Source organism: Pleurodeles waltl, chromosome 11 (assembly GCF_031143425.1).
Source record: "Pleurodeles waltl isolate 20211129_DDA chromosome 11, aPleWal1.hap1.20221129, whole genome shotgun sequence".
NCBI classification, from domain to species: Eukaryota; Metazoa; Chordata; class Amphibia; order Caudata; family Salamandridae; genus Pleurodeles; species Pleurodeles waltl.
The window spans coordinates 553,679,444-553,751,532 of NC_090450.1; positions in this window are offsets into that span (position 1 = coordinate 553,679,444).

Genomic DNA, 72,089 nt, shown 5'->3' on the forward strand with positions numbered 1-72,089 from the left:
CTAGGCATTGCTGCTCATTTATTTCTAACAATAGTAAAGAGATAAGAGACTTACTTACTAACCTGAGTAACTCAAGTAAGGATTTGAAGGAATTGGAGGAACCAGGTGTTTGGGAAAAGGTTGGAAAGGGATTTGCTTCAGTGGGAAATAGGCCTAGTAACATTTGGAATGGGGTATTATTAAAAATCCTACAGGGAATATTAATTGTGATTGCTTGCATATTAGGGTTATGGGGTTCATGTAAATTGTGTCAAAAGATTAAATTGAAAAGGTCTAAGAACGAAAGAGGGAAATAATTTATAGGGAAGATTTGAGAAGGAGACAAAATACTGAAGAAATTGAGCTATGAAAATGTCAATGAGAAAAGTAGTGTGATGACATATTTAGTCATCAGAGGAGGGACTGCTGAAGCCAATATGTTAATTAGAGATATTAATAAGTGTTTATGCATTTTGAATAATAATAATAAAATGTAGAAAAAATAATGTAGAAAAATAATGTGCACGTCTGAAAATGTGCCCTTGGCGAGTGGTCACCAAGAATCACAAATGTACTAATAATAAGAATAACATGTATGAAATATAGAAAATGTATTAAAATAATGTAATAGTATGTCACATTGAGATATATAACGTGTGATTTGCATTATATTGTAGAGTTAACTTAGCCGAAGTTGTGGCCTAGTTTTGCCAGGCCTCATGCACAAGCTGAATTATTAGTGCGATGTAGAGAAGCTAATGATTTGAAATGACTCTGAACTGCTTATTGTTTAATCAAATCTGCTCAGCAAAAATCCTATGCATGAACCGAGGGACAGGAGATGATGGAATCATAAATGTAACAAGAACTGTGTAAAGCAGACGAAATGTACTTTCCCAGGACTCGAACAATGGAGACACTGACTGGAGAAGAAGATGCAACATTTTTGATACCTGACGAGCCGGATGATAAGAACATCATACAGTGAATCAATCGACACCCTGAGAACTGTGTAATGCTAGAATTCATAGATTTGAAGAACTGAAATCATTGGGTAGAGTCATAACTGTTGACTAATTGACCAATTAGGAATTGGGGGATAGTCTGGGTGACTTTGAAATAATGCAGTGACAAAGGGGAAAAACTTCAGCGAGAACTGATGGAGAGGATAGATGTTCGAGGTTAGGTGTGGATGTTTAAAGAGATTCGAGATTCTGTCATTGGGCTCAAGCTCTTGAGAGCCTGATGCGATGCTGATCGATTGATGACCTGAAGATGAAGACTGACTTTGCTGCTGATCCATACTGTGAATAGGTAGCTATGACAATGTGACTGATTGATTTTTGTGCCTTTCCTTTCTAGGTACCAACTGCGCTGTTTTGTAGTTTCTCTACTAGCTAGATGTTTTTTCAAATTCATGTTCTAAACTGTTTTTCACATGAAGTCCCACATGCTAATGCTAATCAGGGTTAGGTAGGTTTCCTATTCTGTGACGCTGACATATACAGTGACAAATGATTGACGGACTGATTTGCGGAACTCTGCTACTCATGTTTACATAGTCATCGTTATTGGCTTATGTGGAGGCATTAGAATGCATGTTTTCTCAAGTTCGGACTAGGTTGTGTTTTTGGTGGTCACTAATAAAATAATCTTGAGTGAATTTGAATAAAGTTTTAATTAACCTCATGACTTAGTATTGTAACCAATAGGGAAATAAAATTGCTAAAACGTATATTGAGTTGTGGTTATTCATGAATGTTGATTTTAATAACTATTGATAAATTTTTGCTTGATGGTTATTTTGCTGTGTATTGATTATTGATGAACATTGGTTACACCATAGCTAGGATACTTCATGCAAATCAAAAGGTTAATTAACCTATATGCGTCCCCTTGTAAGTTTACTTACTAAGGACCAGGCGTGCTAGCAGAAGCATTAGAGAAGAGGGAAGGCAGATAGCCAAACTAAAAAGACAAACAGAAATGAGATTCACAAGAAGGGTCTGAAAGAACTCAGAAAGAAAAGGATCCAGTAAAATTTTTACCAATGAGGGAAATTCCAGTAGGGCAGTTTGTGCACGTTCCATGGCTCAGAAGTGATATTCTGTCATTCACAAATGATTATCCAAAGTTGAGGGAGAAACCGGTTGAATGGTACCAGCAGACAGCTAGATTTGTGAAGCTTTCGAAATGTCTGTGGGAAGACCTGAATACTTTGTTGGAGATAGTAGTGCCAGCTGATTTGTGGGTTGAGTGCAAGAGAGCAGTGGATTGGCCGACTAGTGAACTGGAAAGAGATAGAGTTACAGGTGCACCATCACCCGAAGTGATGAAACATTATTATAGGGTGATTGAATTCCTGAAAACAAGAATCTCACCCAAAAAAATTGACTGGCAGGGAATTGACAGGACAGTGCAGGAGGTAAAAGAGTCGATACATGCGTATTATGAGAGGTTGTTCAAAGTGTTCAAGGAGTACAGTGGCAAGGAAGCGATTGAGCCGAAAGACATGTTACACTTTGTGTTCAGGTTCGTGGGAGGACTGAGACCTGAAATAGGTCAGATAATTAAGAGTCATTTGATTTGTTGACAAGCAAAGCCGATTGATGAGGTGTTGCAGTATGCAAAATACTGTATTGATTAAATTTAATTAAAACAGAAGAATCTGAAGGAAAAAGCGATGGTGGTGCAAATTAAGGCAGCTCAGACAGGAGTGCAGGGAGTCTTAGAGCAGCAAATTCCGCAGCAGCAGGGAACTGTTATGTTCCAACCTCATTTGAGAGTTGGACGTTGTGGAGCTAATATGAATTGTAGTCCAAATTTGAATACAATAATGGTTCAAAATGATGTGCAAGGGATGAAAATGATGTTGCAGTGTCATCTTTGCGGAAACTTGGGACACCGGAAGCGGCAGTGTCTGATGATGGTGCAGGATGGTGTTATTCAGCAAAGTGGTGATTTCAATACGTTTCAAACTGTAAAAGTTCCAAGAATGAGAGGACTTAATCTGATTTTCCAGAATAACATGAATTAAGTGCAGAATTTTCAACCCATGCAGCAGATGCAAATACCTCGTGCACAAATGACACAGTTGCAACCAATACAGGAGCAGGTTCCTATGGTACCTAGAGAGCAAATGAAGATACCTCAAGCCCCGATGGAACAGCAACAGATGATGCTTTCTCAGCAGGTCACAGGTCAGAGACAAGACAGAAGTAGTGACACAGTGTACCAATTCCCATTGCATAGTGAGAATGAAATAAACAACGAATGGATGTGTTATAGTTCGGATGAGGAGCCATGCATGCTTGCAACGTCCCTAGAGGTAGATCAGAGAGGACCTTTTGTGAAAGGAAAGGTGATGGGTCATAGGGTCTCATTCCTAGTGAACACAGGAGCTACGCACTCTACAGTGAGAAGTGCACAAGTTCTGAACTTTCCTCTTTCAGGCATAACAGTTCAGGTTGTGGGGGTAGCGAATAGACAGTTGATAAATCTGATCACAGATCCAGTACAGGTTGAGATTGGCAACTTTCAAGGACTGCATAAGTTTGTAGTCTAAGTCCAGTATCCTTATTCGGAAGGGACTTGTTGTGCAAGACCAGATGTTTGATTAGCTGTTCAACTGCTGGAATAGAGGTTTAAATGAATAGTGATGATGAGGAAGAACAAACTCCTGAAACTGAGAATGAAACCACTAATGAAGAGTACCCATTGATTGAATTTTTCCCAATGTTTACTGTGAAAGAATTACATGAGGACTTGTAGGGAACTGTGGAAGAAAATGAGTGGGACCTGACAGGTAAAGAAGTGGGTTTGATCAAGGGAGTGGAGCCAATTAAGATCACTTTGAAGCCGAATGTAGTATTCCTGCAGCTTCCACAGTATAACATGGCACAAGATGTTCTGATGAAGGTGGCACAGATGATTGGAGATTTTCTGAAACAAGGGGTTTTGAAAGAAGTGTTGAGCAGTCCACGTAATTTACTGATAAGGGGCTTGAAGAAGCCTTGTGGGAAAGTAGGAATTGTGCAACACTTGCGAAAAGTTAATCACATTGTGGTCAAATGTTGTCCTGTGGTGCCAAACCCAGCAGTAATATTGTTTCAGATTCCATGCAATGCAGAATGGTTCACAGTGGTTGATTTGTCACAAGCTTTCTGTGCATCTACATGAGGATAGCCATTTTCTTTTCAGTTTCAAATTCCTAGACAGAGTCTACAGCTGGTGCAGGCTTACTCAAGGGTACACGGAGTCACCGTTCTTGTTCAATCAGATTTTGAAAAAGAATCTGGAGTCATTGGAGCTGCCGTACCAATCGACTCTGGTGCAGTACATTGACGACTTACTGATTGCATCCAAAATAAGGTACGAGTGTAAGTACGACTTGATTGCCCTGTTAAATCATTTGGGAAAACTCAGACATAAAGTGTCACCTTTGAAATTGTAGAATTGTCAGAAGTCAGTGAAATACCTGGGACACCAAATTAAGAAAGGGTCAAGGAGAATTTCTAGAGAAAGGATTACAATGATACTTCAGAGAAGTCCCCTGACTTCACAGAGAGATGTCAGGATGTGTCTGGGAATGGTAGGTTATTGTTGTCAATGGATTGCAAATTTTGCTGAGGTTGTCAATCCGTTGCAGCAGTTGACACATAAAGATGTCATAGATCCCATTACTCTAGACCAGGATCAGATGAAAGCGTTCACTGAATTGAGAGAGAGTTTGTGCAGGGCTCCAGCTTTTGGAATGACTGATTACATAAAACCATTCACATTGTTTTTTCATGAACGTGATGCTTGTTCTTTGTCTGTCTTGACACAGGTCCATGGAGGTGCTTATCACCCAGTAGCCTATTTTTCAGCTACCTTCGACCCAGTTGCAGCAGCTTTACCAGGTTGTTTGCGTGCATTTGCCGCAGTTGGTCAAAGCCTTTCACAGTGTGAGGAAGTAGTGATGGGATACCCTCTGACAGTAATGGTACCTCACTCTGTTGAGATCTTACTGACAAAGACAAAAACACAGTATTTGACTGGTGCCAGACTGACAAGGTATGAGACGAGCATTCTAGGTGCTCCAAATATAACATTGAAAAGATGTACAGAACAGAACCCGGCAACATTACTTCCAAGCGGTACTGTTGAAATTGAAAAGGAAGAAGACATTGAGCATGATTGTTTTGGGGTAAATGAGTTGTGCAAAAAACCCAGACCTGATATCAGAGATACACGATTAGAAGAAAATGATCAAATTGTCTTTGTTGATGGCTCATGTCTCAGGGATGGTACAGGAACATTGAGAGCAGGAGATGCTGTGTGCACATTTACAGGTACATTAGAAGCTTCCTGGCTTAGAGGTATATATTCTGCACACGTAGCCGAATTGGTAGCTCTTACTAGAGCATTCCACGTATCAGCAAGACTGAGAGTAACTATCTACACAGATAGCCAATATGGATTTGTAATTGTCCATGATTTTGGTCAGTTGTGGTCACAAAGAGGTTTCCTAACTTCTACTAGTACACCAGTAGGAAATGACGACAGAATAAAGGAGGTGCTGTATGCAATACAATTACCTGAAGAAATCGCCATGGTGAAATGCAGTGCACATCTAAAAACACAGTATTACGTGTCACTCGGAAATGGATGTGTGGATCAAGTCGTAAGGTTTTGCGTATTGAACTGTATATCATTCAAAGACAATTGGGAACTGATGTCCGAAGAAGATAATACATGTACAAGTTTTGCATTGAAAGTGATCGATACTCTGGAAGAATTGAAAACACTGCAAAATAATGTTGACAAGGAAGAGAAACGACTGTGGTCTAAATTAAAATGTGTTCAAAGGCGTGATGACATATGGGTTTCTGAGGAAGGTCAGATGGTCCTGCCAAATAGTTTATTGTCACAAATGGCCAGGTATTACCATGGTCAGGTACATATTGGGAGGGATGCCATGGTACGTTTGTTTAAAATTGACTGGTTCAATCCCAAGTTTAGACAGGCAGCGGAAGCAGTGTGCCATCGCTGTATAATCTGTCAAAGGAACAGTGGTGAATTTGAGCCATATTGGAAGAGGAGGAGGTCCCATCAGCAGACTGGAATTGGATTTCATTGAGACGCCTGCGTGTGGAGGTTTGAAGTATGTATTGGTGATTGTGTGCATTTTTAGTCACTGGATTGAAGCATACCGCACAAGAAGGAATGACAGTCTCACAGTAGCAAAGATGTTGCTTAGGGAGTTGATACCACGGTTCGGATTTCTGATCTCTTTAGAATCAGATAGGGGAACTCACTTCAACAAAGAGGTGATTAAACTCTTATGTGCAGCACTAAACAGTGAGCAGAAGTTGCATTGTAGTTATCCCCCTGAAGCATCAAGAGTAGTGGAACAGATGAATGGTACCTTGGAATCGAGAATTGCTAAAATGTGTGCAGCCACGAATCTGAAATGGCCCGATGCATTGCCTTTGGTGTTGATGTCAATGAGAAATTCACCTGACAGGAAGACAGGGCTGTCACCCCACGAGATCCTCATGGGCAGAGCAATGAGATTACCAGCACTTCCAGCCAATGCACTTGTAAATGTTACAGATGATATGGTGTTGGACTACTGCAAGGGTCTGGCTGATGTGGTCCGCTCTTTCTCTCAGCAGGTGGAAGCCACTACTCTGCCACCCATCCATGATCCAAGGCACAATCTGAGAGCAGGCGACTGGTCCGAAAACATGTTCGCAAGACATGTTTAGAGCCAAGCTGGAGAGGGCCTTACCAGGTAGTCCTAACAACTAATAGAGCTGTGAAGTGTGCAGGACTCCCGAACTGGATTCACATGAGTCATACAAAGAAAGTGGCATGTCCACTGGATCATAAAGAAACATTGTTGAGAGCACCACAACAGTGAAACAGGTTGCCGCACCTGAACCAGAAAAAGAACCAAGAGGGCCTGAAATTGAACAAAAGGTTGTGGAAGATGGATCTATTATCCCTGTAAGAGACAAAGGTGAAGAATTACAGGAGGGCGCAAAAGAAACAATCTCCACGATACAACAGGAAAGCCTAGCTCAGCAGGGGCTCTCCCAGAAGCAGACGGTGCGGAGAAGCAAACAGAGCAAGTGCCAGACCAAGAAGTGGAGGGAGTTGAGACAGAGCAAAATCAAGGTGATCTGACTACTCCTGAGCCTGTTGCAGGTCCATCAAGAGAGAACACCATAGAGAACGAAAAGGAGAAGAGTCCAATCTTGAGAAGAATATTAACAGAAGGATTAAGAAAAGGAGATGGTTGGCCTGAACTGCAAGTAGAGAAAAGAAAGTGAGTTGTTATAAATGAAACAATAGAGAAAGACATAGATACCACAAGAAAAGAAGAATTGAGTGAAGGAGAAATAAGTGGTGTTCGAAAGTTGAAAAGAAAGAGAATAGCAAGTTGGCATTTTGCAGGTCCTGAATAGACGTATGCAACTACTAATGAATTGCAACACAAGTTTATGTCCTTTTGTTTTGATAGAAAGGTTCTGAGTCAGTAGTCAGTACTTTGATGTAACCTGAAGGCGAACAAGAAGCCGAATTGTTGAACCAATCTAAAAAACGTTAAAGGGACTGTTGAAAATAAACTGGAGAAGACATTGATCACCTGATTTGACATCAAACCGGATGTGACAAGCTGCTAATCGATTTTGATAAAGGAAAGGGGTTTCTAAATGTGAGACTGAACTGTGAGAGAATAATTATTTCCTTATTTTGGATCTTACTGCACTTATATAGGAGTGGCTTCTGCTTTCAGATTATTTACAGATCAGGGCTGAGTTGAATAACCAAGTTAGGAATGCTAGGCGATATAAATATAGGAGGGTTGGATTGGCGATTATGTGTGGGATTTTGTTTATAGTAGTGATTGTGGGAATGTCTGTTCTTGATGTGAAAGGAGCCAATCGTACTTCTGCTCCCGAGACTACTACACTAACAGCTTTAGAGAAGTTTAATTTAGATGAGAAATATTTGCATGACTACACTAATGCTCAAGGAGAGCTTTCTTCTAACGTCTTCTATAGCTTGTTGAGGGAATATGTTGAGACGCTGGATGCAAGGGATTGTTTTGTGTGTACGCAAATGCCTTCATCAGTAGAGGAAGGAGTTATGTACCACAGTCTTCCATTAACCTATGGAATAAGCTGTAGTCTGCTACTAACAAGGTTTTAAAATCAAGAGTATATACGGTATTTTTATTGTAACTATGACTTGGTGTTTTCGTTTGTTCCTATTATTAGGTATTTGAGTAAAGTAGCTAAGGATCAGGCTATAGCATTAGTTAGAGGATTCTTTGAGCCTACACTAACATTTGGAACTGCTTACGCGAATAAAAATAACCTCACATGCTTGCTTACACCTTTGGAGAAGAGCTTATACAGCATACTGATGACAGGAGAAAGGCACTAAAGGAGAAATTAGAAAGAGGCTTAGAGAAAAAAACTTACAAGAATGATTATGCTTATACTGCATTTAATACGCAAGGGAAATTAGGTTTAGATGCATTACATGTAGGGAAGCTCTGTATATAAAGGCCAAAATCACACACTGACACTTTACTTGTGGGAACAAGTGAATGGAGGCATGTGTTTTTGTTTCAGAGTAAATGGACTTTTATGTTGAATGGTCAGGACCCTGCAATTCCTGTATCTATTATATTTGAGGACTTAATGCTTATTGCCGTCTTCCAAGAGGATGGTATGGTACATGTTATTTGGGGATAGTTTTCCCAAAGATTTACCAGATAGATGACTTAAAGAAGTTTCCAAAAGTGACTGAATTACATCATAAGCGACAGAGGAGGGAATCCTCTTCTGCACTTGTGGGTGATATATTTGGTGTGATGATTCCTTCAGTGGGAGTCATCCTGAACTCGATCAAGATACGGAAGTTGTCTACTTTTGTGGATAACATGTTGACAAGTTTTATAGCTGCAATACTCCTGATAGATACAGAATTAGCTGCGTATAGAGCTATGATGCTTCAAAATCGCCTTGCTTTAGGCATCCTTCTAGCAAAGGACGGCTGAGTCTGTAAAATGATTACCTCTAGGCATTGCTGTTCTTACATACCTAACAATAGTAAGGAGATAAAAAACCTGCTTACTAACCTGACTAACTCAAGTAAGGATTTGAAGGAATTGAAGGAACCAGGTGTTTGGGAAAAAGTTGGAAAGGGATTTGCTGCAGTGGGAAATTGGCTTAGTAACATTTGGAATGGGATATTATTACACATTATACAGGGAGTGTTAATTGTGATTGCTTGCATATTAGGATTATGGGGTTCATTGAAATTGTTTCAACAGATTAAATTGAAGAGGTCTAAAAATAATCAGAGGAAGGAAGCACAAAACATGGAAAGAATTTATAGAGAAGACTTGAAAAGGAGACAAAATACTGAAGAAATTGAGGTATGATAATATTGATGGTAAAAGTAGTGTGATGACATATTTAGTCATCAGAGGAGGGATTGCAAAAGCAGATATGATAATCAAAATTATTAATGAATGTTTATGTAAGTAGAATGGTAATAAAATGTAGAAATAAATAAAAATAATGTACACGTTTGAAATTGTGCCCTGGGAGAGCAATCACCAAGATTCACAAATGTACTAATAAAAGGAATAACATATATGGAATATAGAAAAACGCATTGAATAATGTAGTAGTATGTCATATTGAGATATATAACGTATGTTTTTCATTATATTGTAGACTTAACTTAGCCGAAGCTGTGGCCTACTTGCGCCAGGCCTCATGCAGAAGCTGAATTATTAACACAATGCAGAGAAGCGAATGTACTGAACTGACCATGAACCGCTTATTTTTTAGTAAAATCTGCTCAGCAAAAATCCTATGCGTGAACCGATGAACAGGAGATGACGGAATAAAAGTTGTATCCAAATTGGTGTAAAGCAGATGAGATGTACTTTCCCAGGACGCGAACAATGGAGACACTGACTGGAGAAGAAGATGCAACATTTTCGATACCTGACGAGACGGATGATGAGAACATCGTACAATGAACCAATCGACACCTTGAGAACTGTGCAATATTAGACTTCATAGATTTGGAAAATTAAGATCATTGGATAGAATCATAACTGGTGATTATTTGACCAATTAGGAATTGGGGGATAGCCTGGGTGACTTTGATATAATGATGTGACAGAAGGGGAGAGAATAGATGTTAGGGGCTGATGATCGAGGAGAGACCTTATTCCAAAGTCGATGGGATATTGGGGGAGAAGAGATTTGAGATTCTTTCATTGGGCTCAAGCTCTTAGGAGCCTGATGAGATGCTGATTGTTTGATGACCTAAAGAGGAAAACTGACTGTGTTGCTGATCAATTATCATGGATAGGTAGCTATGACAATGTGACTGAATGAACTTTTGAGCCTTTTCTTTCTAGGTACCAACTGCGCTGTCTAATAGTTTTCTTTTAGTTAGATGTTTACCCAAATTCAGTTCAAAATTGTTTTTGCATAAAGTCCCACATGCAGATGCTAATATGGGTTAGGTGAGGTCTCCATCTTATGACATTGACAAACGCAGAGACAATTGATTGACAAACTGATTGCTGAACTTCGCTATTCATGTTGACTTATTCATCCCTGATTCTGTTATTGACCTATGCTACTGCTTTAGAACGTACTCTGATGCAAATTTTGATTAGATTATGTTTTTGGTGCCTTCTAATGATTAATACGGATTTGTTTTGAATAAAGTTTGAATTAATCCCATGACTTAGTATTGTAACTAATAGGGAAATAAAATTGATAAAACGTATATTGAGTTGTGGTTATTCATGACTGATGTCATGGTGTGATGTTTTTAACTGCTGATTAATGTCTTGCTTAATCGTTATTGATTTGTATATTAATTATTGATGAACATTGGTTACACCGTAGCTAGGATACACCATGCCAATCAAAAGGTTCATTGACCTATACGCGTCCCCTTATAAGTTTACTTATTAAGGACTAGGCGTGCTAACACAGCGTTGCCAAAAAGATTTGAAAATTTTGTAATGTACCAGTGAATTAATCACAAATTGTGTGTTTTGTAAGGGAGGAAGCTATGTAGTGGTGTTATATTGTATCAAGTTGTAGTATTACAGGACTAGGTAGGCGTTAGTTAATATGTACAGCACGTTAAATGCATGAGCTTAGTAATGTGTTCAGAAATGCATGCGCTTTAGTGTATACTTTCAATTTAATTGGTCTGTAAAAGTTTTTGTTCTATGAGCATTCTGTATTCTATGGGGGTTGAGAGACAGTTTCTCGGCCACTCTCGGATTGCATGTATGCTCCAATAAAGCTCTTACTGATTCTACTTCATGGAGTCATTTTGCCACTACAATACCATTATTTGAGGCCTTTGCAGTGTATTACATGTCAGTCTGACAGTTTTGACGATAACATACAGATGCTTGTACTGGCAATTATAGAAGTGTTTTTCTGGCAGCATAAAGTTGTAAATTACCAATATATGTATGGTATAACCGGATAACTTCCACTGTTAGAGCTGCTTCTCCTGATAACATCAGATAAGTTTTCATAATGGTGAACTGTAAAAAAATATGCCCTGACTATTAACTTGACATCTGTAGGAAAGAACCCTCTTTCTTGTCATGGTTACCCCCATTTTCTGACTGATGTCAGTGTGTTTGACTATGTTCACTGGGATCCTGCTAACCAGGATCTGAGTATTATGCCCTCTCTCCTCTAAATCTGGTTGTTACTTACTGTTGACACAGTATTTCACCAACAATTAGCACACAGGTGTCCCCTTAGAAGTCCCTAGTATATGGTTCCTAGGCATTGGGGTTGCAGGGGATCCCTAAGGACTGCAGTATATATTTTGCCACCAATAGGGAGCCCATGCATTGGCTTTTGCAGGAATGCCATTGCAGCCTGTGTGAAAAGGTGTAAGCACCCTTTCACTGTCATTTGCACTGCACCAGGTCTCTTATAAGTCACCCCTATAGCTGGCTCTTCAGCACTGAGGGCAGCGTTCAAAGTACCTGTGTGAGAGGGCACCCCTGCACTAGCAGAGGTGCCACCACGCTCTCCAGGACCATTTTCCCAGACTTCGTGTCTGCGGGATGCCATTTTACATGTGTACTGGACATAGGTCACTATGGGGGTCATTACTACCCTGGCGGACGGTGTTAAAGTGGCGGTAAGATCGCCAACAGGCTGGTGGTACAAATTTTGGAATTACAACCGTGGCGGAAACCGCCAACAAAGATAGCCACTTTTACACTCCGACCGCCACGGCGGTACAAACAAACACCGCGGCGGTAACCGCCAACAGACAGGCGGAGGACAAAGTACCACCCACAGTATTACAACAGTCCAATCCGCCACCCTTTCCGGGGTGGATTCACCGCGGATAAAAACACGGCGTAAACAGGCATTTCGAATGAAAAACGCTCACCTCTACACACTCCACGAGGAAGGAGGACACCATGGAACCAGAACTCCATGGGCCAGATGCAGGAAAATTGCAAATTGCGACTTGCAATTTGCAATGCAGAACGGTGTCTCAGACACCGTCTGCGACTTGCTATGGGGTCGCAATGACCCACCTCATTAATATTCATGAGGTGGGTCGTAAATTGCGGCCCCATAGCGAGTCTAGGCACTCGCAAACATGGAGGCCTGCTGTAGTCAGCAGACCTCCATGTTCGTGACTGCTTGTAAATAAAGCAGTTTTTTTTTTTTAAGTGTAGCTCGTTTTCCTTAAAAAAAAAATGAAACCTTTAGTTTCGGTATTTTTTCAGGGCAGGCAGTGGTCCCTTGGACCACTACCTGCCCTGAAAAAATTGTTTTGGGTCTATTCACAAACTGGAATGGACCCCTTCCAATTTGCGAGTGGTTTACCATCCACTTGAAGTGGATGGTAACTGCGACACCATTTGCGACCGCATATGCGGTCGCAAATGGTATTGCATACCACTCCGAATTCTGATTCTGAAATGCATATTGCGAGTCGGTCCCGACTCGCAATATGCATTTCTGCATGGCAAAGAGGCATTTGCGCATCGCAAACGGCGATTTTCGCAGTTTGCGACGCGCAAATCCTTTGCTACATCTGGCCCCATATTCTTCCTGCAATAGTCTTCCTGCTCCTGTACCAGGAGCACCAACGCCGGCGCCAAAGACCACGGTGAGTACTGCACCTATGACACAGGGGAGGGGGGAGGCAAAAAACAGGAACACACACACGCAACACCCCCACCCCCCCCACACCCACTACAACACACACACCAATGCATATCTATACATTACAGCTACACCCCCCAACCCCTCTGGAAGAATGCAAAGACAAAAGGTAATGAGTGTAACCATTGTAATATATCAAAATTCAGTAAGCAAAAATATACATATATACACTATTAACAAAATATACACCACGAGTAATAGTTCAGGCATTGCACCATTTATAGTCCGTGGACCACTGGGCCCAAAATGCATGGGCGAGGCCCACACATGATACCAGATCAAAACAGAGAGAACACTGCTGGGGCATTAGATAGAAATACAACAGGCACCTCAGGGGGAAAGGAAGGGGGGGCACCTCAGCCGGACGAGTGCACGACGCCAGCTCCACGAGGGGGCTCCATGCCCATTGATGTATCCTGGGGAGTGCACAGTCTCTCAAGTCTCTACAGTGGGTGGGTTGCCAACTGTTACATCCTGGGGAGTGCAAAGCCACAGTCTCTCAAGTCTCTACAGTGGGTGGTTTGCCCACTGTACCATCCTGGGGAGTGCAAAGCCACAGTCTCTCAAGTCTCTACATGGGTGGTTTGCCCACTGGACCATCCTGGGGAGTGCAAAGCCACAGTCTCTCAAGTCTCTACAGTGGGTGGTTTGCCCACTGGACCATCCTGGGGAGTGCAAAGCCACAGTCTCTCAAGTCTCTACAGTGGGTGGTTTGCCCACTGACCATCCTGGGGAGTGCAAAGCCACAGTCTCTCAAGTTTAGAACAGTCTCCACTGGTTCTGGACGGGGACTGGTGCCCAGAGTGCTTCATCCTGTGCAGGACAGAGGTAGTGGATGCATGTCTCCACTGGTTCTGGAGGGGGACTGGTGCCCAGAGTGCATCACTCACCCCGTGACGGTCCCTGTTGCGTTAGTGCCCCTGCCGCTCATGGGCTTGCGGTGCTTGAGTTGGCTGTCCTTGCACTGTTCAGCGGTGCTTGACTTGGCGGTCCTTGGCCTGTTCATCGGTGCTTGACTTGGCGGTCCTTGCCCTGTTCAGCTGTGCTTGACTTGGCGGTCCTTGCCCTGTTCAGCGGTGCTTGCCCTGTTCAGCGGTGCTTGACTTGGTGGTCCTTGCCCTGTTCAGCGGTGCTTGCCCTGTTCAGCGGTGCTTGACTTTGCGGTCCTTGCCCTGTTCAGCGTGCTTGACTTGGCGGTCCTTGCCCTGTTCAGCGGTGCTTGACTTTGCGGTCCTTGCCCTGTTCAGCGGTGCTTGCCCTGTTCAGCGGTGCTTGACTTGGCGGTCCTTGCCCTGTTCACCGGTGCTTGACTTGGCGGTCCTTGCCCTGTTCAGCGTTGCTTGACTTGGCGGTCCTTGCCCTGTTCAGCGGTGCTTGACTTGGAGGTCCTTGCCTTGTTCAACGATGCTGGCCCTGTTCAGTGGTGCTTGACTTGGCGGTCCTTGCCCTGTTCAGCGGTGCTTGCCCTGTTCAGCGGTGCTTGACTTGGCGGTCCTTCATTGCCCAGCTGGGCTGGCGGTCCTTCATTGGTCAGCTGGGCTGTGGCTGGCGGGGCCCTCCTGGGCAGCTGGGCTGTGGCTGGCGGGGTCCTCCTGGGCAGCTGGGCTGTGGCTGGCGGGGTCCTCCTGGGCAGCTGGGCTGTGGCTGGCGGTGGCCTCCTGGCCAGTGACGATGGGGCTGGCGGTGGCCTCCTGGCCAGCGGGGATGATGGCGGTATTCTCCGCCATGCTGCTCCTCCCAGACTTTCCAGGTTTCTTCTCCCCCTTCCCCACCTTGGGAGGAGTCACAACTGAGTCCACACTCCCCCCGGGACCCCTGTGAGCGGCTTGGCTGGCTTGGCTGGCTGGAGTCTTCCCCCTCTCCCGCCGGGCACTCGCCAACTTCTGGTGCTTCACGGGGGGGGACTGGCTGTGCTGTGGCTCAGAGACACACTGGCTGGACTGGTGGCCGGTGCACTCCACATACCTGTGACAACAGGCACCACTGGTCCCGGAGATTTTGTGGCTGAGGTGCTAGTTCGGGACCTATGAGTTGGACGGGGGGGTGGTGGGAAATAGGTTAAGGGTGGACAGGAAAAGTTGTTTGGAGAAACTGGGACGGGTAGCTGGAGGGGGTTTGGGAGTGGAGGAAGAGGTGGTGGTTGTAGGAGGTGTAAGTTTTGTGGCTTTGGGTGAAGGTGCATGCGCTGGAGGCTGTTGTGAGGTGGATGTATGTTGGATGGGTGTGTGCCTGCTTTTGTGTATCTTGGGATGGGGCGTCACAGACACACTGGGAGAGGACACAGGGGACATGTGAATGGTAGTGGGGGTGGTGAGTGCACATGAGAGGGGTGTGGTGGTGGGTGTGCTGGTGCGGGACTTAGTGGCTGTAGTGGTAGTGCATGCAGGTGTGAGAGGAGACGAGACTGGGAGGGAGGAGGGAGACCAGGAGGAGGGGGACACAGTGGAGGCAGTGGATGTTGGTGTGTCTGTATGTGTGTGATGCTTGCGTGAGTGCCTGTGGGATGTGTGGTGCTTATGTTTGCCTGAGCTTCCCTTGTGTAGTGAGGTGTGTGCAGGCTGGTCTGATGGTGTGCTTGGGATAGGGAGAGGTACAGGGGATTGGGTCTGGGTGGAGGAAGTTGGAGGGGGAGGCTAGACACAGGGACAATGGCTGCCATCAGTGCTAAGGCCAGAGTTTGAAAGGTTCGATGAAGGGCCGCCTGACCAGAATGAATGCCCTCCAGGAATGCATTGGTTTGTTGCAACTCCCTTTCTACACCCTGGATGGCATTCAAATGGTAGACTGCTCAACAGTGAGTGACCTGAGGCGGTCAATGGCCTCCTCAGTGAGGGCAGCAGAGGTGACAGGGGCAGGGGCTGAGGTGCCTGGGTGCGAAGGTGATGCCCACCCTCCTGGGTGAGTGGGCACGGGCGAAGGCTGAGGGGCTGCTGGGAGGGCGTGCTGGTAGGGGGGGTGGCGGCTGTACCTGTAGTAGTGGGGGGCACAGATGTTGCCGCCACCACAAGGGAGATCCCATCGGAGAACGAGTCCGTGTTGCTGGTTGCAGCTCTTGTCCCCGCCGTGGTGCTCCCCTCGCCCTCCGTCCCACTGGTGTATTCAGAGTCCGTAGTGTGGCCCATGGCCATGTGGGATGCAGCTCCCTCATGCTCCGGTGCCACTGCTCCTCCGCCTGATGATGCTAATGCACACAAGAACAGGCAGACCACAAAAAGGGTGGGGGGGAAACAGAAGAAAGACAGGTTGAGTGCATGGCTTACCGCTACAGTTGGCGGACAAGACAGACACAGCAGCCCCCTACACTATGCCACGCTTTTGGGCTCTACAGTGCAATTCCTGGGAAATGGACTACAAGGCTACGGACGACATCTGCACACATAGATGACACAGGTGCATGAATAGCTGTGCTTGGCACTCTACATACAGAGGTGGGGTGGGGGCCACAGGGCCATGCCTTACGAAGGGGCCTAGCCTACGGAACTCGCCCTGGCCTAGGGAAACCCACAGCCCTCCTCCCCCACCCAGACACCTCCACTGCGCGCAAAGTAAGCTGAATGAGAGTGTACTCACCCCTTTGTGTCTGCTGTGATGCCCTCAAGCGCCCATCCAACTCCGGGTAGGCCACCACCAGGATCCAGAACATCAGGGGGGTCATGGTTCGACGGGCACCCCTCCCACGTTGGGAGGCCATCCACGGCTGAGCCTCCGCCGTCTTTTTGCTCCAGCGGCAAATGTCCTCCCATCTTTTCCGGCAGTGGGTGCTCCGTCTGTGGTGGACCCCCAGGGTCCGGACGTCCTTGGCGATGGCACGCCAAATATCCTTCTTCTGGTGGGCGCTGAACTACATGAAATGTACAGGGGTAGAAGAGAAGTCATTACCAACTGCGCCTTCAAAGTGAGTGGCCCCCATCCCTACCCTTGCCATGTGGCACATGCACCCACCGTCTTTCATGCACACAGAACTCTGCCCCCTTCCTTCTTACAACCAGCCCTCTCCACACAGGCATAGCTCATACTACATGCTCCCTGTGTACTTACCTGTTGGTCTTGGAGGACCGTAGAGTAGCGTGTACTGGGGGAGGACCCCATCGACGAGCTTCTCCAACTCCTCCGATGTGAAGGCAGGGGCCCTTTCCCCAGACGCACGAGCCATTGTCTCTTCCAGACCGAGGTCACAGCAGCACTTGCAGTGTAGGTCCTCTCCTGTCGAAGAACAGGTATCGAGTGATTCAACAGATAGAAAATGGCGGTCACGTCCGCGGCGGTCACATCCGCGGTGGTGCGTACCATCACCGCCGGCGTACATTGTCATTGGCTCCTGGGACCCATAGGGTCCAATGTTAACCAATGCAGCATTGCGCTGCGGTCTTCGACCGCCTACCGCGACGGTGTACAACGCCAGCGCAGTTACCTCACATCCCATTGTCCCACTTTACAGGTCAGGCAGCCGCCATTTCAGGGGCCCACATGGCCTAATTACCAACTGCGTCACACTTGCCTAGGCCTACTCTCAACACACATACAGCCCAGATTTTGTGTATGAATGGTGTTCTGTGTAGACTGTGGGTACATACCGCTGAGTTGTTTGACTCTGTGCTCGCTGTTGTCCTTCATAGGCACCGTCCGCTGGGACATGTGAGGAGATGGCGGAATCCTCCGGTGTACTGACCGCTGGTGGACCTGTCGACAATGGAGGAGCGACATTTGATAATCACCTACAGGTTTGACCGTGCCACAATCCAGGAACTGTGTACCCAGTTGGAGCCAGACCTGATGTCAGCAATCCGCCATCCCACAGGAATCCCCCCTCAAGTGCAGGTGCTGTCAGTGCTCCATTTCCTTGCAAGTGGGTCATTTCAAACAACTGTGGCCATGGCATCAGGGATGTCCCAGCCTATGTTTTCCAACGTATTGTCCAGAGTGTTGTCTGCCCTGCTGAAACACATGCAGAGCTACATCGTTTTCCCTCAGGTGGAGGACTTGCCTACAGTGAAAGGTGACTTCTATGCCCTTGGACATATCCCCAACATCATAGGTGCCATTGATGGGACCCATGTGGCTTTGGTCTCCCCCCACAGGAGTGAACAGGTGTACAGGAACCGGAAGAGTTATCATTCCATGAATGTACAGATGGTATGTTTGGCCGACCAGTACATATCCCATGTGAATGCCATGTTCCCTGGCTCAGTGCATGACACCTACATCATGCGGAATAGCAGCATCCCTTATGTGATGGGTCAACTTCAGAGGCACCGTGTGTGGCTATTAGGTGACTCTGGTTACCCCAACCTGTCATGGCTACTGACCCCAGTGAGGAATCCCTGGACAAGGGCAGAGGAACGCTACAATGAGGTCCATGGGCGGACTAGGAGGGTAATCGAACGCACCTTCGGCCTCCTGAAGGCCAGGTTCCGGTGCCTCCATATGACAGGTGGATCCCTATTCTACTCACCAAAGAAGGTGTGCCAGATCATCATGGGCTGCTGTATGCTTCATAACTTGGCTTTGCGACGACAGGTGCCTTTTCTGCAGGAGGATGGTCGAGATGGCGGTGTTGTGGCAGCTGTGGAGCCTGTGGACAGTGAGGAGGAGGAAGCAGAGGAAGAAGACATGGACAACAGGGACTCAGTCATCCAGCAATATTTCCAGTGAAACACAGGTGAGAATACATTCCTGCCTACTACATGTACTTTTACACTTCTACCTCTATCCTATCTGTCGATTTCACCCAGTGTATGGTCACTGAGTTGTCACTTTCCCTTACGGTTTCAAAGGTGTGGGTCCCAACGTTTGTCATCTGCTTAGATTCCTCATGGACTAGAGCTGTGTGACATAGGTATGTTGACATTACTATTTCCTGAGAATTTTTGTCATTGTAATTGCAAATACACTATTTCGAAATCACAGAGAGACTCCAGATCTTTTGGTGCTTTAGGTGTGTTTATTTACATACAAAATATTGGAGGGGAAAGTTAAATGGTGAGGGGTGATGGCAGAGGAGTGTCCATGGCAGAGTCCAGTCTATTAGTCTCACAGGTGCATTGCCCATATGGGCATAGGAAGTGGAGCTGGGGCAGTTTCAATATGGACAGGGTGACAAAGTGGGACAGTGGGATGACAATCAGGGTGGTCTCATTTCTTGGAGGGGGTCTTGGCATCGTGCTCTGTCTTGTTCCTGGATCTCAGGGACCGTTTGCGGGTGGTTCTCCGTCTGCAGGGGGTGGGGTGCTGGTGTGGTGGTCCTGTGGTGGTGCCTCCTGTCTACTAGCGCCGGCGGAGGTGGTGTTTAGTTCATCGTCCATGCTAGTGTCAGGGGCCCCTTGTAGTGCCACAGTGTCCCTCCTGGTGTTGAGTATTTCCTTCAGCACCCCTACGATGGTGCCCAGGGCGGGCCTGATGGTTCTGAGTTCCTCCCTGAAACCCAAATACTGTTCCTCCTGCCTGCGCTGGGTCTCCTGAAACTTGGCCAGTACCGTTGCCATCGTCTCCTGGGAGTGGTGGTATGCTCCCATGATGGAGGAGAGGGCCTCGTGGAGAGTTGGTTCCCTTGGCCTGTCTGCCCCCTGTCGAACTGCAGCCCTCCCAGTTCCCCTGTGTTCCTGGGCCTCCGCCCCTGGACCGTGTGCCCACAGCCACTGCCCCCAGGTCCCTGTTGTTATTGGGGTGGTGGGTTATCCTGGGTTCCCTGTAGTGGTGGACACACAGCTGATTGACGTGTCCTGGGGACGGAGGTATGGGCCCGCTGGGTGGGTGCTGTGCTGGTGTTTTCAGAGGGGGAAGGTCTGTGGTGGCCTGTGCCTGTGTGAGGGGAACTGACTGTCCCGAGGCCCACGATGGTCTGGGCTGGTCATCTAGATCCAGTTGGACAGAGCTGCTGTCATCACTGTGGGCCTCTTCTGTGGGTGGAGTGGAGATGTCTGGACCCTCCTGTCTGGTGACGTTGGGTAGTGGTCCTGCCGGGGTGTAAAGGCATGATTATTGCATCTGTGTGTGTCATGGTGTGCAATGGGTGGGTGAGCGTGTACCTCAGTGCTTGTATTCCTGTGTGGGAGCTTGTGTGATGATGGTTTAGGGGGGGGTGTATGGGTATGTGCAGTGGGCATGCTTTAGTGATGGGTGTCCATGCGTTGGTGTTGCATGCAGGGCTTGGTGTTGGGATGTGTGGTTTATGATATTGGTACATTTGTGAGGAGTTGGAGTGATAGGGGTGGGGGCAAGGGTGGGGGTATGTGATAGCATGCAGGTAGGGTGGGTGATATGGTAGTTAAAGGTTTGACTTTCCAGAGTCCATTCCTCCACCGACTCCTGCGAGGCCCTCAGGATGCAGAATCGGCAAGACCTGTTCCTCCCATGTTGTTAGTTGTGGGTGAGGAGGTGGGGGTCCGCCGCCAGTCCGTTGAACCGCCTGGTGGTGTCTTGAGACCACAGAACGCACCTTTCCCCATAGGTCGTTCCACCTCTTCCTGATGTCGTCCCGATTTCTTTGGTGTTGACCCACTGCGTTGACCCTGTCGACTATTCTTCGCCATAGCTCCATCTTCCTTGCAATTGAGGTGTGCTGCACCTGTGATCCAAATAGCTGTGGCTCTACCTGGACGATTTCCTCCACCATGACCCTGAGCTCCTCCTCCAAAAACCTGGGGTGTCTTTGCCGTGCCATGGGGTGGTGTAGGTGATGTGTGGGGTGGTGTGTGGTGTTAAGTGTGGTGATATTTAGTGGTGTGTGGTGCTTTGTGCGTGGAAGTTGTGTGGGTGATGGTGTTGTGTGCCTGTGGATGCTAGTTTGTGGATGGTGGTGTCTCACTCTGGCCTTCTCTCTGTAATATCGGTCATAAGGGTTTGTGGGTTATGTGGGTGTGTGTTTTATATTGTAATAGGTGTGTGGGAGTGGTGTGTGTACGTGTATCAGGTGTGTGTATTTTGAATCGTCCAATGTGGCGGTGTTTTGTAGAAGTGTGTGTATTTTGAGTGCGGCGGTGTGTACCGCCAATGGAATACCACGGTTGAAAGACCGCTGCGTGGATTCGTGTGTCGTGATAGTGTGGGCGTATTTCTGTTGGCGTGATGGTGGAGGTTTTGTTTTCGCCAATTTATCACTGACCTTTGGTGTGGTGGACTTGTGTGGGTGTCTGAATTTTGTCGGATTCTGAGATGTGGGTCATAATAGCTGTGGCGGTTTTCCGCAGCTGCAGTGGTGTGTTGGCGGTCTTCTGCACGGCAATAAGCGGCTTTTACCGCCAATGTTTTAATGACCGCCTATGTCCAGCTACATAATGGTAACTCCGAACATAGGCATGTTTGGTAACAAACATGTTGGAATCATACCCCAAGGCATTTGCAAGCAGTGGCTGTATGGTTCCGTGCACTCTGGGGGATACTTAGAGGACCCCAGTATCGCCATTACAGCCTTCTGAGGTATTCCAGGCAGCACCAGTTTTCCAGCTCACCAACAGTTTTCTGCCCTCCTGTTTCTTGAAAAGCTCAAGCCCTTCCTTGTCCCATGCTGTGGGACTCCTTTGCATGCCGCCTGGTCTTCTGTGGGCTCTCTGAGTTGCTGAGAGCCCCCTCCGGCTCCCCCTCCTGTGTCGAGTACACCTGGTCCCTCCTGGTCCCGGGTAGTGCCATTTTCTGCTAACCACGAGCTTTGCATGTGCCAAGGATTGTTGGCAGAATTCAACGATGCAAACCAGACTGCAATCCTCCATCCAGCGTGGGACATCATCTGCACCAACCAGGAACCAAAATCTGTCTTCTTAGGTGCAGTACTGACTGTTCTTCTTCACCGGTGCTTCTTCTTTTGCACCTTCATCTGGGTAAGCAGGGGCTCCTGTTCTCCCCAGACTCTTCTGTGCTTCTTGGACTTGGTCCCCTTCTTCCACAGGTCCTCAGGTCCAGGAATATACTATTGTTGTCTTGCTGTCACTACTGCTTCTTGCATAATCCTTCTTTTTGTTTGTGTGTGTGTTCTGGGAAAGTTACTGTGTTTTACTCCTGCTTTCCTGGGCAGTACTTTACTTTGGGGTTCTTTTAGTACTCTCAGTTCCCCTCTACACACTACATTTGCCTGGGAGGGAAACCGACATTCAAATTCCACTTTCTTAGTATATGGTTTGTGTTCCCCCTGGCCCATTTCTAACTATTGTGATTTTCACTAATTGCACTGTTTTCCTACTGTTTTTATGCCTATTTCTGCATACTAGTGTATATAATTTTTGTATTACTTACCTCCTAAGGGAGTATAGTCTCTATAGTATTTTTGGTATTTGTGTTACCAAAATAAAGTACAATTATTTTTGTAACACTGAGTGTCTTTTGCATGTGTGTGAGTACTGTGTGACAACAGGGGTATTGCATGAACGTTCCGTGTCTCCTAGATAAGCCTTGGCTGCTCATCCACAGCTGTCTCTAGAGAGCCTGGCTTCTAGACACTGCCTACATTTCACTAATAAGGGATAACTGGACCTGGTATCAGGTGTAAGTGCCATAGGTACCTACTACAAACCAGGCCAGCCTCCTACAACATCTCCCCCGGCTGCCATCACAAAACACAGGCACTCAACTCCTCTAATAACATACATTCCTGCGACCCGAAGTCCAGGACACCCATCCCTTGAACATAGCACAGACAATGCACTCCTTACCCTGGCACAAAACACAGACCCTGAGCTGCACCTAGGGCACACACCAAAGGCTTCACACTCCTACCCAATACACAATCAAGGCCTTTGACTTCCAACTCAATCCACACCTCGAGCTGTGTTTCCCACCTTGCCACTGAGCAAAGGCCTCATACCCCTGACATACAACACAAGGTCTAGATTTCCACTTTGGCACTCAACACAGCCCCGTACTCTCTGCCCTGGCCACACAACACAGGCCCTTGGCTCCCACTTTGGTTCACAAAACAGGCCTTGGACTCCCTAACCTGGTACACTGCACTTCCCTGGATGTCCAACTGTGCTCACAAAGTAGGTCCTGTACTGCAACCCCAACACAGAAACAGACTCTGGACTTCTACCTGACAAAAAGCAAGTCCAGAGACTCAAACTTCAGCATACACACACATCCTATACTTCCCTAGTGTCTCTGAAACCAGAACCTGGACTCTCACCCTTGTCAGACAACACAGGCCTTAGACTACCAGCACACAAAACAGGCTGTTAACTTGCACTCCATCCCAACACACACACAGATACACACAGCATCCCATTGTCATGCTGCTTGCACAGTCACAGTCCTTCCACCCCTGACATGTAGGTGCTTGATTTCCTCTGTGATACGGTTGGCCTAGAATAGTAATGACAGGATCTAGGTCCTGACTTGTGAAACCATCCCCCTGGTACATTGTCTAAGATTTCAAACTTTCTTGGGACTCTTGAGTTCAGATCCCGACTCTGAGTCAAGAAAACTAGACAGACAGACTTTAACCCTAAATTCAGATTTCAGGGCCCAATATCGGACCACAGCCCAGACATCGAAAGAATAATCTAATCTCCAACCCTGTCCATATTTAGACCCCTCATATCAGAACATAACCTAATTGTTCAGACATCCACACCAGGACCATATATATATCCAGGCTAGGCTTACACATGCTCTCTTTGCAGGAACTAGGCCAGTTCCAGGTTCCCCTGTGCTCAAATGCAGAGCTTTTAAGTTATTTCATTCCAGCATTTGCATCCATATGTTTATAATGGATAACCAGAACTGCAGTAGCCACAAATCAAAAGAAAAAGACATGACTGCATGTGTTACTAGCACTTAACCAGATATTCAAAGATATTCAACTGCTCACAAGTTCTCCAGCCCTCAATCGCACATGTACTTTTCGTGTACTCCCAACCTCTCACCTTGAATTAATTGGCTTGCAGCTTCCTCCCCAAAGAAAAGGTCTCCTACAGACATTTACAGATTCCCTCACGTTTAAGTTATTCACTATCAGAACCAATCATTACTTCTCACAGAAACTGAACCAAATTTCCTTAACCTCCATAAGCCCCCTACAAGCGCTCCAATACTTATCATATTCCTTGCTCTCAAGCACTCACACATTGATACTCAGTTGTTTACCCTAACCATCTGTTACAGACAGCTTCAAGATCACAGCTTCCTTTGCTCTCAAACACACATTTAGACCCTGTGACTTAAAGCTTAACATATCACCATATGCTCTCTTTCAAATACCCATTCAATTACAACTTTACTCTGAAATTATTTAGCCAGTTACAGCCAGACATTCACAGCATTCCTTCTTGGACTTGCTTGCTTATACTCACTCATTCACAGAGAGACTGTCAAAGCTTCCCTTGCCAACAGTCATTATTGTGCTGACAGTGAACCTCTGTGAAGTTTTTCTTCAACAACTCACCTCAAACATGCTCCATTTTCTCCAGACTGAACATATACAATATTTGACTTTTATTCACTTACTTGTATGTAGCCAGTCGCAGCTTCCACTAGTAAGTTACACATCAACATCCATCTGCATTCAAAGCTTCCGGTGGCCACAGTTATTTACATACATGTACCTGTGTCTTCTCCCAAAAAATACCAATCAAAACTTGGCCACAATGCCTTCTATCATACGTGCAATTTATCATCATTTAACTTTAGCAACACTTGCACTTTTCGCCAATGACCCTATCCTGAACACACTATTCTTCCAGGATGAGAATGGATGAAACACAAATGTGCTGCTTCATGGTGGGAAATGAATCAGAGTTTTGACATGATTGAGAGGTTGGCAGCGTATGGTGGACGTGCACATTGAAGACAAGAAATAGAGAAGTTGTAGTGTATATCCACCCTGAAAAGCCTTAGAAAGAGTAGTGGATTCATGAGCAGTAGTTCAGATCCATCTTGAAGTTATCATGGAGTAATCTGCACTCATATTGATGTTGTCATAAACTCACCCTAATAATCTACACTTATTCTGAAGTTGTCATAGAATCTTGCCAAAGCAATCTACTCTCATCCTGAAATTACCATAAATAATTCCTGAGCAATCCACACTCACCCTGAAGCTGTTGTAGGCTCACCCTGGATTAACCACACTCACCCTAAAGCTGTCATAGTATAATTCTATAGTAATTCAATAGCATCATGTCATTTTCATTTAATCACACTGAGTAATCCACACTCATCCTGAAGCTGTCAACTAGTATTCCTTTATCATCATACATATTTGATTGAACTCAATTAGAGCACTATCCTTGAGAAGTTTTGTGTTGACTTTCAAATCATTTCATTTACATATTTCACCATATACACATACTTCATGACAATTTGAGATGATTTCCTCAGATTATTACTGAAATAGCCCTGCTGAGTCATTAGAATGACTCCAGGAATATCTTCCTTTTTGACTTGGGCAGACAACTCTGCAACAGTCACTGAAGTCCCTGAGCACTGTTGAACACCTTAAGGCCCGTATTTATACTCCGTTTGCGCCGAATTTGCGTCGTTTTTTTCGACGCAAATTCGACGCTAAACTAACGCCAACTAACGCCATATTTATACTATGGCGTTAGAGGCGAATAGCGCCAAAGTTCCCGGAATGTGCGTCATTTTTTAGCGTGAACCCCTTCCTTGCGTTAATGATATGCAAGGGAGGCGTTCCCGTCTAAAAAATGACTCCCAGGCCTTTACGTGGTATTTATACTCCCGGGCAAAAGAGACGCCCGGGAGTGGGCGTGGCTAAAAACGGCGCATTTGCGCCGCTTTTTAACGCCTGGGTCAGGCATGGCGTTAAGGGACAAGTGGGCTCAAAATGAGCCCAGAGTGCCCTCCCCTGCCCCCAGGGACCCCCCCTGCCACCCTTGCCCACCCCAGGAGGACACCCAAGGCTGGAGGGACCCACCCCAGGGACATTCAGGTAAGTTCAGGTAAGTATTTTTTTTTATTTTTTTTGTGGCATAGGGGGGCCTGATTTGTGCCCCCCTACATGCCACTATGCCCAATGACCATGCCCAGGGGACAGAAGTCCCCTGGGCATGGCCATTGGGCAAGGGGGCATGACTCCTATCTTTACAATGATAGGAGTCATGTTGATGGGGGATGGGCGTCGAAAATAAATGGCGCAAGTCGGGTTACGACGATTTTTTCGACGTAACCTGACTTGCCCCATTTTAAGACGCCCATACGCCATTTTCCCCCTACGCCGGCGCTGTCTGGTCTACGTGGTTTTTTCCCACGCAAACCAGGCAGCGCCGGTCTGATTGCGCCGTCTAACGCCATTCTGAAGCGCCATGCGGGCGCCGTATTTATGGAATGGCGTTAGACGGCGCAAAATTTTTTGACGCTAAACTGCGTTAGCGCAGTTTAGCGTCAAAAAGTATAAATATGGGCCTAAGTATATTTGAAGGACAAAGTAATAGCTTGCATTCAATGTACTTCACAATGCACAACCTGCTCGAAAACCAACAGCGGAACAAAGGGCTATTTTGACTTTAAAGGCACCACAAATAAAGCAGTCCCCACATTAAGGCTTATATTTATACTTTCTTAGCGCCACATTTGCATCATTTTTTGACGCAAAAGCGGCGCAAACTTACAAAATACAATTGTATTTTGCAAGTTTGTGCCTTTTTTCCGTTAAAAAGCAGTGCAAATGCGGCGCTAAAAAAGTATAAATATGGGCCTAAGTGCCTCAAAGGAACAGCCACTATCCTTCCATACTTAGAGGGTTCGTTAACATTGAAGCACAAATGAAACCAAAGTTTCATCATAGTCATATGAAGGCCTTGTAAGCACAATAAAGAAGACAGTATTCCGTAATTAAACAATAGTGGTATTTCTGAAAATATATCCTGTCCGAGAAATAAAGTAACATTGAGGATTTATGTCTGAAGAACTGTTTTGTGTGAACCAGTTCAATGACTTTAACTCTGTCTTGTTCTAGTGAATTCTGGTGCACTATACAAAAAAGTCAGCCTAAACAATCCTACTTCAAACAATGTTTAAAAATATAAACAGCACTAAATACATTGACTCATTTCAAGGCTGCCTTGAAAGTTAGTTCCCGGAACTATGGGCCAGATGTAGCAAACGTTTGCGACTCGCAAACGGGCCGAATCGCAATTTGCGACAGTGTAAAATCGGAAATGGGATGCAAAAAGCCCATTTCCGACTCGCAAAAAGCGATGGGACCCGTTTGCGAGTCGCATCCGGTGCGACCCCATTTTGCGACCCGCAAATTGCAAGTCACAATTTGCGAGTCGCAACCCATATGCAATAGCAACTCGCAAATTGCGACTAGTCGCAAAAAGCCCAGTTTGCATGTCCCATTTACCACTAACTCAGAGCAGGTGGTAACCATTACCAAAGTATAAAAGGGGACCCAGAAGGCATCTGGGTTACTCAAGATGGCGGAGATATACCTGATAGCAGTGAGGAGGAGAGTCTACGCAGCCCAGCAGAGGAGGAGGAGGGGCCACAGACAGGAGAAGATATATAGAACCAGGCAGACTATTTTTCAGCAAACTGAAGAGGAGATCTATGACAAATACCGCCTTAGCAGCGCAGCCATTCTAGAATTAATAGATTTACTGAAACCACAGCTAGAACACAAGACTCTGCGTGGCTGCGCCATCCCTACACATGTGCAAGTACTATGCGCACTGCACCTCTTGGCCTCAGGGAGCTATCAGGGGGTCATTGCCGTGGCAGGTGGGGTATCCCAAAGTGCAGTGTCAAGGTTCCTCAGGGCATTCCTAGATGCCTTAGTCACGCACATGTCTCACTTCATATACTTACCAAGGAATGAGGCAGAAATGAACAGCACCAAGCTGGACTTTTACCGCATTGCCCACTTTCCCCATGTCATAGGGTGTGTAGATGGGACACACATTCAAATATGCCCCCCTGCTAATCTGGAACACATTTTCCGCAACAGGATGTGTACCCACTCACTCAACATACAGGTTGTTTGTGATGCCCATTATGTCATCACGGACATCGTAGCTAAGTTTCCTGGCAGTACCCATGACTCATACATTTTTAGGCATAGTGGGATACATCAACGCCTGGAACGTGGGGAATTTGGAGACGGTTACCTCCTAGGTAGAGCCACAGACACTTGCAGACATACACACAGGTCACTGTGCACGACTATCTGGAGTTCCTAACAGTGTACTTTTGTGCCCAACAGGTGACAGTGCATATGCTCTCAGGCCTTGGATCATGACTCCGTTTTTAACACCCAGAACTGAATCTGAGAGGCAATACATCAGTGCGCATAAGAGGACCAGGAACCTGATCGAGCGCACCTTCGGACTGCTGAAGGCAAGATTCAGATGCCTCCACCGCAGTGGAGGTGCCCTCCAATACACCCCCATTACCGCTTTCAAAATTGTGGTCGCATGCGCCATCCTCCACAACATAGCGACCCGACGTGGGCTACCTCTCACCCCTGCAGACCCAGATCCTGATGATGAAGAGCAAGAACAACCACATCGCCATCATGGGGATAGGAGTATCGCTAATCAAGGCAGACTGAGACGGGACCACATTGCAACGCAATATTTTGGACGGTACGTGTCAACTCCCACCATACTCACCTATTAACCATAAACTCCATTTGTTAAGTGGAACAAAAATAACTGTTTTATTAATGTCATGAAGAAACAAGAAGCAATTTTGAAGGTAATCGCAATTTGCGACACATACTCGCTAATTGCGAGTTCGTTTTTTGCACACTCGCAAACAGCGACCTCGCAAACTGCGGACTCGCACACAGCGTTGCGAGTCCGGCTGTGAGTCGCAAAATCGGATCGGTTTTTTTCTGGCATTCCAATTTGCGACTCACATTTTGCGAGTCGCATCAACTCGCAAAATGCGAGTCGCAATTTTTATTTTTGCTACATCTGGCCCTAAGTCGCTCTCATAGCATTGCATTCTTTTGAAATGTGCTGTTGACAGAAGAGGAGGCATTCCAACACAAGGTGCCATATCATGTTTAAGCTCTGGACAATGGACTACCTTTAGCATACTTGCCAACTAGAACATAAATTTCATTTTGTGAAGGAGGGGGCTTGTGGCAAGAAGTACCTAAGAAGCACTGCTGTCCCAGCCCAGCCTCCAGCTTGTTGAGGTTGGGATCGATGTCCTGGGTTGTTTTGTTCCCCCTTGATGGACATCTGCAGTTCAAAGCCTCCAAAGAAGAGTTGGAAATCCATTGTTAACAGTGGTTTTTGGCTTGTTTTCCCTGCCACTGTGTGATAGTAGTTCCTCATGGAGCGACCTGGTGAAGAGAGCTGATATTATGTGTCACATTGTGGCACCATGTGAGTTGGCTGGTCTGCATTAGTAGAAACACAGGGGTGCCAGCCATGCCAGCATGAGCTGGAGCCTATCTCTTCACTCATCACAATGCAGTTGAGAGAGCGTAGCCTATTTAATCTATATTAACATGAAATGTTTATAAACTAATGAACAATAATGCTGCATAGAACTGTATTAATATGTTTTGCTAAAACGTGCACATGAAATGAGCCCACGGGGAGTGGCCGTCAACATATACGGGGACTAATATAATTGACTAATGATGATGAATTATTATAGTTAAAGATGGTTTTACACAAATTATTAATGATTATGTTATTAAAGTTTTGCTAATAAATCTTTTAGGCCTTAGTTAGCATGAGTGGAGGCCTAGCTGTCTGACTCTCATATTAAATGTGTTTTTCTCTAAACGTGCAGTGTGCTGACTTTCTAAAGGACATGAACTCTTGTTTTTTTTTCCAAACTAGAAGCTGAATGTAACTATAGTAGATCCGTTCTCATGAAGTTCGACTTGCTTGTAGAAATATTCTAACTGAATGTAACAGTGTAGATTAATGTTAAGCACAAGGTCGCCCAAACCGGACAATGGAGCTACTGACCGAAGATGCGCAAAGAATTACAAAAGGATGAAATCATACCGGACATTCTAACTCTAAAGACGTCAATCATAAGGACCAATAAAATGCATGAGAACTGTTATGGGGTGATAAATTCAATGACCGAATGTAAAGTTAATTGATTAAAGATAGTGGGGTGCAACCCTTTGTCCAATCGAGTTTTAGGGGAATGTACAACGAAAAGGGGATAAAAACCCTTGACACCAGGAAGTAAATCAGAACTGGAAGTAGGAGACTAGGAGAGGGAGAGATGCTGATGCAATTTGCTATAATCCAGAGACTTTGTCACTTTATTTAGTGACTCGATCAATTTTAGATTAGAACTATTGTGGTCCTTAGAATGCCCATTTACACTTTACCTCCTTATGAGGGAAGTGCCCCTTTTTACCCGAGCTGAATTCCTGACTGATGGCGAATCAACTGATGTCCTGAAGACGAAGACCGAATTTGAGTGCTGACCCAAACTTGGAGGGTAACTATATGACAATAAAATTGTGATTGTCTGTTTGCTTTTCCTTTCTAGGTACCAACTGGTTCTCTTTTGACAGAGACCATAGTTAGATGTTTTCCAAATTGGTGTTACTAAATTGTTTTGCATGAAGCCCAACATGCCAATGCTAATTATAGGATAGTTAAGGGGTTCACTAACTGACGCAAATAGACAAATGACTGAATCAATGCTTTGTTGAATAATGTGCTAATGATACTCTGCCACAGGTAGCTTATATTCACGCCTTGTTATGTTATGATGTTTGTGATTCTTGCTTTGATTAAATCTTATCAGAGTTGCCATATTGTGACTATGTTAATGTGTTTCTTGGTTTTGAGACTAATAAATCTTGTAGTAGAATTGTAATCAATAGAGAATAAAGTTCACAAAATTCATATTAAACTGGTGTGGTTATTCATGACTGAAAGGTCATGGTGGTGTCTTGAGTTTAGTTAAATGTCATTGACTAAGGTGAAATGCATTGTTGTGATACATATTGATGACATTATTGACGTATTGATTGACATACTGATTTGTTATCTCGTCCTAAGGTGTCTTCAATCAGGGTCAAAAGATTCATTGGCCTAAAACGAGTCCCAATGTGTAATAATTAGTCATAAAGGGACGCGTTAACAGTTCTGGTAGCAGAGCGACAGTTTGGCCATTTGGGGCCCTAGGACGGAGAATTATTGTTTAATTTAGTTTCCTGAGATAATGCATAGAGGAGATATGATGGGTTTCTAAATTCCCCATGTCTTTCCCGGAATCTCGGAGCCTGCCTAAGTGAGTTCGGTATGTTCTTGGCATTTTAGCATGTGTGGTGTAGAATTTGCACTTGCTCAGCTTATGCATACTGCAGGTGATTTGTGAAGTTTGTGTGTTTAGGCCAGGTAATGTTGTTTTTGGGAGGAGTGGGCGTACTCCGCAGTATGAGAGTAGGGAAGTCAGCGTACTTCATGTGAGTGTGGCGCTTTGTGCAAAAAAATTATCCACGTGGTTGGTTGGTGATGTACGGACCCGTCGTGGTCTAAGACTCCGGAGTATATTGACAAGTGTAGGAGACACTTGGGGTTTATGTTGTAATTTGTGCGGTTTAATAGGTCAATCGGGCGTGATTGACAAGTCGAGTTTGAGTCAAAGAGTGTGAGAGAAACCTTCGATGGAGATTTGGCAAGATCTAAAGTGCACTAGAACAAACCATTGACAAGTCGAGAGTAGGATTTGCGGGTCGAATTCTGCTTGCGTATTCGGGAGCTGAGAAGGAGAGAGTAGCGGCCGAGGCTTCAAGTGAAATCTCTGTAAAGTTCTGAAGCGATTGTGTACTCTTCCTGTAGGAAACCGGCAAATTTGAGATGTTCTTGTTGTTTAAGGTGCTCGCAAGACAAGACTTTGTCAGCTGCAGTGTGTGTGAGTGTGACGTTAGTGGTGCCGCGCTGGGATAGTTCAGTTACCGAGAGGGGTCGCGCACGGATTGGCAGCCGTTCGTGAGAGACAATAGGTTGAGAAAGGTGGGTGAAGAGTGTTCTGGGAATTAAAGTCACTTCCTGATTAGATTCAAAACAAAATAAAAGGTCATAAAAATGAAGTTTATCAAGGTGCTAAAGAGTGCTCTGAAGGGAGATACATATATTAGGGCAAGTGAAGGGGAGCCTACACCCCCTGAGGGTACTCCAGCTTATATTGTAATGGAGGAAAAAGGAGTCTTTGGATGAAGCAGTGGTGTAAATTAACAGAGAAGGAGGGATGTTTAGCTTTTCCAGAGCATGGAACATTCAATACAAGAATTTAAGAGAACTTGAGGTGGATGTTAAGTGTACAAAAGCCACCTCCGATACCAGCTCAGTATGAGGCATTAGCAGTCTGGGATTTAATGGCTATACGACAAAGACAGCAAAAAGTTGAAAGAGGAATGAATAAGGCAGAGAAAACTCTGGCTGTGGCTAGATGGGACAATGAGAGCAAGATCTGAAGAAGGGGAATAGTTGACGGACTTAAGCTGTTCCCGGCAATAACCCAGGAAGGTGAGACACAGGGAAGGAAAGCCACCTGTAAGACAGACAAGGACTCTAGCAAGACAAAAGAAACTCAGAGGTCTTGGGTGGATGAAGATGATTCAGATGATGAGGAGTTTCTTAATCAGTTATTACATGATCGCCCGCCACCTTATGCTATAAATGACAATGCTCCGAGCATTAGTGTGGTTCCTGAAGATTTGACACAAAGTAAGGGAATTACAAGTACAGTGCAGACAAGCAATACAGTTTTGATACAGAATGGTGTCAGTGTACCCACTGCACCAGACATGCAGACACAATTGCAACCTCCGCCACAGATACAGAGGATTTATCCAGATGTCCCAGTACTAGAGACAAGTACGAGTTTGATGGTGCCGCCTAATCCGATATATATGAGATTAAAGCTAGTGCAGATTGAGCCAACTCCGCAATTTCTGCCTCAGCCGCAGCAACAGCTGATTCCAGGTTACAATTCAGTGGCAGGACCTCAGTCAGTACCTGCACCAGCCACAGTGAGCCAAGCTTTAGGAGTCACTGCTCCACGGGGTTTGGGGCCAGGTCAGACACCAGCTGCCATATCATTACCAATTACTGTTGGTCCGCCAGTACCGCTGTATGCGCAGGGAAAGCCTGACGTATGTGATCAGGGTTTGAGAACCTGAGAGGTGATAAGAGGAGGGTTCACAGGAACTCCTCAACCACTGACATCAAGGGAACAATTAGCAGAGGGACTCAGGTCTTTGCTAGACCTCAGTCCGAATGGGGCTCCCTTAGAGGCAATGAGACAAGCAGAGCTAAGTGTGCTAGCCCCGCAGACACTGAATACAAATACGTCGTAGTCACTTTTAATGCAGTCAGGAAACATTTTGTTGCAAGGCTTTTCCGTGCAACAGTTGAATGAGTGGTTGGAGAGGACTAGCGCTTCACAAACTGCTACAGTGACCGCAGAGAAGTCAGAAAGGGATGAATACCTGAATTTTGTGAGACTGGTTGTAGAAGCTGCAGAACTAGTGGAAGGAACAATGGGGGTGAATAGATTAGAGTCATACACAGAAGCAGAATTGAGGTATCTGTGCCCCAAAATTACAAAAGAAGTGAGCAAGGTGCATCAGAGGTTGGCAAACCTGGCGGATAAATACAACATTGATATTGAAAATACTAAACATTTGAAAAGAAGCTACAGATTAGACTTCGATTCCAAAGATTTTTACCACATGAGGTGTGCCGGAATGAAAGCGCATCTTAAAGAAATACTGCAAAGTGCGCAGATATGGGGTGCCTTAGAGAAATGGGAAGGCAGATGGGCAAAGAAGAGAGATAAAGAGAAAGGTGATGATCCGGAACCAAAGCAGGCTAAAGCCGCACCGGACGCGAGTACAGTAAAAATGTTACCAATGAGAGAGACAGCCGGAGGGGTGCTAGTCCATGTACCGTGGTCTAGAGGTGACATTTTATCATTCACAAATGATTATCCCAGGTAGAGGGAGAAGTCGATGGAGTGGTACCAACAGACAGACAGATTTGTGAAACCTGTGAAATGTCTCTGGGAGGACTTGAATACCCAGGGCCATATTTATACTTTTTGACGCAAAACTGCGCTAACGCAGTTTTGCGTCAAAAAAATTAGCGCCGGCTAACGCCATTCTGAAGCGCCATGCGGGCGCCGTATTTAGTCAATGACGTTAGCTGGCGTTAGCCGCCGGCGCTGCCCGGTTTGCGTGAAAAAAAACGACGTACACCAGGTAGCGCCGGCGTAGGAGGATATGGAGCTTGGGCGCCAAAAAATGGGGCAAGTCAGGCTGAGGCAAATTTTTCGCCACAACCCGATTTGCGCCATTTTTTTCGACCCCCATAGAAATGACTCCTGTCTTAGCAAAGACAGGAGTCATGCACCCTTGCCCAATGGCCATGCCCAGGGGACTTATGTCCCCTGGGCATGGTCATTGGGCATAGTGGCATGTAGGGGGGCACAAATCAGGCCCCCCTATGCCACAAATTTTTTTTTTAAAAAAACTTACCGGAACTTACCTTAATGTCCCTGGGATGTGTCCCTCCAGCCTTGGGTGTCCTCCTGGGATGGGCAAGGGTGACAGGGGGTGTCCCTGGGGGCATGGGAGGGCACCTCTGGGCTCCTTCCGAGCCCACAGGTCCCTTAACGCCTGCCTTGTCCAGGCACTAAAAAACGGCGCAAAAGCGGCCGTATGTCATTTTTTTTTACCCACCCACTCGCGGGCGTGAATTTTGCCCGGGAGTGTAAATACGGCGCACATGCCTCAGAGTCAATTTTTTAGACGGGAACGCCTACCTTGCATATCACTAACGCAAAGTAGGTGTCCACGCTAAAAAATTACGCAAACTCCATGGACTTTGGCGCTAGACGCGTCTAATGCCAAAGTATAAATATGGAGTTAGTTTTGCGTCGGAATTGCGTAAAAAAAAACGACGCAATTCCGGCGCAAACAGAGTATAAATATGCCCCCCTGTTTGAGATTATCGTTCCACCTGACTTATGGCTTGAGTGCAAGAGAGATGTGGATTGGCCGACACAGGAACCGGCAAGGGATAAGGTGACTGGAGCACCATCTGAGGAGGTGATGAAGTATTATCATAAAGTGATTGAGTTTTTGGAACAGAAAGTGTCACCGAAAGTGACAGATTGGCAAAAATCGATCGAGCCTCGCAGGAGGCTAAAGAGTCGATTCATGCTTATTATGAGAGATTGTTGAAAGCGTTTAAGCATTACAGTGGCACTGAGACCATAGAACCAAAAGATATGAATCACCTTGTGTTCAGGTTTGTAGAAGGGCTGAGACCAGAGATTAGCCAGATGATTAAGAATCATTTGATCTGTTGCAAGCAAAGCCGATTGATGAGGGGTTGCAGTATGCAAAATACTGTAGTGACGAGATTGAGCTGAAGCAGAGAAAGATAAAGGAGAAAGTGATGGTGATGCAGATTAAGGCAGCGCAGGCAGGTATGCAGGGAAATTGAATCCAGCAGATGGAACAGCAGCAGCTGCAAGGGAATGGCATGTTTCAGGCGCAACCAAGAGGGCGAGGTCGAGGTTTTGTGAACCGTGGTCCAGACCTGAATACTGTTGTAGTTCAAAATGATGTGGGGGGGATGAAAAAGGTATCACCATGTCACGCGTGCGGCGGCGTGGGCATTGGAAGCGGGAATGCCCAATGGTGGTGCAGGATGGTGTTGTTCAACAAAGCAGTGATGTCAGTACTTTTCAAAATGTGAGGGGTCCTAAGATGAGGGGCCAAAATCAAAACTTCTAGAATAACATGGTTCAGATGCAGGGGTTACAGCCCATGCAGCAAATGCAAATGCCGCGTGTCCAACCAGCACAAATGCAGCAGGTACAACAGCAGATTCCCATGGTACCTAGACAGCAAATGCAATTACCATTAGCTCCAATGGGACAGCAACAGGTGATGCTTCCTCAACAGGTCACAGGCCAAATGATGGGTCAAAATAACAAAGTGCAACAGTTCCCATTGCGTGGTGAGGATGGAATAAATGATGAATGGTCAGATGATAGTTCAGACAGTGAGGAGTGCAGGCTTGCAGCGCCCCTAGAGGTAGATCAGAGGGGACCCTATGTAGATGGGAAGGTGATGGGTCACAAGGTTACATTCCTGGTTGACACTGGAGCTACACGCTCTACAGTCAGAAGTGCAGAGGTTCCGAAATTGCCACTTTCAGGGCGTACCATAAGGGTGGTAGGAGTGGCAAATCAGTATTTGACAAACCCGATTACAGACCCGGTTTAAGTTGAGATTGGAAACTTCCAGGGATTACATAAATTTGTAGTCTGTGATTCTAGTCCAGTATCCCTACTGGGAAGAGACTTACTGTGCAAAACGAGGTGTTCAATTACCTGTTCCAATGAAGGAATTGAGGTGCAGGCAAACAGTGATGATGAAGGGGATGAAGGTCAGTTTCTAGAGTTAGAAACGGAGTCTGCAAATGTGGAATACCGTTTGATAACTTTATTTCCGATGCTTACAGTGACTGACTTACCAGCTGAGTTGTAGGGAACACAAACAGAGAAAGTGTGGGACCTGACAGGAAAGGAAGTGGGACTGATAAAAGGAGAAGAACCGGTTAAAGTACAGGTAAAGCCGAATGCAGTGTTTCCCCAGGTGCCGCAGTACCACATGGCACAAGATGTCCTCATTCAGGTATCACAGATAATCACGGACTTTGTGAAGCAAGGGGTTCTGAAGGAGGTATTGAGCAGCCCATGTAATTCGCCAACAATGGGTTTGAAAAAGCCATGTGGGAAGGTTCAAATCATGCAAGATTTAAGAAAAATAAACAAGATTGTAGTAAAATGCTGCCACATAGTACCAAATCCAGCAATGATCATGTTTCAGGTTCCGTGTGATGCAGAGTGGTTCACAGTTGTGGACTTGTCTCAAGCATTCTTTTCAGTGCCTCTTCATGAGGACAGCCAATTTATTTTCAGTTTCAAATTCCTGGACAAGGTGTACAGTTGGTGAGTCACCTTCCATCTTCAATCAGATATTGAAGAAGGACTTGGAGTCGTTAGAACTGCCTTTCAGTTCGACTCTGGTACAGTACATTGATGATTTGCTGATTGCATCTAGAACAAGAGACGACTGTAGGTATGACACAATTGCCTTACTGAACCATTTGGGAAAGAACGGACATAAAGGGGGTGATTCTAACTCTGGCGGGCGGCGGAGGGCGCCCGCCAGAGTTCCCCCCTCCAGAATACCGCACCGCGGTCGTAAGACCGCTGCGGTGATTCTGGGTTTTCCACTGGGCTGGCGGGTGACCGCCAAAAGGCCGCCCGCCAGCCCAGTGGAAAACAACCTTCCCACGAGGACGCCGGCTCTGAATGGAGCCGGCGGAGTGGGAAGGTGCGACGGGTGCAGTTGCACCCGTCGCAAATTTCACTGTCTGCAATGCAGACAGTGAAATTCAAAGTGGGGCCCCCAGGGCCCCACGACACCCCATACCGCCATGCTGTTCCTGGCGGCAGAGCCACCAGGAACAGGATGGCGGTATGGGGTGTCAGAATCCCCATGGCGGCGCAGCAAGCTGCGCCGCCATGGAGGATTCTTTTGGGCAGCGGAAAACCGGCGAGAGACCGCCGGTTTTCCTCTTCTGACCGCGGCCAAACCGCCGCGGTCAGAATGCCCTGCGGGGCACCGCCAGCCTGTTGGCGATGCTCCCGCCAACCCTGGCCCCGGCGGTCCATGACCGCCGGGGTCAGAATGACCCCCTAAGTGTCCTCAAAGAAGCTGCAACACTGTCAGAAAGAAGTTAAGTACTTAGGTCAATTGATTGAAAAGGGTTCCAGGAGAGTATCAAAAGAGAGGGTGACAGCCATACTGCAGATGAATCCCCTGACAACCTAGAGAGATGTCAGGATGTTTTTGGGAATGGTGGGCTACTGTTGTCAGTGGATTCCCAACTTCTCGATTATCTCTAAACCATTAGTGAAACTGACAGGTAAAGAGGTTCAGGATGACCCGAGTACCATAATCTTGTCCGAGAAAGAGATGGAGGCATTCATGGAGTTAAGAGAGTGTATGTGCAGGGCACCAGATTTAGGTATGCCTGACTACACAAAACCTTTCCTACTGTTTTGTCATGAACATGATGCTTGTTTATGTCTGTCTTAACACAGGTCCATGGAGTTGCAAACCGCCCAGTAGCATATTTTTCAGCTACTTTGGACCCAGTCGCAGCAGCCTTACCGGGTTGTTTGCGCGCAGTTGCAGCAGTTGGTCAAGTCTCACACAGTGTGAAGGCATAGTGATGGGACATTCCTTAACAGTAATGGTTCCATATTCAGTTGGAATTTTGTTAACCCGAACCAAAACTCAGCATATGACAAATGCTAGGCTGACAAAATATGAAACAATCTTTCTGGGGTCGCCTAACGTTTCACTCAAGAGATGTACTGTATTGAACCCAGCAACTTTACTTCCTGTTGAAAATGCTGAGATTAATAATGCTGAGGAAGTAGAACATGATTGTCTTGAGGTAACAGAACTATGCACCAAACCAAGACCCGACATCAAAGATACCCATTTAGAAGAAAAGGACTACATTATGGGGCATATTTATACTCCGTTTGTGCCAAATTTGCGTCGTTTTTTTCGACGCAAATTCGGCGCAAAACTAACGCCATATTTATACTTTGGCGTTAGACGCGTCTAGCGCCAAAGTAGGAGTAAAGAGCGTCATTTTTTGGCGTGAACGCCTTCCTTGCGTTAATGAGATGCAAGGTAGGCGTTCCCGTCCAAAAAAATGTCTGCGACGCAAATGCGTCGTATTTATACTCCCGGGCAAAAATCACGCCCGGGAGTGGTCGGGTCAAAAAACCCCGCATTTGCGCCTCTTTTTAATGCCTGGGTCAGGGCAGGCGTTAAGGGACCTGTGGGCTCAAAATGAGCCCACAGCTGCCCTCCCATGCCCCCAGGGACCCCCCCTGCCAACCTTGCCCACCCCAGGAGGACACCCAAGGATGGAGGGACCCACCCCAGGGACATTCAGGTAAGTTCAGGTAAGTATAAATTTGTTTTTTTTTATATATTTTTTTTGGCATAGGGGGGCCTGATTTGTGCCCCCCTACATGCCACAATGCCCAATGACCATGCCCAGGGGACATAAGTCCCCTGGGCATGGCCATTGGGCAAGGGGGCATGACTCCTGTCTTTACTAAGACAGGAGTCATGTAAATGGCGTCTGGGCGTCGTTAAAAATGGCGCAAATCGGGTGGAGGCGATTTTTTGCGTCAACCTGACTTGCACCATTTTTAAGACGCCCTAGCGCCATTTTTCCCAACGCCGGCGCTGCCTGGTGTACGTGTTTTTTTTCCACGCACACCAGGCAGCGCCGGTCTGCTTGCGCCGGCTAACGCCATTCAATAAATACGTCGCCCGCATGGCGCTTCAGAATGGCTTTAGCCGGCGCAACATTTTTTGACGCTAAACTGCGTTAGAGCAGTTTAGTGTCAAAAAGTATAAATACGGGCCTATGTTTGTTGATGGTTCATGTCTGAGAGACTCATTAGGAGTACTGAGAGCTGGGTATGCCATGTGTACAATCACCGGTATTCTAGAAGCCTCCTGGCTCGAAAGAGTGTACTCTGCACAAGTGGCTGAATTCATTGCACTTACTAAGGCATGCCACGCAGCTGAAAACCTGAAAGTCACTATCTATACTGACAGCAGATACGGATTCAGAATTGTGCATGATTTTGGCCAATTGTGGTCACAGAGGGGTTTCATGACCTCTTCTGGTTCACCAGTGAAAAATGGCGAATAGATTAAAGATTTGTTGCATGCGATTCAGTTACCTTTTGAAATTGCCGTGGTGAAATGCAATGCTCATGTTAAGTCACAAGACTTTGTGTCAATGGGAAACGGCTATGCAGATCAATTCGCAAGGTTTTGCGCATTGAACTGTATGTCGTTCAAGGATCAGTGGGAATTGTTACCGGAAACTGAAAATGAAACCTGCCTAAACTTTGCATTGAGGGTGGTTGATACATTAGACGAGTTAAGATCACTACAGGGTCGTGCTAACAGAGAAGAAAAACTTTCCTGGCAGAGAATGTAATGTATACAGAGGTCTGATGACTTATGGGTCTCAGAGGAGGGGAAAATGGTTTTGACAAACAGTCTTTTGTCACAATTTGCGAGGTTTTACCATAGTCAAGCACATCTTGGCAGAGACGCAATGATCACGTTGTTTAAAATCGACTGGTTTAACCCGAAATTCAGACAAGCTGCAGAGGTTATCTGTCACAGGTGCATCATCTGTCAACGGATGAATGCAAGAAAAGGGACTGTGGTAAATTTGAGCCACATAGGGAGAGCTAGAGGTCTGTTTAGCAAGATGCAAATTGATTTTATTGAGAGGCCTGTGTGTGGAGGCCTGAGGTATGTGTTGGTGATTGTGTGTGTTTTCAGTCATTGGATTGAAGCATACCCTACACGTAGGAATGACAGTCTCACAGTAGTAAAGCTTTTGCTCAGAGAGTTAATACCACGTTTTGGATTCCCAATCTCTTTAGAATCAGATAGGGGCAGACACTTCGCCAATGAGGTGATAAAGCGCTTGTGTGCTACATTGAACAGAAGCTGCATTGGAGCTACTGCCCTGAAGCATCAGGACTAGTGGAGCAAATGAATGGTACTCTGAAGTCCAGAATGGCAAAAATGTGAGCAGCTACCAATTTGAAGTGGCCAGATGCATTGCCCTTAGTACTGATGTCAATGAGAAACACACCTGACAAGAAAACAGGACTATCTCCCCATGAGATACTGATGGGTCGAGTTATGAGATTACCCGCAGTGCCTGCAAATGCTCTTGTGAATATCACGGATGATATGGTGTTGGACTACTGCAAGGGGTCTGGCTGATGTGGTCTGCTCTTTTTCACACCAGGTGGAGGCTACCACATTGCCACCGATCAGTGATCCAGGTCACACCCTGAAAACTGGTGACTGGGTGGTTGTCAAGAAACACGTGAGGAAGTCGTGTTTGGAGCTGCGTTGGAAGGGGCCTTATCAAGTAATACTGACAACAACCACTGCTGTGAAATGTGCAGGCATTCCAAACTGGATACATGCCAGTTACACAAAAAAGGTGACGTGTCCAACTGATGAGGAACTCCAAGTGTCCAAAACAACAACTGTAGAAAAGGAAGTCTCGGGGCCGGAGAGTATTCAAAGGGGAACTGAGACTGAAGGAGAGCCCACTGAGGACGGCTTAGTCCCTCAAACAGTAAACGAGTTCGAGAGAGGTGACAGTGAGCCTATCTCAACAGAGGCAACAGGAGAACCGAGGCAAAGAGAGGTTCTCCCAGAAGTAGACGGACACAGGTTTGAGGTTGAGCCCATATCAGACCCTTAAGACGAGGGGGAAGAAGCAGAGGGGGTCCAAAGTGCAGCGACTCCCCCTGAGCCACTTGCAGGGCCGTCAAGAGAAAACACCATAGCACAAGAGGAGGGCACTGTTCAACGTCCTGAAAGGCCAAGAAGGAAGAAAACACATAAAGGAGACAACTGGCTGAAGCCACAAGCTGCAATAGAAAAGGTGGTCCATGGTGACACAATAGAGGAAGAAGTTGATACAACCAGAAGGGAGGATCTTAGTGAAGAAGAATTGCAGAGTGAACGCAGACTGAAAAGAAAAAGAGTCGCAAACAGGAGGTACGCAGGTCCTGAATGGGCATACGCAACATAAGCTGAATTGCAACAAGAATTCTTGTCGTTCTCATTCTGCTTTGATCGAGAGGTACTAGGTCAATATTACGGCACCTGAATTAAACTTTAGAAAGAGACTGTGTTAAAATTGAAATTGAAATTGAAAGCTGAAAAGCTGAGAAAAGAGACTGATAAATTACCGGATTTGACACTATTAACCTGAATTGACTTTGAAAACCGATTATGACAAGCTGAATAACCTGATTTGACAAAAGGGGTCCTGGAGTGAGTGAAACGCTGTAAATACTCACGGAGAGAGAGAGAGGCTTCGCACAAGAAGAAGTAAAAAAAAAAAAAAGCTTTTATATCGTCCTCAAATTGATTGTTTGCTTCATATTATTCTGCTAGCTGATTCTTTACAGATCATGGGTTACACTAAGAGTAGAAAGGGTAGGATGTGTGGTTGGTTGAGTGTCATTCTAGGTATTGCATGTGCAATAATAATTATCGGTGTGATTGTGGGAATGCCATGGCTAGATAAGAAAATGACTAACAATGCTTCAAAACATGAGACTGCTACACTAACACCGTGGGAAAAGTTTGAGCAGGATGCAAAATACTTACATGCGGGAACCAATTCAAAAGGGGAACTGTCTACTAACGTCTTCTATCGCTTGCTGAATGAGTATGTTGACACAATGGATGCAAATAATTGTTATGTGTGCACAAAGATTCCTTTGTCAGTACAAGAAGGGGTTACTTATCATAGCCTGCCTCTAACATACGGGATAGCTTGCTATTAACAAGATTCTATGATCAAGAACATGTGCAATATTTTTATTCTAATTTAGATGTAGTGTTTTCTTTTATGCCTGTGATTGAGTTTTTGAACAAGTTAGCTAAAGAGCAAAGCATAAAATTAGTTAGGGGTTTCTTTGAGCCGACACTAACATCTGGGACAGCTTATCTAACAACAATCTAACCTGCTTACTAACACCTGTAGAAAAGAGCTTTTTAGATCACACTGATGATAGACGCAAAGCATTGAAAGAAAGGCTAGATAAAGGGTTACAAAAATTCACAATTGCAAATGATTATGCTTACCCCGCAATAAAGACACAAGGAAAATTAGCTATAGATGCATTACATGTAGGTAGGCTTTGTATATATAGGCCGTAATCTGATCATGACACTTTATTTGTGGGAACAAGTGAATGCAGGCATGTTTTTTGTTTCAGAGTAAATAGACATTCATGTTAAATGGACAGGATCCAGCGATCCCTGGGATCTACTATATTTGTGGGCTTAATGCTTATTACCATCTCCCTAAGGGATGGTATGGGACATGTTATTTGGGAATAGTTTTCCCAAAGATTTACCAGATTGATGACTTAAAGCAAATACCTGAAATGTCTGAATTACAACATGCTAGACAAAAGAGAGAGACAGCGGCTGCCGTCGTTGGTGACATATTTGGAGCCATAATTCCTTCAGTAGGGGTTACCTTAAACTCCATAAAGATTCAAAAGTTGTCTACTATTGTGGATAACATGCTGACTAACTTCACAGGGGCTATACTCCTGATGGATACTGAACTTGCTGCGGAAAGAGCTAGGACTCTTCAAAACCGGCTTGCTTTAGACATTCTTTTAGCGAAGAGCAGCGGAGTCTGAAAGATGCTGAATGAGTGCCATTGCTGTGCGTTCATACCTGACAATAGCAAAAAGATTAGAAGTATGCTTACTAACCTAATGAGAGACAGTGCAGATTTGAAGGATTTGAAGGAACCTGGAGTTTGGGAGAAAGTTGGGAAAGGAATTACCAGAGTAGGGAATTGGTTTAGTAATATTTGGAACTGGGTTCTTGCAAAAATATTAGGAGGTCTATTGATTGTTCTGATTTGCCTTTTAGGATTATGGGGATCATGCAAAATTAATGAAAGAATTAAAAGAAATCTGACAAAACGAAGCAAAAGAAATGAAGAAAATGTAAGGGAGAAAATGTTTAATGAAATTTGGGAAAGTTCGCACAAGGGGCAGGATGTTGAAATGCGGGTTATGAGGTAAGTGAGAGGTTGACAAGGGAAAGGTTTGTGTGATGACAGAGGTCATCAGAGGAGGGACTGAGAGAGCGTAGCTTATATAATCTATATTAACATGAAATGTTTATTAATGATAATGCAGAAAAAGAAGGACCAACATATATTCATATATCATGTAACAAAATCGTATAAGGTAGTATGATTTTAGCAAAGAAAAATAATGTACGTGGGAAATTGTGCCCACGGGGTAGTTCGCCATCATTATAAACGGGCTTAATTAATCATGAAGAATTGACAAATGTAGTAATCCGTCATAATTGCAAATGTATTCTATGATTTTCTTGTTGAAACTGTTTTATGCTTAGCTTAAATTTAGCAGAGGATTTGGCCTAGTTGCCTGGTCTCAAATTTAACTGCGTGGTTTTCACTTGTATTAACAAAGACATTATTTTACTTTAAGGCTGTATTTTTTCAGTAGAGATGACTAATACACTTATCTCCAAGGTTTCGTGCTAGGCACGTTTCATCCTCTTTGATGCAAGGTCAGCTCCTGCAGGTGCAGACAATAAAGGCACTAAGATTAAATTAATTGGCAAACTTTGTTGCAACTTGTGTTCCAAGGCTCCAAGGATAATGTATGCAAACATGAGTACTAGGAGAAAGACACTATTCATTGGTCAAATTGAAGCCATCCTATGAACCCTCCAATGGAAGACCCTGAAGAATTTGGAATGTTTCTTACTTAAACCCACCGGACAAAGAGAAGTCAGGCATTTTCCTTGCTGCCATTTTTGAAGCCAAATGACAGACGCCATCTTAGACGACATCTTGATGCCCTTTTCTCTATTCCAGAGAAAGAGACTTTAAGAATTCTCACCCTAGAGACTTTAACTTTAATTTGCCCCACTCTTGCCCATGCAGTATCTTTGCCCCATTCTCCTTGCTGCCGCAAGGAAACTTGCCCTTAACTTTGCCCCTTTGAACTCTGCCCCATGCTGATCGAACCGGTACCTGAAGGACGAAGACTTTCTTGAATGCTGATTGTATTTGGTAATTATGAAAAGATAATTGTATTATGCATTGTGTTTTTCCTTTTAGGTACCAACTGCTATTTTGATAGGTCCCAAGCTAGAAGTTTTCTAAATTTGTGTTGACTAAATTAGTTTTGCATGAAGCCCCCACATGCCAATGCTAATTAGAGGTTAGTTGAGGTATTCACTTGATGCACCATGTTGAATTGAAATCTTGTTATGCTGACCGATGTATGAAATTAGTCAAATTCAGTTACTTATATTAGTGATTTGCATTGCTATAACCGAGTGCATTATAATCCAGATTTTGCGTAGATTGCGTTTCCTCCGCCGTTATGGACAGCTAGTAATGTTCGTATACATCTATCATTTGATTTTGAGACTCATATATATTGTGTTAGCTTTGTTAATATAAGGAAATAAACTCATTAACTTTTAATAAACTGGTGCGATTATTCATGACTGAAAGGTCATGGTGCGTCAAAATACCGACTGTTATTGATTCCTAATGTGTTTTTTTGATCTATTAATTAAATATTGGGTATCGATTACCATGGTTATTGATTATTGATTTAAGTGATCCGACTATTCTAGGATGAGGAGAGCCCAACTCGCTAAAAGGTTCACCGACCTACAGCGTGTCCAAGTACACGTAATTTATAAGAACTGGACGAGTTAACATGAACTAATGTACAATAATGCTGCATAGAATTGTATTAATATGTTTTTCTAAAACGTGCACTTGAAATGTGCCCACGGGGAGTGGCCGCCAACATATACGGGGACTAATATAATTGACTAATGTTGATGAATTATTATAGTTAAAGATGGTTTTACACAAATTATTAATGATTATGTTATTAAAGCTTTGCTAATAAATCTTTTAGGCCTTAGTTAGCATGAGTCGAGGCCTAGCTGTCTGACTCTCATGTTAAATGTGTTTTTCTCTAAACGTGCAGTGTGCTGACTTGCTAAAGGACATGAACTCTTGTTTTTTGTTCCAAACTAGAAGCTGAATGTGACTATAGTAGATCCGTTCTCATGAAGTTCGACTTGCTTGTAGAAATATTCTAACTGAATGCAACAGTGTAGATTAATGTTAAGCACAAGGTCGCCCAAACCGGTACAGACAATGGAGCTACTGACCGAAGATGCGCAAAGAATTACAAAAGAATGAAATAATACCGGACATTCTACCTCTAAAGACGTCAATCATAAGGACCAATAAAATGCATGAGAACTGTTATGGGGTGATAAATTCAATGACCGAATGTAAAGTTAATTGGTTAAAGATAGTGGGGTGCAACCCTTTGTCCAATCGAGTTTTAGGGGAATGTACAACGAAAAGGGGATAAAAACCCTTGACACCAGGAAGTAAATCAGAACTGGGAGTAGGAGACTAGAAGAAGGAGAGATGCTGATGCAATTTGCTATGATCCAGAGACTTTGTCACTTTATTTAGTGACTCGATAAATTTTAGAATAGAACTATTCTGGTCCTTAGATTGCCCATTTACACTTTACCTCCTTATGAGGGAAGTGCCCCTTTTTACCCGAGCTGAGTTCCTGACTGATGGCAAATCAACGGATGTCCTGAAGACGAAGACCGAATCTGAGTGCTGACCCAAACTTGGAGGGTAACTATATGACAATGAAATTGTGGTTGTCTGTTTGCTTTTCCTTTTCTAGGTACCAACTGCTTCTCTTTTGACAGAGACCATAGTTAGACGTTTTCCAAATTGGTGTTACTAAATTGTTTTGCATGAAGCCCAACATGCCAATGCTAATTATAGGACAGTTAAGGGGTTCACTAACTGACGCAAATAGACAAATGACTGAATCAATGCTTTGTTGAATAATGTGCTCATGATACTCTGCCACGGGTAGCCTATGTTCACGCCTTGTTATGTTCTGATGTTTGTGATTCTTGCTTTGATGAAATCTTATCAGAGTTGCCATATTGTGACTATGTTAATGTGTTTCTTGGTTTTGAGACTAATAAATCTTCTAGTAGAATTGTAATCAATAGGGAATAAAATTCACAATATTCATATTAAACTGGTGTGGTTATTCATGACTGAAAGGTCATGGTGGTGTCTTGAGTTTAATTAAATGTCATTGACTAAGGTGAAATGCATTGTTGTGATAAATATTGATGGCATTATTGACGTATTGATTGACATATTGATTAGTTATCTCGTCCTAAGGTGTCTTCAATCAAGGTCAAAAGATTCATAGGCCTAAAACGAGTCCCAATGTGTAATAATTAGTCATAAAAGGACGCGTTAACACAGTATTCATCAATCAAAAAAAAATTGGGATGAGATATTCGGGTTCCCAGGACTTCTCAGTGATGGAAAGTCCCCAATAGTGGTAATGAAGTAGAGAGTTTCATCGGGGGCACCTCCCTAATTACAGTCCCATTCCCTTTCCAGACACTGCATTTTTTTTTTGATTTTTGACACTCTTCCACATTTTGGCAGCTTTATCAATAGATCAAAAATGGGTAGGTCGTCAATAAGAAATGATACAGCAATTGGTTTCTGCTGGTTACCAGCCCCTGCCAACAGTTCAGTCTCAGTTGCCTAAATTATTGTTTCCTTTTTAATGGGGTATGGGTGTTCTTGTGGCCTTGTTTCCCTTCTTATTTTTTATTTCCCAATTAGCACTGTGTCATCCTGTGATGTAATACAGATTGGGAAATGTCTGATGAGAAGGGGTATGTGGAAAAGCACCTGCACACAAAAGTAAGGAACAGAGGTGAATAGAGGAAACATTTATGGAGGAAAAGGAGATAGCTATTGGTTTAGACACGAGGAAGTACCTAGATGAGTAAAATGAAAATTGTTTTCGAAACCTGGAGAAAGATGGTGGGATGAGAGAGTGCACAGAAGAGACAGCCAGTACCTGCAACTGACTCTTAGGATAATACTAAGTAACCCTGCCCCTCTGGATAAGTATGGAAAAGAGGCCTGTTTTTTTTACGAGGGGTGATGTGTCCCATGCAGGTTGAAGAGTGGCAGCTTTCACAGCCACTAATGGGCATATTTAATCTCTGTTTGCACCGCATTTGTGTCATTTCTTTTATGCAAATTTGGTGCAAACTTAACTACATATTTATATTTTGACGCTAGACCCGTCTAGCGTCAACATTTTGGAGTTTGCACAATTTCTGGATGCGTGAACCCACCTTGAGTCAATGAGATGCGAAGTAGGCATTCCCATCCAAATAATGATGCTATCCCCATAGCGTCATATTTATCCGCCATGCTAAAATGATGCATGGGTGGGAGGCGGACCCAAATAATCGGGTTAAGCTTGCTTAGCACCATTATTTAATGCCTGGGTGAGACCAGGCGTTAGGGGACTATGGACTAATTTCCATGGTCATACACCAGGGAATAGGTCCACAGGTGCCCACCCCAAGCCTCAGGAAAACCCCCACCCACGCTAGAGGGACACCAGAGGATGGGGACCCCATCCAAGGTAAGTAGGGTAAGTAAAGGTAAGTATGTTTTTTAAAGTGCTATTGAGCCCCTAACAAGGGGCCCCCTGCTTGGCACTGGGTGCAACAGCCATGCCCATGGGACACTGGTCCCCTGTGCTGGCCATTGGGGTGGTGGGTATAAATTATGTCTTTTCTAAGACAGGAGTCAAGTTTTAGGATGGTTGTGCACCTGGAAATGACGCAAGGCTGGTTAGCAGCATTTGTATTCCACTAACCAGCCTAATGGCATTATTTGGCGCACAACCTCCTATTCCCATACTGCCAGCCCAACCCGGCTTGCATCATTTTTGTTGATGCTAGCCCAAGCTTAGTGCTGACTTGCACCATTCCATAAATGTGATGCCCAGCTGGCGCTCAGGAATGGAGCAAGCCGGCGGTAAACATTTTGGTGCAAAACTGGCTTAGCGCAGTTTTGCACCAAAAAGTTTAAATATGCCCCTAATTGAGAGAAGGCCTTTTTCTTGTCAATCCAACATGTCACACATTTATTACATAAACCTAAACATTGAAATGTTCTAACCATCACTACAATGTCTTGCAGGATTGTGTTTTCCAATCATGAAATTCATCCTGATAAATTTTTGAGATTGCAGTGGTATGCATGGGTTAGTGTAAGTACTTCTTCCCATCAGACAGGAGAGTCACCAACTCTCCACTAATGCTCACAGCGCTGCCCAGAGAACCTAAAGCTACAACCCAGCTACACTGTAACCACCTGTCTGATAGAGACTTCTAACCCCAGATTCATCACCTTTGAACATTCCAGGTGTCTGGCTGGATCTAGAAAATCTTGAACAGTACCTCTGTGCACCTGCAGGTGGTGTCAATCAGCTCTGCGTCAAATTCATCTGCGTCAGAAGAGACATTGTGGTGCCCATAAAAGCACCCACTTCCACGTGCTTACAACAGTTCCTTTCTTTCAGCGACAACAGCACAGATCTGGAGAGCTGGGAGATGATAAAAAGGGTTTGGTCCTATTGAAGACAACCCAGACCCAGTTGTAAACTAGTATGAGGAGCTGGGTGATGACAGTGGGTTGGACACTGGCCCAGACTCTGGGCCAGGTCTTCTCTACCATGATGCACAGGACAGCTAAGTTCCTTGACCTGCAGTTGCGGACATTGGAAGGCAAGGCAAACATCTTAACTGAAGTGCTTCCTCCAGGAGCGGGCTTGGCTGAGCCATTACTCCCTTTTAATGACGTCTTCATCGACATCCTCCTGGGTTGCTAGGCCAAATCTTGCACAGGGGCTCCTGGGCATTGCATGATTGCTCACCACTATCATCCTGCTCCAGGAGACCCATCCTTCCTCTTCCAGAACCCCTCCCTTTACAGCCTAGTGGTGCATGCCTCACCTCTAAGGTCAAACCAAATGTGTTCCCATTCACTCTACCAGACAGAGAATCCAAGAGGTTGAGCACCTTTGGGAAGCGTATATTGGTGAACACCGAATATCTCTTGGCCCCTTCCTCCAATGCCTGGTGGGACTTAAATAAGGTGTAGGTGGGACACAACTGGCTCTCTGGGCAGATCCATGGCTTCCACAGTGGCAATGAATCACCATGCCTGGTTACAGTCCAGTAGGTTTTCGTGAGATGCTGAGGCTTCACTTATTTAGAGGACCTATGACGGCTCCCACCTATTTGGCAATAAGACTGACATGGTGGTCAAGCACATTCAAAAAAGCTGGTTCACCTTCATATCTTTCAGACTTTCCTTACCTGGCCGGTCTTGGCAGCAGTACTTTTGCCCCTATCATGGCAGTGGCACTTATGGACATCCACTTTACCAGCTGTACCCGCTGGTACAAAGACCTGCCCAGTCCTTTTGTGGATGGGTTGTGCATCCCTTAATTGACATGGGAGTTCATCCTAGTGAGCTGTCAAGTCCACCACCCCTCTGACAGCTGCAGTTGCTAAGCCCCCAGTTGCTAAGCCCCTTTAGAATAAATTCTGTCCAACACAGCCATCCCTTTGGTGGTAGGATCAGGCACCACAACAGTCTACTATTATAGCCAACAGGTGGCTGCTTCAGCATGTGCAGAAGGAGTACGGCCTCTGGTACATGGAAACCTATCTGCCTTTGCAATCATCCCAAGATCCAAAGATGGAGGACCATCTCTCCTTGCTCCATCAGAAAGTGCAGGCTCTTTTGGCGAAAGGGGCCATCAAGAGTGTGTTTGCACCAGAAGCAGATTGTGGTTGTAATTTTTGCTACTCTCTGGTGCAGAAAAAAAGGACAGAGGACTTCATCCGGTCCTAAATCTGCAACCGGTCAATGGCTTTATATGGAAAGAGAAGTTCAAAATGCTCATCTTGGCTCTAAAATGTTCTGCCATGGACCCTGAAGACTGGATGGTAGCTTTGAACTTCCAGAACATTTATTTTCACATCCTCGTCTTGAGAGACAGGTGTTTCCTGCAGTTCATGGTGGTTTATGAGCACTTTCAGTTTGCTGTGCTCCCTTTTATCCTCACCAACGCCCTACAGATGTTCACAACAGTGATGCCAGTGGTTGCAGCACATCTTCGATGGTTAGGGATCCAGGTTTCCCCTACCTCAGAAATTGACTGCTAAATGTGGGCTCGCCCCGACAGTCATCACCCACCACCGGACCATGATGAAGCTTTTGGACTCTCTGGGGTTCAATACCAACATGCTGAAGTAACACTTGACTCCTTCCAGATGCTCCCTTTGACCTGAGCCATTATGGATACAGTGCACTTCCGAACCTCTCTTCTGCAGTGGAGAGTCCATGATATTTGGGTTATGATCCTGATGTTTCAGCCTCAATCCTCAATTTCGGTGAGACTTACTCTGAGGCTGCATGGGTCTGATAGTCTCCCGCATCCTTCTGATATAGCATGCCAGATTGCACATGCGGGCTCTAAAGCGGGGTCTGACATCCTAGTGGATGAAACACCAGGGGAACATCTGACCTGGTCTGGATTTTGAAGGAGACTGAGAAAGACCTGCAGTGGTGGCTAATGAAAGGACATTTTATCAGTGGCAGACCCCTCTCCCTTCCCCACTGAGAGCTGACAGATTCTGGCCAGTGCATCACTTCTTGGTTGGGGTGGTGACCTGGGAGAAGTAGAGATCAGATGGTGTACCAAACTCTGTGCCCATCCATGTCTGGACCTTGCCCAGTGCCAGGAACCCTGGCACGCCACACCCCCAAGTATGCTCCGCAGCACACCTCGTCACCCTCAATCCCAGACATAACAACTGCTATCCCGCATAGCATAGTACCACTGTGGGACCATTCTCCTGCATCCACTGCGGCTTCACCTCCACTCTAAGATCGACCTCCACCACAGTGACCCACGCTACACCACCCCCACCTGCGGACCCCTCCCTGGAACAACTAAGCTACATACTGATTAATGCCAGATCACTCTGCAAACTTTCCACGGAAGCCTGGAACACCATCTCTACCCTCGCACCAGATGTAGCCTTCATTACAGAGACCTGGCTAACCCTGCTTCCTCCACAGATATACCCACCACCACACCCAGCGGCCACAAGATAAAGTGACACGACCACACCAACAAACACGGAGGCGGTATCGCTATCATTCCCAAGAATCCATCATCTGCACCAACACAGAAGACAAGGTCACATCATTCATGGAACACATGAACTTCCAGCTCCACCCCAATGACAACACAACTGTCAAAGGCACACTCGTCTTCAGACCCCTAGGGCCCCGATCTAGCACAATCAACACTAACACTAAATTCATCACCCCACTCTCCATCGAATCTGAACACTACTTCTTCCTTGGACATCTCCACTTTCACCTCGACTAACCCACAGACAACAACTCCATAGACCTCCTCAAACAAATGTACAACTTAGGCCTCAAACTGCTGGTCACAGGCCTCACGCACAAAGCAGGCCACATGTTGGACCATATCTTCTCGTCCAGCAACAGAATCAACTACAGTCACACCACAGAGCTCACCTGGTCAGACCACTTCATCGTGCATTTCACCATTGCCAGGTCCCACCACACCACCCCCAACAACCACATCGTTCCCCACCGTAACTGGACTAAGGTCACCCAACACAATTGGGAACACACCCTCGGCACCACCCTACCCAACAATACTGCAGACCTGAACAAGGCAGTAGAAAGTTTCAACGCCTTTGATCACCCTTGCCGCAGACCAAGTGGCACCTACCAAACCAGCCAGACCACACAGACCCAATAGACAGGCCAGTTGGTACATCCTAGAACTCAGCATGGTGACATACATATGCAAACAACTGGAAAAAAGTGGCAGACCACCAAAATGAACTTAGACCGGGCCACCCTCAAAACAGGCGTCAACAACTACTAATTTCAGCTCAAAGCTACCAAGAAGGAAGCCCTGACACACCAGATTGAGGCCAGCGCCAACCACACAAAAGAACTCTTTGCCATAGTCAATAGGTTCACCTGCCCACAAACCTCAGAAAACTCAGTACCCCCCTGTCAGGAACTTTGTGACACTGTTGCCGATTATTTCCACCACAAGATTGAAACCATCTACAGAAACTTTGACTCCCATCCTGCTGACCAGCCTGAAACTGTTAGGGTTTGTGCACAGCAAAGAGCATGTCCCCTCTCACTGCACTAGTGGGTTCTGTAATAGCTCCCTTTTAAACTTACTATTGAAAGCCTTTCTTGTTATCTCACCTTCCCCCCCACCCCCCAGGCTTCTGTGTATGTTGTTTAATGTGCTGTTTTGTTTACACATTGGGCCTTGCTTTTACCAAGGCTTCTTTAAAACACTCCGCTCTAGGCCATGTGTTAATTTAACTCATTTGCATAATAACTGAAACTCTGCACACCTTTCAAGAACATGTGCAGCATGTGAGGACCACACCCAGCCCTGTCTATAAAAGGCAGCCCCCGAGCCTCACACAGTGCTTGTGCTCGTCTACCTCCCGCTTACCTGAGGACAGATCCCTCGGCGCTGGCACTCCTGCTCTCTACAAACTTTCATTGGCTTCAATGGGCGCAGCTGCTGGCTCTTCCTTCTTCCGGTTTCCGGTTCCTCCTTGCCTCAGCCTCTCTCCTACAAGCAACCTGCAAAAGAGAAAGAAGACAAGGTTAGACTGATCAGTATCTCTTGCTAGCAACAAGTAAGTGCAAAACTTTTATTACCTGAAAGAACTTTGACAACAATTTCTGGATTAGTGTATAGACAATTTGAAACAAGATACCTTCCACGAACATTGTGATTCAAACTCTTTGTTACAAGAATACTTTGTGGAACTTTGTGAGGCAAACAGTAAATCAAGGACTTGCACAAATTACATGCTGTATTTTGACGTAAAAGTACAGTATTTGTTTTATAAAAGATTCTGGAAATATGGGAAAAGTGAGTCTGCTATTGGGAATTTAGGCTTTAGTTATATTAAGATGAATGTTTGATATTGGTAATTCTGATAACGGTATTTGTTTAATGTTTTAGAAGCTTTAGAGTAATAGAAAGCACATCCCAGAGCAGTAACACATTCCAAACCTGGAAACTAGAGACCAGGATCCAAGAGGTACTTTTAGAAGAAATGTTTTAATAAAATAAGGGGATAGTCAGGAACCCAGTTAGGAATAGGTTGTACTTATCTGTTCTTTGTTTATGTTTCATTAGGCACTAGTTTCTACAGAAGTCAGAGAGGGCCGCAGATTTGTGCAGCACTTCAACAGTGGAAACGCAAGAACGGTGTTGTCTCTTTATTTTATTTTATCCACTTCCCCCCTTCCCTTGAGCTTCTGTTCTTAGTGCACTGTTTTAAAAACTAGTGTGCTGGAACAAGCAGTTTCAGGGTGGGGTCGGATTGTCTTCAACCTCCATCAGAACTGAACAAGGACTCAGGTGAGCTGGGCTTTGACAGAAGCACAAGCCTTAAAAAAAAAAATAATAATAATAATTTCAGTTCTGGTGGACGATGAATATCGGGGAAGAAATAGAGGGCATTGACGTCACGGATATGGCGCAGGCCCTAAATGAGGATTTGGCTCATAATGAATCAGTGTCTGGCATCTTGCAACATATGCAAGAGGAAATAGAGAGATTAAAGATGGAGAATACCTCTTTAAAACAGGATTTAAGCAGGTATAAATTTAGGGTATCTCAGTGGAACACAGCTTTTACGCCTTTGTTTAAAACCTCCTCAGAGACAGGGGCGCCATCAAAACATACAACTTTGCCTCCCCCAGTTGAGGTCACTGTTAATGTTCCTAATGCTGTGCCCTTAGCAGCACCTGAACGTTTTCATGGAGATAGTAACAAATTCCATGTTTTTATCAATCAATGTCAATTACACTTCGTTTGTAAGCCACAACAGTTCCCTACTGATGCTACAAAAGTGGCATTCGTCTTGTCTTATTTGGGTGGCACAGCAGCCAATTGGTCAATTCCTTTCGTGGAGAGAGATGATCCCATCCTCCATAATTGGAATCAATTTAAACGTACCATGACCAGCCTTTTTGCAAAACACACTTTCATGCAGGCAAGTGATAATGAGCTTTTAAATCTTAAACAAGGTAACAAGGATTTATTGACCTATCTCACTAGTTTTAATCGTTTACTCACCGAGACACAGTGGCCAGAAGAAAAGCGTGTCTCCCTTTTTTATAAAGGTTTGAGAGACGAGTTAAAAGACGCGCTGGCTCATATCGTTGATTTGCCAGAAGACTATTCGGACTTTGTAGATTTAGTTGTGAAATTAGAACATAGACTAGGAGAAAGAAAGGGAGATAAATACAAACTGGAATCACGGTTAACTTTTATTAGACACGAGAAGAAAGACCCAGATAATAAACTCCCTGAACCTGAGCCTATGCAAATAGGGACACTCAGAGGTCCACTCACATCAGAGGAAAAAGAAAGAAGGAGAAAACTTCAATTATGTTTATATTGTGGAAGGGCAGGTCACTTTGCCAGAGAATGTCCAGTAAAGCCTAAAAATCCACGAAAGGGTGCTGTTTCCTCCACCTCCTTAACTGAATCGGGAAACGATAAAGCTCGACAAGGGGAGAGGTTACTTGTTCGAGAAAACATCTTAATCAAACCTCTAATGCTGCAGCCTTCATGGTACCGCACATACCTAGACATTTCATAATTCAGGTCGTTTTAATTGTTACTACCTAAGTGAGGCATTCTCTCCCTGTCCTACTAGACTCAGGCGCGACAGGAAATTTTGTGGATAATAAGTTAGCTGAAAACTTAGGACTTCCTATGTGCCTAAAGCCTTGTCCAGAAGCAGTATGTGCAGTGGATGGGTCAGAATAGACCTCTGGATTAATCACAAAACAAACAAGTCCACTTGTTATGGTCTGTCAGAACGGGCACACAGAGGTGATTAGCTTTGATCTGATAGATACTCCTAATTTTGGTTTGATTCTCGGGGTACCCTGGTTAACAACTCATAACCCAAAAATTGATTGGGTGAATAGAACTGTTACTTTGGATTCCTCTTTCTGTAGAACCAATTGCTATCAAGAAGCAGGTACAGAACAGAGCACAGTATTACACTGTGCTAGTGTTACACAAGATGAACCAAGTCTCCCTCCTGAATATTCTGACTTCAAAGACGTCTTTGATCCAGTAAAGGCTAGTGCGCTGCCCCCACATAGGTCTTATGACTGTCGTATAGATCTTATCCCAGGGGCCCCTTTACCTAATAACAGAGTATATGCTTTGACTGACGAAGAAACCAAATACTTAAGAACCTACCTAGATGACCTACTACAGTCTGGGTTCATCCGTCATTCCACATCTCCGGTGTCATCTCCACTCTTTTTTATCCCGAAGCCGGATAAATCCCTGCGCGCGTGTATCGATTATAGAGAACTAAATAAGGCTACAATAAAGAATAAATATCCTCTTCCTCTAATACCTGTGTTGTTGGATCAATTAAGACATTCTACTGTATACACTAAACTAGATCTGCGGGGAGCTTACCACCTGGTCCGAGTAAAAGAGGGGGATGAGTGGAAGACAGCTTTCAAGACAAAGTTTGGTTTATTTGAGTACACAGTAATGCCCTTTGGGTTATGTAATGCCTCTGCGGCCTTTCAGTTCTTTATAAATGAGGTCCTACACGAATTCCTGGACGTTTGTGTCATAGTATACATAGACGACATCCTCATTTACTCTAAGAACTCAGAAGAACATACCTAACATGTTCGTGCAGTATTATCAAAGTTAAAAGAAAATCATCTTTTTGCTAAGTTAGAAAAGTGTACTTTTAATGTCAGCAAGGTGGACTTTTTAGGATACTGCCTGTCACCTCAAGGAATAACTATGGATGTAAAGAAAATCAGTGCTATTGCTGATTGGCCAGAACCATCCTCTGTAAAAGATATTCAGAAATTTCTAGGTTTCGCCAATTTTTATAGGAGGTTTATTGCACATTTTGCAGACATTGCAGCCCCAATAACTACCTTGTTGCGGAAAGGGCAACGATTTCTTTGGACTGATGAGGCGGCACACGCCTTTCAACTCCTAAAACAAAAGTTCACTTCAGCCCCAATTCTGAAACATCCTGATCCTGACTTGCCTTTTTTTGTTGAAGCGGATGCTTCACAAGTAGCTTTAGGAGGAGTTCTCTCTCAACGAGATGCAGTAGATGGCCAGTTACATCCTATAGCCTTCTATTCCAAAAAGTTATTACCAGCTGAACAAAATTACACTGTGGCTGAAAGGGAACTACTAGCTATCAAAGTAGCCTTTTCAGAATGGACGCACCATTTAATGGGAGCCAAGTACCCAGTTACAATCTTTTCTGACCATAGGAACCTACAGTTTTTTGGATCACTTAAAGCACTAACACCACGTCAGATGCGCTGGTTAAATTTTTTTAGCACATTTGACTTTGTAATAACCTATAGACCAGGTGCACAACAAATTCAATCTGATGTGTTATCTAGATACGGACATACCTCAGACATGAAACAAGATAAAATAGGAGAACCCATTATTCCTCCCCAAAAGTTTTTGGCACCAGTACAACAGAAGGATTTCATCACAGATCTATATAATGCACACATGCAAATAGCACCTCAGGATTGGTTAAAGGATTCCCATAACACAATACAACGAGGTTTATTGTATCACGACAACATGCTGTTAGTGCCCACCTCTGAATTACAAACACAGGTGATAATTTGGCATCACGCCTCACCGTTGGCAGGTCATCCTGGTTGGGTAAAAACCCTGGAAAATGTGCAAAAACACTTTTGGTGGGATACTATAAGAAAGGACATTAAGCAATTTGTCACTACCTGTCCAATTTGTGCAAGACATAAATCTTCTCATAAGGCCCCTGACGGCTTGTTAATACCAATGCCAACACCCAAACAACCTTGGCACACTGTGAGCGTAGACTTTATTGTAGGTTTACCACCTGTAAAATCTTTCACAACAGTGTTGGTTATAGTGGATTTTTATCTAAAATGGCACATTTTGTACCATTACGGAAATTACCCACGGCGGCAGAATTTGCCGATATTTTTATAAGGGAAATTGTGCGTTTACATGGTTTGCCAAGCAAAGTGGTGTCAGACCGAGGGAGCCAGTTCAACTCTAAATTTTGGAAAAAATTATGTAAAAAACTGAAAATAGATGTGGCATTATCCACTGCTTTCCACCCAGAGACAGATGGACAGACTGAACGACTGAACCAAACCTTACTTCAAACGCCTCGTTGTTTATTGGCTGATTATTCTAGTGAATGGTTGGAAGCTCTCCCTGTAGAAGAGTTTGTTTATAATAATACTGAGCATTCAGCTCTACTTTGCTCACCATTCTATTTCTTGCAGGGGTATCATCCAAGAGCTATACCCATTTTGTTAGAAGATTCTCTGTTACCTACAGTAACGGATAGACTAACGAGGTTAGTTGACATACAAGACAAAGCCAGGAAACATTTATTAAAGTACAAGGAAAGCATGAAAAGACAAGCAGACAAACACAGATCTGAGGCCCCAATGTATAAAATCGGTGACAAGGTATGGCTCTCCACAAAGAACCTAAACATAGAGGGATCCCGAAAGCTGCAACCACGTTTCATTGGACCCTTTAGTATAACTGCCATAGTAAACCCGGTAACAGTAAAATTAGATTTACCAAAAGAATATCCAGTACATACTACATTCCATGTGTCCTTGCTTAAGCCGTACAATCCAAAAACCCGACCTGAACCACCACCTCAACCCATACCAATTAAGGGAAATCTAGAATATGAAGTGAAAAGCATAAAAGACTCAAAAAGAATTAGTGGACGTCTGTTTTATTTAGTAGAATGGAAAGGATATGATGAATCTGAGAATTCATGGGAACCAGCATCATATGTACATGCCCTACAGGTGATTAGACGGTTTTATTTAAAAAATCCAGGAAAACCCCGTCCTGTAGGAGGGCCTTTGAGGGGGGCAACTGTTAGGGTTTGTGCACAGCAAAGAGCATGTCCCCTCTCACTGCACTAGTGGGTTCTGTAATAGCTCCCTTTTAAACTTACTATTGAAAGCCTTTCTTGTTATCTCACCTTCCCCCCCCCCCAGGCTTCTGTGTATGTTGTTTAATGTGCTGTTTTGTTTACACATTGGGCCTTGCTTTTACCAAGGCTTCTTTAAAACACTCCGCTCTAGGCCATGTGTTAATTTAACTCATTTGCATAATAACTGAAACTCTGCACACCTTTCAAGAACATGTGCAGCATGTGAGGACCACACCCAGCCCTTCAAACCACACCCAGCTCTGCACACCTTTCAAGAACATGTGCAGCATGTGAGGACCACACCCAGCCCTGTCTATAAAAGGCATCCCCCGAGCCTCACCCAGTGCTTGTGCTCGTCTACCTCCCGCTTACCTGAGGACAGATCCCTCGGTGCTGGCACTCCTGCTCTCTACAGACTTTCATTGGCTTCAATGGGCGCAGCTGCTGGCTCTTCCTTCTTCCGGTTTCCGGTTCCTCCTTGCCTCAGCCTCTCTCCTACAAGCAACCTGCAAAAGAGAAAGAAGACAAGGTTAGACTGATCAGTATCTCTTGCCAGCAACAAGTAAGTGCAAAACTTTTATTACCTGAAAGAACTTTGACAACAATTTCTGGATTAGTGTATAGACAATTTGAAACAAGATACCTTCCACGAACATTGTGATTCAAACTCTTTGTTACAAGAATACTTTGTAGAACTTTGTGAGGCAAACAGTAAATCAAGGACTTGCACAAATTACATGCTGTATTTTGACGTAAAAGTACAGTATTTGTTTTATAAAAGATTCTGGAAATATGGGAAAAGTGAGTCTGCTATTGGGAATTTAGGCTTTAGTTATATTAAGATGAATGTTTGATATTGGTAATTCTGATAACGGTATTTGTTTAATGTTTTAGAAGCTTTAGAGTAATAGAAAGCACATCCCAGAGCAGTAACACATTCCAAACCTGGAAACTAGAGACCAGGATCCAAGAGGTACTTTTAGAAGAAAATGTTTAATAAAATAAGGGGATAGTCAGGAACCCAGTTAGGAATAGGTTGTACTTATCTGTTCTTTGTTTATGTTTCATTAGGCACTAGTTTCTACAGAAGTCAGAGAGGGCCGCAGATTTGTGCAGCACTTCAACAGTGGAAACGCAAGAACGGTGTTGTCTCTTTATTTTATTTTATCCACTTCCCCCCTTCCCTTGAGCTTCTGTTCTTAGTGCACTGTTTTAAAAACTAGTATGCTGGAACAAGCAGTTTCAGGGTGGGGTCGGATTGTCTTCAACCTCCATCAGAACTGAACAAGGACTCAGGTGAGCTGGGCTTTGACAGAAACCACACCCACCACAGCCACCGTCCACCCGCTTTCCGCATGGGAGCTGCTCACCACACCAAACACCAGCACCCTCATGAACTCCATCCACTCGGGGGCACCCACAGACCCCTGCCCTCACCGACTCTTCAACGTAGCAAGCAACGTGATCTGCATCCAGTTTACCACCATCCTCAACACCTCCATCACCACAGCCATCTTCCCGGAGAAACAGGCTAATGTAAGACCTCTCCTCAAGAAGCCATCGGCAGACCCCAGCAAACACCAGAACTACAGTCCCATCACTCTGCTACCATTCCCAGCCAATGTCCTGGAGAAGGCCATCAACCTCCAACTCAAGCAGCACCTGGAAAGAAACAACCTGCTGGACCGTTCACAATCCAGATTCAGAGCCAACCACAGCACCAAGCACAGAGACAGCTCTCACCACTGCTACAGACAACATCTGTACCCTGCTCAACAAAGGAGATCCGGCCGCCCTAATTCTGCTGCACCTATGTGCAGCCTTTGCCACCATTTTCCATTGCACGCTCATCCACTAACTGAAACAGATCAGAATCGCAGACGACACACTCAAAGAGTCTAGCTCCCGCTATTCACTTCACAACCCAGTCACACCATCTGTGGCATCCCTCCGGGCTCTTCCATCAGTCCTACTCTCTTCAACATTTACATGACTCCTCTCGCAGACATCGTCATATCCCATGATCTCAACATAGTCTCCTATGCTGACGTCACACAGCTCATACTCTTGCTCTTAGCAGACCCCACCACTACGAAAAACAACTTTCACAACTGCATGAAGAGCGTCTCCACCTGGATGACGAACCAATGCCTTAAGCTCAACATGCACAAAACCGAAGGCCTGATCTTCAGCAGACAAACCTCCATCTGGGACAGCTCCTGGTGGCCAGCAGAACTCGGCCCCACCTCTACTCCCAAAGATTAAACATGGAACCTTGGTATCATTCTGGACGGTGAACTCTCCATGAAATGCCAGATCAATGCAGTCACCACATGCTACTTCCACACCCTCCACCAGCTCTGCAAAGCCTTCAAGCAGAATGGACTAGAGCAACGCACTCCATGCGGGTACCAACACCTTACTCATAAAAAGACTCTAGACAGTCCAGAACTAGACAGCAAGTCTGGTCCTCAACCCGCCTGAAAGGACCCACATCTCCCAGCACCTGAGAGGCCTACACTGACTTCCCATCCATGAAAGATGTCAATTCAAACTCCTAACCCATGCGTACAAGTCACTCCACAACCTTGGACCCGCCTAGTTGAACCACCACCTGAACTTCCACCCACTGCCCAGAAACCTCCGCTCTGCTCACCGAGCCCTCGCACAGGTACCACAAACCAGATGCTGCCACACCAGAGATCACTCCTTCTCCTATTTAGCCACCAACTCCTGGAATGCCATCCCCCTGCGCACATCTCCCTCACTGACCCACTTCAACCAACGCAGCAGCCCAGCACCTGGGTACCCGCCTGGGTGACAAGCAGCACTCTAGAAATACAGATTAATTGATTAATTGATTGCAGAATCTCAACTTCATATCAATCTTCTGGAGCTGAGTATGATTCTTGTGGCATTAAAAGCTTTCCTTTCATCCATCAGAAGGAGCCTGGTTGAGGTGTTCAAGAACAACACCACCTCCATGTGGTGTAGCAAAAAAACAGGTGGGATGAGGTCTTGGACCCTGTGGCAGGGGTAGACTGCACCTCTAAATTTACTGGAGTGCCAGGAGATTTTCCAGGATGTACAGCATCTGGCAAGCTCCTTGAATAGTAGGGCAGATAAACTTAGTCGCCAATGAATTGTGGATCATGAACTGCATCTACAAAGATCGCATGAGGTCTCTTCCAAAGTTTGGCTCAATCTGTTTGTTGTGACAAAAAATGCACAATGGCAGCACTTCTGGGTGTTGGAGTTTCCAATGCGGCTCTTGCTCGGAGATTCATTACATTTATGATGGAACTCGGGACTCCTGAACATCCTTCCTCTGATACCACTCTTCCCTTGTATTCTCAAGAAGATCAGGACAGATAAAGGTCAAGTTATGCTAGTGGCTCTGGAGTGGGCCTGGTATTCTGTACTCCTGTGCCTGAGCAACGGTCCTGTGATCAGGCTGCCCCTTTGGTAGGATATCCTGTTGCAACAGCAGGGCAGGCTCCAGCACCCAAACCTGCACATGCTCCATCTTCATAGACAGAGACTGAACATCGGCAGTTGAAAGTATTGGATCTCCCTACCCAGGTCTGTGTTGTCATCTTGAAAGCCAGGTGTCTCTCAGCCAAAAATATATATGTTGGGATATGTTTAAAGTCTGATGTTCCCCACTCCCTGTTCACTTCATTTCTGCACCACTGTTGAAGGTGGTATTGTTTTCTTCATCTCTAGCCCACAAAGACCCTGCCCTGGGCAATGTTAAGGGCTACTTGTCAGCTGTTTAGACTTTTCTGCAAATCACCTTTTGCGACTTGATTCCTGGGTTTACAGCACTTTTTCCCACCTACCCATTTTGTGATGCCCCAATGGGACTTCAATCTGATCCTCCCTTTTCAGATGTGTTCTTCCTTTGAGCCACTACATAGCTGTCCTCTGCGGCACTTGAACCTAAAAACTGCCTTCTTGCTGGTCATTATATCAGGCAAGAGGTTCAGAAAGCTTTGGGCTCTATCAATCCTCCTTACACCATCTTTTTCCCTGAAAAACTGGTTCTTCGGACAAATGCCCATTCCTTGGCCAAATTTGTAACCCCATTTCATGTCGGCCAGAGCATCACTCTGAAATGGATATTGGATGTTCACATGCACAACAATTGTGCGGGCAACTGTTAGTTAACAGGTAAGTGTTTACAACTGTGTTGACCTTTCTCCTTCAGCATTGTAAGCTCAATAAATAGAGTGTTGGACAGGAAATAGCTCTGTTCTAGGGGCTTTTTGCCTCTCCATTTTCGAATCTGCTCTTTGCATGGACTCTGGGAGTCTTCTGACACAACTATACTTCCAGAGCTGGAAATACATACTTTGCATTCAAAGATGATGTGTTTTAGTGTAGGAAGTTCTAGGTACTGCGTGAACTGCAGCTGCTAGGGCTTCTGTGTACGTTTGCAAGACTTCTTTTGTGCACAGCCTAGCCCAGGTCCCCAGCACTCCGTCCTGCATTGCCCAACTCGCTGAGTTAGACTCCAACTTCGTGGGACTCCCTTTTGTTGTGCTGAGTCGACCGCCGTGCTCAGATCTTCTGAATGCCTGTTCAGGTGCTTCTGCAGGTGCTGCCTGCTTCTGCGTGGGCTCTCTGTGTTGCTGAGCACCCCCTCTGTCTCCTCCTCCAAGGGGCGACCTCCTGGTCCTTCCTGGGCTCTGGCAGCACCCAAAATCTTCAACTGGGACTCTTGCAGCTAGAAAGGCTTGTTTGTGGTATTCTGGCGTGGAAACAACTCTGCATCCTCCAGCACGCTGTGGGACATCTTCTGACCAAAGGAGAAGTTCCTGGCACCTTCTGTTGTTGCAAAATCTTTGGCTTCTTCCACCCGGAGGAAGCCCTTTTGCACCTTCATCCGGGGTTTAGTGGGCTCCTGCCCCCCCTGGACACTTGTGTGATTCTTGGACTTGGTCCCCTTCCTTTACAGGTCCTCAGGTCCAGAAATCAGTTTTCAGTGCTTTGCAGTCAGTTGTTGTCCTTGCAGAATCCCCTATCTCGACTTTACTGTCTTTCTGTAGTAGTAGGGTAACTTTACTCCTACTTTTCAGGGTCTTGGGTTGGGGTATCTTGGACACCCTCAGTGTTTTCTTACACTTCGAGCGACCCTCTACACACTACACTAGGCCTGGGGCCATTCGTGGTTTGCATTCCACTTTTGGAGTATATGGTTTGTTTTGCCCCTAGGCCTATTGTCTCCTACTGCATTCTATTGTGTCCTACAGTGTTTGCACTACTTTTCTAAATGTTTACCTACCTGATTTTGGCTTGTGGGTATATTTTGTCTATATTACTTACCTCCTAAGGGAGTATTTCCTCTGAGATACTTTTGGCAGATTGTCACTAAAATAAAGTACCTTTATTTTTAGCAACTCTGAGTATTGTGTTTTCTTATGATATAGTGCTAAGTGATATACGTGGTATAGTAGGAGCTTTGCATGTCTCCTAGATCAGCCCTGCTATAGCTACCTCTGTCAGCCTAGGCTGCTAGAACACTACTAATCTACGAATAAGGGATAACTGGACCTGGCACAAGGTGTAAGTACCCCAAGGTACCCACTATAAGCCAGGCCAGCCTCCTAAACTAGGCTGCTAAATTTAACTAATTTGCTAAAAATAGCTCCAGCACTAGGGGAAACACAGGGGTGCACTGTATTTTTGTAAAAACAGTGCATCCCTATGTTTCTGAAGTGGTGCAGCACTCCCAATTTTGGTGCAGCTTTGCACTGCACCACTTCCTGGTAAATACTCTCTGTAGACTTTACAGTAAGTGGGTCTTCTCATGGTTCGGACTTCCTTCAATGGCAAACTTGCTCTCACTTCGGACTCAGACTCAAATTCATGTTTTGGATCAACATCTTGTTTGTTTGCATCATACACAGGATCGCTCTCTGTCCATCCCCTAAATTCAGGGTACTCTTAGCCAAATACAACATGCTCCACACCTCCCCATTTTCTAACATCACTACATTCTTCCTGATTTCCTTTATGCGGAAAGGCCCCATAAACTTGGATTCTCCTTTGACTAAGTACCTTGGTCTTTTCAAGTGCATATACTCCCCCATCTTCCAGCTTCTGCAAAGAGAGCAACATTTATCATCAAAACGCTCTTTGTATTCCTTCTGAAGAACAGCTACTCTATTCCAGTTGAAACATACTCCTTCTCTTTTCCACCCCATCTACCTGGGGTTAAGTTTGGAACCAGCCACCCGTCTCTTGAAACTGTGGAATGGGGACGTTAGTTATTATGTTGGGATTGTTACAATGTGCTTATAACTTCTCTTTCAGGATTTCTCTGAGAGACTGTTAGATCTGACATCCTTGGCATGGTCTCCCCTGTCTTTTTGCCTCTGCTTCCCATGTTTTGACTGTGTACTGGACTCTGTTTTTGCTGTTTTTAATACTCTGGGCACTTTACCACTGCAGATCAGTGCTACAGTGCAAGTGCTCCTGTGTATAGGGTAAGTGTAATTGGATTTTCTTGATTGGCATATTTGATTTACTAGTAAATCCCTAGTAAAGTGCACTAGAGGTGCCCAGGGCCTATAAATCAAATGCTACCAGTGGCCCTGCAGCACTGGTTGTGCCACCAACATTAGTAGCCCTGTAAACAAGGCTCAGACCTGCCACTGCAGAGTCTGTGTGTGCAATATTAAACTGCCAATTCAACTTGGCAAGTGTAACCACTTACCAGGCCAAAACCTTCCCTTTCTATACATGTAAGGCATCCCTAAGGTAGGCCCTAGGTAGCCCCATGGGCAGGGTGCAGTGTATGCTAAAGGTGGGACATGTACTGATGTGTTTTACATGTCCTAACAGGGAAATACTGCCAAATTTGTTTTTCACTGTTGTAAGGTCTATCTCTCTCATAGGTTAGCACAGGGGCTGCTTTTAAATATCCTTAAAGTGGATTTCCCTTTGAGAGCAGATAGAAATATGGAGTTTGGGGTCTCTGAACTCACGATTTAAAAATACATCTGTTAGTGAAGTTGGTTTTTAGATTGTTAGTTTGAAAATGCCACTTTTAGAAAGTAGTCATTTTTTTGCTTTCACCATTCTGTGACTCTGCCTGTTTGTGGTCTGGGTCAGACTGACAGTTGGGCTATTTGTGAATCTCCTCTAGACAGTGACACAAAGGAAGCCGGGGTGTAGACTGCATATCCTGCTGAGCCATCTGGGATAGAGTGGAGGGAGGAGTGGTCACTTATACCTGAATGGGCTGTGCCTGCGCTCACACAATGCAGTCTGTAACCCCCTGGTGTGTGCCTGGGGGCTGGCCTGGGCACAGCAGGATCCTGTAAACAACAGATGCCTTTGAAGAAGTTTGCCTTTCTTCAAAGGCAGAGAAGGGTATAAACCCCAGACTTTAGATTTCTTCAAGATCACTTCTGGAACCAAGAGGAACCTCTGCCAAGGAGAAGAGCTTAAGAGCTGAGGAGAAGTGCTGCCTGTGACTGTGCTTTGTTGGGCAATCATGCAGTTGCTCCTTCTGCATGTGAAAGGGGACAAAGACTGGACTTTGTTGTGCATTCCTGCTTGGGAAGAATCTCCAAGGGCTTGTACTAAGCTTGCCACCTGTTTTGAAGTCTCACGGCCCATCAAAGACTTCATCTGCCAGAACCTGGACTCTCTGCTAAGGCTCCTGCCCTGGCAAGTGGTACCCCATCATGTCCCTGGGCCCTTGATAGGTGAAGTTGGAGAACAAGATCTGAAATCCACACCGAGAACACTGTGCGGGGAAATTTTCGATTTACCATCTGCAACGCGGCTGATAAATGATGTGGCAACTGCTTCACGGCTAAAATCGACACTCCACCTGCATCTCAGCTGGGAGGTTGAAGCAGTGTGGCTGTAGAAATGAGGCAACAACCGCTTGCGGCTTCTGGTAACGATGCAAACCCCATGCAGCGCAGTTTTCTAACACCGTGCAACCGGATTTCTCACTCATCGTCTCTGGACGTCAAAGTCATTGTGAATCAGTGTGGATCCGAGGTGCTCTGTTCGGAAAACTACACATCACTCTCTTGCAAGAAAGAAACACAACACATTGTCTACTTGACCGGAGGAGATACAACGCACGGCCTCCCGTGTGAGTAAGGAATCAATGCATCACTGACTTTTCCGACGCACCCTGACCTGTACGACTTTATTTTTGATGCAAACCAGGTACTTTGTGCAAAATCAACGTTTCTATTGTTTCTTATGGAGTAAGACTCTTAGGCCCTCATTCTGACCCTGGCGGTCTTTGACCGCCAGGGCGGAGGACCGCGGGAGCACCGCCGACAAGCCGGCGGTGCTTCAATGGGGATTCCGACCGCGGCGGTAAAGCCGCGGTCGGACCGGCACCACTGGCGGGGTCCCGCCAGTGTACCGCGGCCCCATTGAATCCTCCGCGGCGGCGCAGCTTGCTGCACCGCCGCGGGGATTCTGACCCCCCCTACCGCCATCCAGATCCCGGCGGTCGGACCGCCGAGATCCGGATGGCGGTAGGGGGGGTCGCGGGGCCCCTGGGGGCCCCTGCAGTGCCCATGCCACTGGCATGGGCATTGCAGGGGCCCCCGTAAGAGGGCCCCTACATGTATTTCACTGTCTGCTGCGCAGACAGTGAAATACGCGACGGGTGCAACTGCACCCGTCGCACAGCTTCCACTCCGCCGGCTCGATTCCGAGCCGGCTTCATCGTGGAAGCCTCTTTCCCGCTGGGCTGGCTGGCGGTCTGAACGAGACCGCCCGCCAGCCCAGCGGGAAAGTCAGAATTACCGCCGCGGTCTTTCGACCGCGGAACGGTAACCTGACGGCGGGACTTTGGCGGGCGGCCTCCGCCGCCCGCCAAGGTCAGAATGAGGGCCTTATTCTTTTAAAAATTCACATCTTGACTTGTGTGTGTTGGATTTTTGACGTTTTGGTCTTGTTTGATTTAAATAAATATTACCCTTTTCTCTAAACTTGTGTGGTGTCCATTTTGTAGTGTTTTCACTGTATTACTGTATGTGTTGGTACAAATACTTTACAGATTGCTTCTGAAATAAGCCTGACTGCTTGTGCTAAGCTCCCAAGGGGGTAAGCAGGGGTTATCTAAGTGTGTTTCTCCATTGCCCTGACTAGAGTGACTGTCCCTTCTTGGACTGAGTGCAAACTGACTGCCAACCAGAGAACCCATTTCTAACAGACACCATCTATCTGCTATAGCAGTTAGAACACAATCTCTGTCAAGATTGTTCATTTTTTCAACCAGGCCATTTGCTGGAGGGCAATGCAATGCTGTGTGTTGGTGCTCACTCAACAACTCCTCCAGGAAATCCCACATTTCAATTCAATTCAAAGAAGCTTTATTGCGGCTACAAGAGCCAAAAAAGCGCGAGCAGTAATAAATACAAATAAATGCACATGATAAAATAAAATTGCAGGTAAATATGGTGATAAAAGGGAATAAAATATAAATAAAAATTAAAATGGAATAAAAATGAGATAGAATAAAATGGAATGAAATTAGATAAAATGAAATGAAGTGAAATGCACTCTGCAGGATGTTGGGACAGTCTTATTTGGAGTCTTTGTCCAGGAGAGTTTTCCCTCTAATAAGCCAACTAGCTCCGAGGAATTTGGCGATAGCGATCACTAGCGTTGGCCTGGTGTCTGATCTAAGGATTCGCAGAGCTAGCGCAGAGCAGCGTGCTCCCAGTAGTCTGCATGCCGGGGCCAGCCATTTCCTACGGGGGCAGTATACGCGGGGCATGCAAAAAGGAGGTGAGGGAGATTCTCCACGGGGGCTTTGCAAGCAGGGCATGCGGTGGATTCGTTGTGTGACCAGCTGCTGGTGAAAAGTCTTAATGGGAGTGTTCCAATGCGGAGCTGGAAGTACAGTTTCCTTTCCCTTGGGGCCGTGATTAGGTCCCAAAAAGTATCGTACTTGCATGACTCTTTTAGGTTGGCAAAGTCACAAGATAATGTAGTGTGGAGTGCAGCCCGAGTGTCTTCGTTGTTGGCCCTTTGCCAGTAAAGTTTCTTTAGTTCGCTTTTCGAGGGAAAGACTGACGTGGCTGGTGAGTTCCAGAGATCATCGAGCCCGATAGAGTGGAGTAAATCCTTGATGGATCGTAGCCAGGGGATTCTGTGCAGGTGGTCGGCTTTTAGGATGACCTGTAGAGCTTCGGTGAAGATGACAAGTTCCGGAGTGGTCCAGAGACGCCGCCAGTACAGCAGAGGTCGCAGGCGGGCTTTGTGACCAATGCGTTTGATGCCGAGGTCCTTGAAAAGAGGGAACAGTGGGGTGCTTAGCGGAAGGGACACAAGGTTTCTTAAGAAGTTGTTTTCAGCGGTGGTTAGGTCTTGGGTTTTGGTATAACCCCAAAGTTCAGCCCCGTAGAGCGCTGAGGAAACTGCCTGGGCTTCGTATAATTGTAATGCTGGGCGAATTGGTTTTGTGTGTGAGAGGTGGAAGTTTTTTAGTAGAGCCCCAGTTGTTTGTCTTAATTTAAGGGCTTGTTTTCCTATGTGTGGCTTCCAGGACATGTTGTCAGTGAGTGTTATGCCCAGGTAGCTGAAAATGCCCACCTTCTCGAGTGAGGAGCCCTCTAAAGTAAATTTCCCTTTGAAAGATCTGTGGGGATTAAGGGTCATTAGTTTGGTTTTCGTTGCGTTGATTTCGAGTCCCTGGGATGAACAGAAATGCTCGAAGCACGCAAGGAGTTTCCTTAGACCACTAGGGGTTTTAGATATCAAAAGAGTGTCATCATATACAAATTGGACCCCATTGTCCGTAATGATTATTTTAGGGATTCCTTCACATGTAAATACATCCTTTCAAAATTCCATCACACTTTTTGTGGTAATGGTACATGCACAAAAAGCAGTTACCCATTTGGACATATAGTCCACCAGTACAAATACATATTTCTCATTGGGGGACAACAAATTAAAAGGTCAAACAATGTCCAAGCCTAGTTTAAACCATGGCATTTGAACTTGAGAAAATGGTGCCACTCTCACTAACTTGGTTTATCAATGTTTGCACACATCCAGCAGTCTCTCACCAACCTCTCAGTCTGCCTATCAAGGCCAGGCCACCAGTAGCTTTCCCTCACCCTTGCCTTGGTCAGATTCCTGCCGAGATGTCCTTTGTGAGACAAATTCATTGTCTGTTCTCTTAATCCTCTTGAGGGACCAAGCGATCACCTCTGAGTAGCTCGCCATCAACCACACTGAGGTGCATATTTATACTTGGCTTGCGCCATTGTAGCGTCAAAACTTTTGACGCTAAAACAGCGCATAGCAAACTCTATATTTATATTTTGATGCTAGACCCGTCTAGCATCAAAATATTGGGGTTAGCGTCATACTGTGGATGTGGAAAACTACCTTGCACTAATGAGATGCAAGGTAGGAGTTCCCGTCCACAATATCAGACTAACCCTCTACTGCCTTATTTATACTCCAATGCGAAACCGATGCGCACAGAGTAGGTGGACCAAATAAATGGTGCTAAGCCTGCTTAGGGGACCTGTGGACACATTTTCATTGCTAAACACCATGGAATGGGCCCACATATGCCCACCCCAAACCACAGGAACACCCCCACCCACACCAGAGGAGCGCCATAGGATGGTGGACCCCATCCTGGGTAGGTAATGGTAAGTATATATATATATTTTTTCTGTGCCATTTGGGGCCTCTTAGATGGGGCCTCCTGTCTGGCACTAGGTATTAGGCCTTGCCCAGGAGACATTGGTCCCCTGGGCTGGCCACTGGAGTGGTGGGCACTACTACTGTCTTTACTAAGACAGGAGTCATGTTTGGGTGGCAGTGCATCAGAAAACGGCGCTAGGCTGGTTAGTGGTATATTTATTGCTGCTAACCTGCCTACCGTCATTTCTGGCCCACTGGTCCCTTTTCCCCTCCCGCCATCCCCCCCAGCTAGCTTGTTTTCTTTAGACGCTGGCCTGTCCTTTTCACCACTGTACACCATTCCATAAATATGTCACCCAGCTGGCGCTATGGAATGGAACGAGCAGGCGCTATGGATTTTGATGCAAAACTGTGTTAGTGCAGTTTTGTGGCAAAATCCATAAATATGGGCCTCAGTTCTTCTTTCGCGCCCCAAAATTTCTTCATATCATCCGACAACAACCTACGTTCAGGCCATCCTCCGACCACCAGTTTCTTCACTTCTGTTCAACTTCATCCTTTTTACATTCAATACTTCATTCTGCTTGATTTATGGCTGATTCCATCACCCACATCACATCTGTTTCAACTGCTATTTGTTCCTCAATGGGCCGTCTGGACAGAGAATCCACTGCAGCTTTTCTAAGTCATGGTAAATACTCAGCTTTGAAATCGAAATCTTGTACGCTTTCTATCCATCTCTTGATTTTCGGGGTAGCTCTTACAGACACTTTGCATGTATAATGACATGTACTAAAGATTTGTGAGCGCATCGGAAAGTAAATGGCAAACCCCAAATAAAAAATTAAAATGGTGTATGGCCCAAACACATGCAAGTGCCTCCTGCTCAATGACAGAGTACCTCTCTTCTGCCCCTTTGAGTGAGCATGATGCAAATGCTATTTCTTTCTATTCACCATTATCAACCTGGGCCAGGACCGCACCCAATTCTCTGAGACTGATGTCTGTGGTCAATAATAGTTTTCTTAGTTACATCAAAATGTCCCAAGTTGGGCATGCTTCCAAATACCTTTTTAATCCTAGAGAAAGCCTCATCACATTCAGTTGAACACACAAACTTTGTTTCTTTCTTTAACATTGCTCTCAAGGGCATCACAATACTTGTGAACCCTTGAACAAACTTTGAGCAGTATTCAGCCAATCCAAAGAATGACTGAATACCATCTTTGACATTGAGAAAAGGGGCTGTAGTAATAGACTCAGTCAGATCACTTTGGGTTCTATGCCTTCCCCTGATAAGATAAGACACCGAGCTCATCGGAATTTACATTTCTCATGTTTGAGTGTGGCACATGAGGTTTAGAACCTTCCATACTTTATGAACAACTGGCTTGGCATTGTTTTTGAGTATTATTTTGTGTTAAAGTCTTTTAAATAAGGCTAGTTCATCTCTGAATACCACAGGAAATTCATTTACTACATACTCATCTTCACCCATGTTCTCCATAAGCATGAATTGG